General features: G+C 45.9%; 1 protein-coding gene across 1 annotated transcript; it reads left to right on the forward strand.

Moving 5' to 3' along the window:
- Window positions 1-33,595: 33,595 nt before the first annotated feature.
- LOC127692762 (putative sperm motility kinase W) lies at window positions 33,596-47,860 on the forward strand. The gene is made up of 2 exons (XM_052193360.1): window positions 33,596-33,605; window positions 46,359-47,860. Exons 1-2 carry the CDS (start codon window positions 33,596-33,598, stop codon window positions 47,858-47,860), a joined length of 1,512 nt encoding a protein of 503 aa, XP_052049320.1.
- Window positions 47,861-66,609: the final 18,749 nt, after the last annotated feature.

The following is a 66,609-nucleotide window of genomic DNA, read 5'->3' on the forward strand; positions in this document are numbered from 1 at the left end:
CTTCAATCCTGGACCTTCAATTGCCACTGAGGCTGTACCTACACCAATCGCCTCTCCTGGCCTCCTCACAGTGTGTGTCAAGCATCAGCTTCTACCTTCATGTTTCAAAACCAGTACTTCCTGGGTGACTCATACATTACCAAGTCTGGCTGGGAACATGAGGTACAACCATGGCTGTCTCTGGAACACAGCTTCTCTGTGCTCTCAGGAATCACTTCCCATCAGATTTCTCCTTACTCTCAATGGTCTCTTCTTAATCACTGTGAATTTCTTAGCTCCAGCTCACCATAATCATTCATCACATAATGCAAAGGTCTTTTTGCTTTAATAGTTCTGGTATCTTGTTAATCACAGCTGATTCTTAATCCCCAGCTGATCAAAACCACAGAATCTTCCCAATCCAAACAGCAGTGGGGCTTACAAGAGTCTTTACACTTCATTCTGAAACTTCACAAGCTGTTCCTCCATGACCAGCTCCGTTTTCAATATTATCTTCCAAGCTCCTACAAAGCATCCCACAAAGTTTTTAATATACAAATGGCTCTTCCAGATCAAAGTTCCAAAGTCCTTCCACAGCCCTCCCAAAAATATAGTCAGGCGATCACAGTAATATCCACTCCTGGTACCATTTCGTCTTAGTCAGGGTTTGTATTCCTGTATAAATATTGTGACCAAGAAGCAAGTTGTGGAGGAAAGGGTTTATTCAGCTTACATTTCCACAGTGCTGTTCGTCACCAAAGGAAGTCAAGACAGGAACTCACACAGGGCAGAAACTTGGGAGCAGGAGCTGAGGCAGAGGGCATGAAGGAGTGCTGCTGGCCAGATTGCTTCCCCTGTGATGGAAGAATGAAGAGCCACCGTGGTGGAAGAAAGAGCATCCTCCTCGGAGGCTATGGGCTGGTCTGTGGCTTTGTCCCTAGAGATCAGAGAGCAGAAGTTGGTGACCTGTGTGACTTTTTTACACCTGTCTAATTTAGATGTTGTTCAGTTAAGGAGTTCAGTTGTATACCTACTGTAGTAGTTGTTGTACCCCAGGAACAGTATGCACCAGAGCACAAAGAAGTAAATTTGGCACCAAGAGTCTTGCCTGCTAAAGAAAAACACAGGCCATGCTGGCCACAAAAACTCTAGAAATAATCGAGAAGCCCATCAGGAGGATCCTGTCAGAAATATCAACATTTGAGACCCTTCACCATCTTAACATCATTAGCTTCTTCCAGGTTCTAAAAACACCAAAGCAGGCCCACATAGTTACAGAGCTTGCTCCAGGAGGAAACAGGTTGGACCTGATAATGGAGGATGGCCCACTTCAGGAGGAAGAAGCACAGAACATACTCACGAAGATAGCATCAGCCATAAATCGCTGCCACAACCTTGACATTGTTCATGGAGACGTTAAACCTCAACACTATGCAAGATGCAGACAGAAAAATGAAGCTGATTGACTTTGGCCTATCCACCAAGCCTCGCCCTGCACCTTACTGACAAGGCAGTGTGCCTGTGACAAGGCCTTTTATGCCCCAGAGTTTGTACTACAGGGGCCCTGAGATGACAAGGAGTCCGATGTTTGGAGTCTGGATGGGCTGCTCGATTTTATCACTACTGGGTACCACCCCTTCAGAGGAAGGACAATGAAAGAGAAAAAAAATGATGAAGAAAAAGATTGCAATGAGGACCTATGACAATCCAACTCACATCTCTGGACAACTTGAATACCAAATTCAACAGATCCTCACACTTCTCCAAAAGATGACACCCACCACTGAAGACATTGAGAGACATACATGGGTCAGGAAATGTGAAGTAAAATCCCTACTGTGACATATCTAGATTACAACATTATTAACATGCTCTGAGCCATAGGGTTTTATGCCAAGGGGATCTTGGAAACCCTGCTAAAAATATGATGAGCCCAATGGTTACATATTTGATTTTCAAAGAAAAGGTACACAAAGAGCTTCAGAATGGATGTCCCACTTCAGGCAAGCCTGTGGATCCCTGGGTGTCACCAGCAAAACCCTCTATCTTTCATCTTCCCCTAAAGAGAAGGGACAGTGAGCCCAGCTCTGGTGTCCTCCCCAACTGGCCCTCAGGACAACATGGACATGTTGTCCTGATACTCTCAGGACACAAGATGGCAGGAAGCGCTTCCACGCCTGCCATTATTTGATAGTGTCCCCTGAAGAATAGATTTACTACCTGTGCCCTGCATCCTGGGGCTCTGGCTGCCCATGTGTCTATAGCAACGTATCCGAAGAGGAAATTCCCCTGCCACCTGAGGAAGACTCTGACATGGAAAAGTCATCACCCCTTCAGAATACTGGGTGCTTCCCCTAAAGAGAAGAGACAGTGATCCCAGCTCTGGTGTCCTCCCCACCTGGCCCTCAGAACAACATGGACATGTTGCCCTAACGCTATCAGGACACAAGATGGCAAGAAGTGCTTCCACGCCTGCCAGTATTTTATATTGTCCCCTGAAGCAGAGAAGATTTACTGCCTGTGCCCTTCATTCTGGGGCTGGGGCTGCCCCATGTGTCTGCAGCAGCATATCTGAAGAGGAAATGCCCCTGACACCTGAGGAAGACTCTGACAATGAAACCTTATCAGCCCTTCAGGATATTGGGTGCTTCAAGACACTGGGCGAGAGAATCAGGGCTTGCCTATCAACACTCTGTTGCTACCTGAGGGCTCCGAAGCTGAAACCGTCCACATATCTTCCAAGAAAGTGGCTCCCCTGAAAGAGGCAGGATGCTGAACCCAGTGAAAGGGTAAACAGGTAAGAAAGGGTTTGTCTCAGCTCTGAATTTTATATTTTCTGTCTTTATTCATGTCTTTTTGTTGGAAAATCAGAAAGGTGTGCATTTCTCAGATCACTTGGTATGGTCAGATGTATTTCTACTTCACCTGGATTAAACTGTGCTCCTTGGCCTACCACCTCAGGAAGAATCCTGTTGGATAATGCTCAGGTGGCATCTGAAGTCACTGAACTAGCAGCAATAAGCAAGAGACTGTGGGGACAGTCAGTATGAAAGGAGGCTTGTGGAGCTGATGTCCATGGGGAACATATTCAGATGGTGACTCTGCTAGGTGACCTAGTGCCTGCCAGAGTGACCATGGTCAAAGAACAACGGGGCCACCTCAATGGCTCCCTACAATTTCACTGAACAGGCAGGCAAGTGTGCTGAGCTGTGTGCAAATTCTGACATTGCTGCCTGGATGCCCACACGGAGAAACCAAGCCAGACTCCCACTTCCTGTGTGTCCTCCATGTCCTGTCTAGAGGAGATGGTTGTAGTGTCACCAGAATCAGAATCTCCACAGTGGCCTTCAGAGCCTGGGCATAGAGCACCAGGCTGGTTTTTCAAATCATCTCCTGTGCAGTACAGGCTAGCTGGCAGAGCATCTTCACTGACACCAGGCTCAAGGAAACAAAACCTCATCCTGTTTACCCAGGACACTGACCCCTGGCCTTCTCGGCTATCCCCTCCTCCCATCGTTGTGTTGGGACATATCCCATAACAAATCCGTTATTGTGCTTGCATCATGGAGACAAGTCAGCCTATGTAACCTGCTTTCTTTGGAAAATGTGGGAGCAGGCACACAGCACATCTCTCTGTGTGCCCAAGAAAGCTGCAAAACTTTCTTGTGAGTGAACCTCAAACTTGTGAGTGAACCTCAAAGGCTTCCATGCCTGAGAAACTAGAATGGTTCCTTCTGAAGCATTCACAAACTTTCTAACACTGTCTTGCACTTCTAAAGAGCCTAGAGGGGGGTCTCCCCTGATTGGTCAGAGGGCAGCCTCATGACCTATGTCACGGCATTTCTTTGACATTTTGTTCCCAGGGTGTGGGCTTTTCAGCAAGGTAGGGCTCAGTGTCCTAGCCATCTAGCTAGCTCATTGCTTTCTGGGATGGACCTGCCCATGGCTCCCTCTACAACCACCTGTCTTCCAGTTCAATGCTGGAGTTAAGTCCTCTCTCTTAGGCCTTGCTTCATTCTTACTTAAGTGGAAATGTCTTCCACTGTGACAGTGGGTGGACAATGGGATTCAATCCCATGTGTTCTAGGCTGACTATATGTCATGCAGTGATCAGTTAACCCAGTCAGGAGACATGCACTAAACATGTGCTGTGTGCCAAGCCCTCACTACTTGATGGATCCAGGGATCTTAAGGCCTGATGACCTAAAGTACCTGTCCCCAACAGCAGACATGCTGGCAGGGTCCAGGAAAATCAGGAGGACAAAAGTGGTGGTGTAGGTCTACATGGCAACTAACAGGGAAAGGGACCAGAGAAAATTCATGGTAGTCCAGGGAATCACAAGAGACACTTCTGTGAAGATTACAGCAGGTCAGAGATGGGAGGGAAGAATGTAAGGCACAGAGGGCCGTGGGGGAAGCTGTGTGACATGCTGCCAGCCTGGATCCCTGGGCACGATGGTGTCGTTCTGTAGTAGTGCAGTGTTTGTGGTCACCCAAGGGGAAGCTGTGTGAAAGTGGGCTTTAGGTGAAATGTCCTGAAACTCATAATAGCACTCAGGCACTGGCACAGATGGAAAAGACCTGAAGGGGGCACCCCCTGTGCAATGAGGATTGTTAAGTACAAGACAGTGAGCAGAACAGTGGGAAAGGCCAGGGCCAGCCAGAAGTGGAGATCATGGAGGCATCCCAGAATCTACAGGCCCTGTTCCAGCTGTGGGGGCTCTACCCTCTTTCACATGTACCTGTGTTTCAAAGCCAGTGGTGAGTCTAGGTAAAAAGCGTCACCTGGCAGCCCTCCTGGACCTGTGTTGTTCTTTAGCACCTGACATGTACTACCTGTCCAACTCAAAAGCTCAGTAACCTTGAGGACACACTATTAGTATCTTAGATATTTCTTTCTTCTCTAAACAAAAAACCTACAGGCAGGGCATAGACGTACTTATCAGGCTATTTCTCTCCTCTCACTCGGCAGCCCTGCTCTCTCTAGAATTATCTAGCTGGCATGTTTTTAGTACAGTAAGAAGCTACCATGAGGTGTCAGGAGGAGGCTGCCTTTGCACAATCCAACAGGTGTGCATCACAGCCCTTCCCACATCACGGCTGCCATGCACAGAGAGAGAGAGCAGGGCCTATTTGGCTGTGCAGAAACTGTTTCTTGATTTCATACTCATTGTATAACTATCCGTGAGGTAAGGCAAGAAACAACAGTAGAGGCCATGTTGGGTGCTCTTTACTGCTCTCTTCCCCAGAATTTCCTTGGCAGGTTTACTACTCCCAGCTGAGCTACCAGCCACACTGGCCTAAAGAGTCATAGTCAGACACTATTCATGAGAATGTACTACAGACTCACTTGACACTCTTCTGAAGGCATTTTCCCGACAAACATTTTCATCACGAATGACATAAGCTTGAACAAATAGTCAGAAAATTATCCTACCAGATGGGTAGCGGCCATCCATTAGTGGCAGGCCAGACACTACAGGATGTGAACTTCTCTTCACTCGAGGACAGCAGACAGACTGTGCTTCTGTCCTGTCTCATTTTCACTCATGTATCTATCAGGGGTCTCAGATGCTCACCACCCCCCATCAATTTTATCCACCATGTTTAATATCTGGATTCAGTGCTGCTGTCTTCATCTGCAGAGGATGATCACTTGAGTCAATCTGGAACTTCAGCTCACACAGTGCATAGAGGGTCTGGACTCTCCCTATCCCAGACTCAGCATGTGTCAAAGCACAATCGCATATGTGAGCTCTTTCCTCTCACCACCCTGAAGGCATGGTGCTCCATTACCTTCCTGACACACCACGTGCTGCCATCCACTAGTCAATGGCCTTGAAGATTCTTAATGGCCATGGCATGTGTCAAGTGCAGTCTTTGGTCATTCAGGAAAAGGGAAAGTGTCCATAACCAGCCTTTTCTGCACTCACTCCAGTGTCCTTCCCTCCTGGGTCCTAGTGTTCATTTCCTAGTTGCAGTATACCCAGGGAGAGGTCTCCTCAGTAGGAGGTTCTCAGAAGGGGTGGGCCTGCCATTGTCTGTGGTACCTGGGGTTCCCTTCCCTGGCATCTAGTGCCTTTCCCTCCTTCAGCTTCTCTGCAGATGACGGTGCTGTGCTCCAGAAGCTGGTGCATGTGTGCCCAGGAGGTCACGGATCCCTGACTATGAGGGCAGTGGTTCATTGTTGCTGAGGATCCCATCTCAGGATAACAGCACTGAGCTGGAAACACAAAGCAAAAATCTCCTACCTGAGCGAGGTATGCAGAAAAGCGGTGAGGCTGGTGTACACATGGACAAGGGTCCAGATGGGATCCAATGTGATGATCTGGTGCCTGGCAGAGGAACAATGGTCACGGCTCTATTGGTCACCTCAGAGTCTCCCTGTAGTTCAGATGGACATCCAGGGCCTGAGCTCCTTGATTACTGACTCGGTGTGCACCTTCGGCCAAGAATAGACACAAGCGTCTGTAGAGCTTGGAAAGACACTTTTGTTCATGATGCTCAGACAGAAAGGCAACAGCCAATTTATTAATGTGGTGTGTACACAATGACACAGAATTCTCCACAGGCACTCCATTCACATGGACAGGGCCCTTCGTAGCTGCCCAAAGCATCTGATACACTGGACCTGAGCAGACAGATGCCTTCAATCCCTGCATTCCAAGAACCAATAACATTTCAAAGCATCATGGGCTGGTCTTTTTTCTCTTCCTTCCCCCATTTGTCTATCACCTATCAAGGTGAAGACATTTTATTCCCATGCTCATAACTGAATCTTGTTCCATAATTCAAGGAACACAGTTGAAAAGAGGATCTGGACCTCTCTGTCCTCACATGTCTCTATGGACATTCAGGATGCACAGTCTCTTGAATATCCTGTGCCAGCTGCAGATGTCCTGAGCATCTGTGTTCTCCACATCTACTGAAGATGCATGTGAGCCAATAGACCATCCTCTGTCAGGGCCATTTTACCCTTGACACTGATGTGATGATTCCCCTGTCTCCACATGAACACACACAGCCTGTCCCAACAGTGTGCTACTGTTGCTAAGGGGGCACTAAGGACAGGAGGACTATGACAGTAGGTTGCTGGGTGCTATAATGATTGAGTCTCCTTGTAATGCTGACAATAGAAGCTCAGGCCTCAAAGGAGGTAGACTTCAAGTGTGAGAGTGGAGTGTTACTCCAGGATCTGAGTCAACACCAACACCCAGGAATCCAGGAGCTTCAGATAGTGGATGCTTCTGTCTACCATGGGTGAGCGATAAATCCAGGGGTGCACTCATTCTGTGTAAGTGCACAGGGAGCAAAATAGTCTTGTGTCCCTGGACTTCAGGGCTCAAATGAGAAAACACAGCATGCATGGTGTTCTGCCTTTGGGAAGAGGATGAGAGGAGGAGCAAGCGATGCACATATCCTGACCACTAGAAAGTCATTCAGTGTGCGAGGGAACCTTTGAAGCTTGAATCACTGAGAAACGTGCTGTCTGCCAGTGCTAGAATCCTTCCTGAGAGCAGAACACACTCCCAACCCACCAGTGGTGAGAATAAACTTAGAGCTCAGACCATGACCTACCCCAGTGTGGTTCCTGAGCCTGAGAGCTCCAAGTTTCAGACTTATTCAGTGTTGGGATCTTTGCAATCCTTTTCTTGCTTCTGCAAAAGCTAGAGTATAGAAAGTAAGGGGCGGGGCTTTCTTGCATGCTCTTGACCCATGCTGGGTCTTCTGTCTTCCATGTCTACCTCTGAAATTAAATATGCCACGTCTCTCCAAAGGTAATGCCTGTTCCAGTGTCCTGCACTCAGTGAGGAGGTTGGAGCAAGTGTCAAGGGAGTGAAGGTCCGGGGTGGCTCTTCTCAGTCTGAGCTAGACCACTGATGCTCTGGGAAACACTTACCTTCTCAGTGGGAACTTCATTCACTGTAAATAGCCAACAACCTGTTAAAGCAGCAGTGTTAATCCACCATGGTGAAGACCAGGTGACAGTGAGTCCACAGTAGGAAATGGGTCCAAGGTCTACCACCTTAACACTTCCAATTCTGTCTTCTAGGGATCACTAACAAATCTACACAGTCCTACCTTCCGGAAGATGAGTCACTGCATTACAGTTTTCATGACTCATGACATGAGGCACTTGGAGGTTCAACACAAATCCCAAAGCCAAAACAGAAGACCCTTCATGTGACCTTTCCTCAGTCTCCCATTAGAGACAAAACTGAAGTTTACTGTGGGCCTCATCTTTTAGATGCAGGTGAACGATCACCTTAGATAAGCAAGCTTCTGATGCTAAGACACTGGGTTGCCAAACAGCTCTGAGGGGAGAGGGCTCAACGCGAATCTCTGTCTGCAGCTCGTGCCTGGCATCTGTGAGGTTCTGTGGTTCTCTTCTCAGGGGGCAGCCTGAGGTAACGTCTCTATCAAGTAAAAGGAAACTCCCTCAGACAGTCTCCGGTCTCAGACATGACATGAGCTCCTATTGTTCTTGCATGCTTTTACAACTTTGTTTAGTATATGTGAACATTCATAAAGATCAACTTAAAACTCTATAGACAAGATGTATTCAGGAAAGTGTTTCTGCCATTGTCTCTTGCTCTTGTACCCCAGAGCCCCGCCCTGGCCCCAAAAGATTCTCTCTTCCCTTAGCTTTGCTCTGTCTTTCTGGTACGGGCTCAGGTGCAGCTGGCCCATGCTTCTGGGGATGTTTTTGTTGTTGTTGTTGTTTTTTTTTTTTTTTTTTTTATTCGATATAATTTATTTACATTTCAAATGATTTCCCCTTTTCTAGCCCCCCACTCCCCGAAAGTCCCGTAAGCCCCCTTCTCTTCCCGTCCTCCCACCCACCCCTTCCCACTTTCCCGTTCTGGTTTTGCCGAATACTGTTTCACTGAGTCTTTCCAGAACCAGGGGCCACTCCTCCTTTCTTCTTGTACCTCATTTGATGTGTGGATTATGTTTTGGGTATTCCAGTTTTCTAGGTTAATAACCCCTTGGTTTCTGACCCTGCTGCTTTTGGCTGGCAGCCTATCTCAATTTTCTCAGGTGGTTGTTGGGCAGACCATCTCCCTCGTCTTGTCTGATGTGAAGTTACCATTGGACAAGAACTTCCAAGAAGGTGTTGAAAAGACCACTTCAAAGGATGTATTTATGGGCTTAATTTTCAAGAAAACTCAGACAAGAGGCAGAAGTGGTTCAAGAGAAATGGTTAGCTGTGAAACCTTATCAAATTCCTAGTATGTGTTTAAATATGTGATGCTCAGGTGTGTGCTTCAATTTGTGGAACTCGTTTGGTACTGAAGAGCCTCAAAAATCCTTTTCAGAAGGCTCAGCTCCAGCCTAGCCATGGAGAATTCAAAGAATTCCATTTCCAGGTTTCAGGTGTGCCCAGGGCTGAGTGACAGCCTTATCAAGGTGCAGGTCTGGGAGGACATCCCTGGATCGTGGCATGTCTGGAGTATCTCACCATTTCTTCATGATTCTCCCATGAGATTGGGACAGTGAGAGGACTCAGTCACATACAAATGTCATCTCTGTTATATGAATTTCAGCATTGTACACATTGGAGCAGGCACACATCAGAAGTAACTTTTAGACACATTTCAGGTGCAGCTGCTACAGTGAAGGAACAATTTGCCTTCCTCCTCATCCCTGGATGTGTTCATGTGTGCACCTCAGCCCTTGAGCTTGAGTCTTCAGGAGGAAACATTTGGTAGGGAGCTGCAAGATCTCCGGGCGGGTTCTTTGCTTGCCTTCTGTAGCTGGACCACAACACTGGAGATGCTCTCTGTAACTGCACACGGTCTCTGATGGATCGCAGTGTCTCTTTCTCCCCTGGGAGTACCCAGGACCTTAACCTTCTCTGTGCACATTGGCCCCATCCTTGAAGTTCTTCCACCCCTACTCCCCAGTCAGAGACTGAGCACAAGTGCTTGGACTTTGACATGTCCATGAGAACAGCGCTGACTGGATGTTTTCATTCTTAACCCCATTTCAGGGATGAGGACAGCAACCTGTAGATATCATATTGTTCATTCAGTTCAGGAATGCAGGAGAAGAGCCAGCAAACAACACCAAAAGGTCTGAGTGCTGGGACCCTGTCTCAGTTAGGATTTAACTGCTGTGAACAGACACCATGACCAAGGCATCTGTATAAGGACATTTCTTTGAGGCTGGCTTACAGGTTCAGAGGTTCAGTCAATTATCATTAAGGCAGGAACATGGCAGCACCCAGGCACACTGGTGCGGGAGGAACTCAGAGTTCTACATCTTTATCTACAGGCAGAATAGTGGCTTCCAGGCAACCAGGAGGAGGGTCTTAAATCCCACACCCACAGTGACACACCTACTGTGATAAGGCCACACCTACAAATACACTCTCTGGGCCAAGCCTATTCAAACCATGACAGACCCTGTCACTTACCACAGGGTATCTAAGATGACTCTGGACAGGCAGTGTGGCGCAAGTTAACTCTTTCCAAGAGAGCCTGACTGACATAGTGCAGAGAGAGCCCACAAGTCCCCTGTCTCCATCTCCTCCTGCTCCTGTGTGTCTCCATGGCTAACACTTCAGAGAGCTCCTGGTTCTTCAGATAGGAAAACTCCACCTCAAGCTCAGATTTCAGGTTAGAAGGACAAGTCCAGCAATGAGGGTTTTCTTGTGCATTGGAGTGCTAGGATGTCGGCTTGGTGCAGAGATTGCTGGGAGAGATCTGGGAACATATCTTCTGCAATGAATCCATTCTTCTCTCAACTCACATAGCTCTCTTTCATTTTGTTCTCCACAGCATCTTGACACGAACAGATCGTTCTAGCTGCTGAGCCCAGGCTTAGAAGATGAACTGCAGCCAAGAAGCCTGGCCACTCTAAGGACGAGGCACAGCTTTAGAAACTTGAAAAGCACCTATGCACAGGAGAACAGTGCCAGGACCAAAGTCTCATCCAGCTTTCTAGGATACAGAGAGCCTGACAGACTCCAGTCAGAGAAGAGGAAGACCCCACCCCACAGATGGAGCCTGTGGCTGAAGTTGTTGCACCCAAGACTGTGATTGTGAAACGTATCTCTGTGGACACCGGGTTCAGGTGTCTTGTGCCCAGGAACCAAGTCTTTCTCTCATTCCTCGTTTGGTGGAACTTTCCAAGTCCTGGCATTGGAAGTTTCACGTGCTGATGGAATCCCATCTGGCACTCAGTCTAGGAAAGGTTTCTACCCCTTAAAGTGTCTGGGAATAGGATGAACCCACAGTCAACATTAAAACTTCAGGTCTCTGCTTTGTGGTTATTTTCCCTTTCAAACTGGTTTAACTGCGAATAAGGAACAAAGCCTGGTATTTCCAAGATCGACCCCTATGAAATTCAGAATCCCATAGCTCAACGTGTTACAGTTCCCACTCTGGAATGAATCCAAGGGAAAGGTGCCTGACATGGGGGAGTTTGCAGATTTATAGGTCCAGGCCTCAGCAACACTAAACCTACAGAGAATCATTTAGGGATTCCAACTTTAGAAACTGCGCGGGACAATAAAGAAAATGTCCCACAGGAGGCTCACAGAACCACATCATTGCCTCTGTGACCCTTAGTGCTGTGATTGCCATGCTCTCTGTCAACCTCAAAATGAGGTCACCGTTTACAGAATAACAGTGCAGGGCAGCAGAGCAGTGCACTGGCCTAGGGTGGTGTAGTGGGTGGTCCTAGGAGACGATGCCATCCCTCCATCCTCTCCATCTAGGAGGAAAGGGAGAGGAGAGAGGGAGGGATTTGTGAGGGTGAGACTCGTGGTCCAAGTGCAGCCTAGGAGTCAGCTTTCCAGCCTGGAAGAGCACACGTGTCTCTGGAGAATTCAGGTCAGGCATGTCACAGGGACAGAGGGCCTGTGCTCTCCATAAGAAGGCACTGTACCTGACATCCTGTACTAACACAGGACATAGGATAGCTTGTCAATACAGGAGCCAGCACACGGCTGGCACAGGGAGATTCTCGAGAAGGTTCAGGGTTGATGGAGTGTACACGCAGACTGATAGGTCAACAGATGTGCAGGACAGTCTGAGGTCACAGGGCAGGTAGTATGAGCTATGTGGCCACACACAGCTGGACTGATGAGACCCTGGCTCAACAGTGCTTACTGGATGAGGCTTTTTAAGTCCCCTACACTGTATTCCCCAGGCCTCAGTTGTAAAGTGCTGGCAGACATCCAGTAAGCAGTGTCTTCTTCCAATTTACTTTGTTCCAAAAAGGACCTCCATTGTCAGTGTCATGATGCACAGCACTGAAAATGCAGGTGTCATCTAGACAACAGAACTTTCCATTGGTGTTATAAAGATACTCTGATCACAAGTAACTTTGGGAAGAATTATTTATTTTGCTTACATTTCCAGGTCTCAGGGCATCACTATGGATATCCAGGGTTGCAGGTCCCGGCAAGGCCCTGAACTAGAAACCCCTGGGAACACTGCTTCCAAGTTGGCTCACTGGCCCATGTTTAGTTGCCTTCTTATGCAAACCAGGCCCACCTGACTAACGCTGAGGGCACTAGCCATCTCCCTCAGCCTCCACAGGAATCATCAATAAACCAATCATGGCCATGATTATAGGCCAGTGTAATAACACATTCCTTCAATGGAGGTCCCATGCTGCTGGGTGACTCTCTGCTGAGTCATGAAGTTTTATAAAAGCTAAAGGGACCAACGCCAAGAGGCTGAACACAAAGTCAACACACAGCATCCACCAACATTGTTTTGGTTTTTTTTTTGTTGTTGTTGTTTTTGCTTTTATTAATCATTCATTTTTATCTCAAATGATATCCCACTTTCAGGTTATCCCTCCACTACCCCATCCCAATCTGGCCTCCCCCTTATCTTTGACTATATGGGAGTGCTCCCCCACCCACCCACACTTCCCCACCCTACTGCTCAGGCATCCTTCTATTCTGTAGCATCAAACCTACCCAGGACCAAAGACCTCCCCTCCCGATGCTGTCCGACAAGGCCATCGTCTGCTACATATGTATCTGGAACCAAAGATCCCTTTAGTTACACTTCATGGTTGGTGTTCTAGTCTCTGGGAGCACTGGGTGTACTACACCGGCCCCAGTAGAATCTGTGTGGTAAGTTCCACAGACTGAGGCACTAGACTGAAGGAGGTCTCCTGGAACCGGTTGTGGAACTCTCAGCCGGAGCAAACATATTGGGAATGTTTTTGTTCTGTTCTCTTTCATCACTTTTCTTAGTTACAGGTTCCTGGTAGGCTACACCATGATCTTAAGAATAATGCCTTGAGATGGATCACTAACATGACTTATCTCCAGGGAAACCAACACTTTACTACTCAAATCATTTACAAAATTATTTTGATAGATGAAAATTTTCCAGCAATAAAACTTCATATGGCTACAGTGTGTGTCCTCAGAGGTAGGTTTTGGTATATGGTAAAGAAAGCCTTAATTAGAATGAATTAAAATAGTTTAAATTTATGCTTTGAAGATTTATAAAAAAATAATCAGGCATTAGATGTTAAGCAATAATTAAACATATTGGAGCTGGAAAGTTAGCTCAGCAGTTAAGAGCACTGACCATAAAGATTTATTAACCTGTTTTGGGAATATGCCGCTGGCCGTGGACAACCGCCCTATTGAACATATTGTTTTAGAATTGTTATATTTTGATGGTAATGTTACCTGTTCTGTTTGTGATTCACTGAACGTGCACTTTCGTGTTGGTATTCATGATTGTTTTGCTGCATATGGTTTCTAAGAGGTGTTATGTTTGATTTAAACATATTTATATAAAATCCCGTGCTTGAAAGCTGCAAAATACGCTCAGATACAAAGTGCCGCTGTGTTTCTGTTTGTCAGTGCTAAATCCTTACCCACCTGGACTTTGAGGACCCTCATCCCAGGGTCCCACACCTGGCAGGAGTGTTCCGTGGCATGGGTGGTCAGGCCGGCCTATGTTGTTCCTCCAATGGGGTTGCAAACCCCGTCTGCTCCTCCAATCCTTCTGCCGGCTCCCCCAGGAGGCTCCCGAGTTCAGCCTGATGCTTGGCTCCCAGCATCCTCCACCTCTGCATGGGTCAGTTGCTGGTGGACCTCCCCAGGGACTGCCACACTTGGTTCCTCTCCTGCAAGTGCCTCCCAACCACGGTCCAAAACAACTGTTTTCAATAAAAATAAAATCATTAAAAATATTCTTATATACTTGCAAATGTTTTGTACACTAATTATTTGCAAAATGCTCTTGCATAAACAAAAAACTGACCAATTTTATGAAACAAAACTCACATTGGCTGGTATAAATTTTGGTGAAAGGAGGTAAGACACTAAATCCTGCAGATGTAAAATTTATATAGAATACTAACATTCATTTTCTTTTTTGTATTCCATATTAGCATGTTTCAGGACACAGGAAATTCAAACTTGGAAGGGCATTAAGTGTTATGTTCGTTGGGCAACTGCCTGCTCAGTGCCACGCAGGGCAACAGAGACACGCAGTAGGGACGCAGGCCACAGCGGCAACAGAGAGACCACACCAGGCCAAACAGTGGGGAACAAAGGTGTTGTATGAAAGGAAAGAAGGAAAAATAGAGAGAGGGAGGCGCTACTCAAATATATACAGATGGTGACATAGTCACAGGTAAAGGTAGGCCCAGTGAACTCTGGGTATATGGTGGCTGTTGCCTTGGCAACAGACCTATAGGTTGCGCTGCACTGTTGCCTATGTGATGCGGGTGTCAGAGGTCCCAGTACTAACATTGAGGACTTGTCAATGCAAGCTGGGTTTCATGGCTTGAAGGGCATTTATTTTTTATTATTTTTACCATTATCTGAAAGAAATTGTTTTGTTTTATATTCCAAATGTTACTCACTTCCCTGTGCTCCCTCCAGAGTCCTTCACCCTCTCCCATCCCCTTAGCCTCTGAGAAGGTGCTCTTCCACAACCCCAACTGCCCTCATCACCTGCCTCCTTACTACTACCTCACACCCTCCTCTGCATCCCCCTTCCCTGGGGCATCAGTCTCCACAGGATTAGGAGCATCTTCTCCCACTGAAAACACACAGGCAGTCCTCTGCTACATATGTGCTGGGGTCCATGGACCAGCTCTTTAGTTGTGTCTTTATTCTCTGGTAGCTCTCAAGGGTCCGGGTTAGTTGATAACCATTTTCATTCTATAGGGTTGCCATGTGCTTCATCTCCTTCCCCTAACTCTCTTATGGCGGCCCCTGATTTCAATCTAATGGTTGGCTGTGAGTATCTGCATCTGTGTCAGTCAGCTGCTGGTAGAGCCTCTCAGAGGACAGCCATGCTAGGTTCATATCTGCACGCACAACATGACACCAGTAATAGGATCCCAAGTTGGGCTGGTCACTGGATGGCCTATCCTTCAATATCTGCTCCAGTTTTGCCATTGTATTTATTTTAGACAGGAACAATTCTGGGTCAAAGATTTTGAGGGCAGGTTGGGATGATCCCATTCCTCCACTGGGAGCCCTGTCTATCTAGGCGGTAGTCTCTCAGGTTCCATCTCCCCACAGTCTGGCATTACAGATTTGGTCATCCCCATGAATCCTGGAAGCCTCTATCATTCCAGGTCTCTGGGATTTTCTATGGTTGCCTCTGCCCTGCATTGCCAGTAGCTTCCCATTTCAAGTCTTTCTCCTTACACCTTGTGGCTTCTCACACATCTCCCTCATAACTGATCATGGGCCCCTTTACCTTCCCTCCCCTCTTCCAGATTCCTCACTCCCTCTGCCTCACCATGATCTTTTGTTCCACCTTCTGAGGGGTATTGAAGCATCCTCACATAGGCCTTTCTTCTTGTTAAACTTCTTATGGTCTATGGGTTGTATCATGGGTATTCTGTACTTTTTGGATAATATCCACTTATCAGTGAATACATAACATACACTTTTGGGTCTGGGTTACCTCAACTGGGATATTTTCTAGTTCCATACATTTGCCTTCAAAGTTCACAATGATTCATTTTGAATAGCTGAATACTATCCCAATGTGTAAGTGAACCACATTTTCTGTATCCATTCTTCAGTTGAGGGACATCTGGGTTATTTCCAGCTTCTGGCTATTACAAATGATGCTGCTATGAACATAGTGGAGCCTGTGTCTTTGTGGTATGGTGGAGCATATTTTGGGTATATGCCTAGGAGTGGTATAGCTGGGTCTTCAAGTAGAACTATTTCCAATTTTCTGAGTAACTGCCACATTGATTTCCAGAGTATTTCCACCAGTTTGCAGTCCTATCAGCAATGAAGGAGTGGTCCTCTTTCTCTACAAGTTCACCATCATGTGCTATCACTTGAGTTTTTATCTTGGCCATTCTGTTTAATGTAAGGTGGAATATCAGGATCGTTTTGATTTGCATTTCCCCATAAGTAAGGATGTCAGTTTTTTAGTTACTTCTCTAGCATTCAAAATTCCTCTGTTGAGATTTCTCTCTTAAGCTCTGTACCCCATTTTTATTGGATATTTAATATATTTACATTTTAAACGTGATCCCCTTTCCCAATTACCCCCTAGAAACCATCAATCCATCCCTACTCCTCCTACTTCTATAAATGTGTGGTCCCACCTCCCTGTCCTGGCATTCCCCTGCACTGGGGCATCAAGCCTTCAGAGTACCAAGGGCCTCCCCTCCAACTGATGCCTGAAAAGGCCATCCTCTGCTACATATGCAGCTGGAGCCATGGGTGTCTCCATGTGTACTCCTTGGTTGGTGGTTTAGACCCTGAGAGCTCAAGTTGGTTCATATTGTTGTTATTCCTATAGGTTGCAAACCCTTTTAGCTCCTTCAGTCCTTTCTCTAACTCCTTGATTGAAGACCCCATAATCAGTAATAGTTTCATAAACCAATCACAAATTTGCCGGGGACAACAATCCTATTCATAATCTTTTTGAAAGAAAAACTATAAATAAAACCAACCAAGGAGATGAAAAGGACATATATGAAGAAAATGTTCAGACAGTGTAGAAACTGAAGAAGATTCTGGAAGATGGAAAGACATCTTGAGCTTTTTATTAAGGTAGCCTACGCTGTAAAGTGGCTATATTGGTCAAAGTGATCTGCTGATAAACCTCAATCAACTTTGAGACTCCATTTACATTCATCACCGGCAAGAATCTTTTCTTATTGAAGAACTAAAGTCTTCCATCAATGAATGTCTTTCTTAGCAGAAAGCAGTTCTGTCAGGTATGCTGCACAAGTCATTAATTCAAGCAGTGGCAAGGCAGAGGAGGTGACAGACCTTGAGTTCGAGGCCAGCCTGGTGTGCATATCAAGTTTATGGTAGCCAGAGCTACACTGACTCAAGAAAACAAAACACGGAGTGGAGGAGAAAGAAGAGCTGAAGGTGGAGAAGGGAGAAAAGAAGGAAAAGGAGAAGGAAGTGAAAAGGATGAGAAGTGAGAGGGAAAAGATGGAACAGGAAGAACAGCAGCAAGAGGAGGAGAGGGAAGTTCTGGAAAGACTCAGTGAAGCAGTATAGGGCAAAACCAGTACAAGGAAGTGGGAAGGGTTGGGTGGGAAAACAGGGGGAGGGAAGGGGGCTGATGGGACTTTAGGGGGGGCATCTAGAAAAGGGGAAATCATTTGAAATGTAAATCAAAAATATATCGAATAAAAAAAATAAAGCAAAAAAAAAAAAAGAAGAAGAAGAAGAAGAGGAGGAGGAGGAGGAAGAGGCAGAGGAGGGAAGCCCCATGCTAGAGAAGTCCCAGTAGTTCACATCCATAGGATGGAAAACAGTGTGGTGTGGCACAGAAACACAGGAGCAGATCACTGGCCTCAAGTGGACCATGTAAAAGTGAACTCACACTGTAAGAGACATCTGATCCTACAGAGAGCTGGGGTGGGAGTCTGCAGGAAAAGGCTCACCATGGTCAACAAATGGTGCTCCCACATGTGGAAGACTGAGTCCCTCTGACCACACATTAAGATTATTCCAAAGGAACTGAAGCCACAAAGGTAAGGCCTGAAATGCTCCAGGAAATCACAGCACACTTTACACATAGTCAATTACGTCTAAGATTTTGAAAATTCTAAGGGTAAGGGGAAAGATGGACATAGGAATTAATATGTGGACTTCCCTGAAGTTTAAAAAGGTCTGTACAACAAAGAAAGTGATCAAAGATAAACACTGCAGAACAGCAAAATGGAAAAAAACAGTTGTCATGTCTAGATGCGGTTGTTATTTCAAAATCACTGAAATCTGTAAAACTGTTGGTGTCTGTACCAAAGTACATCCTGCAGGGATCCCTAGCTAGGTTGGCTGGAAGGAAAGTTTCCAACAGGTTGGGGTCTGGCCAGAGGAGACAAAATGATACAGTTCTTCAAGAGGTAGCCAAGGCAGGGAAGGCTATTGGACCTCTTCTGTTTCCCAGCAGCCCCAGAGTCAGTGGCCATGAGATGAGATGTAGCTGGCAGCCAGAAGCCAGGGCAAGAGCTGGAGGCCCGCAGTCCGAGGTCGCCAGCCACCATCCCGGTTCCCCTTGAGGACATGAGCACAGCGGGAAAGTTCCTGAATAGAACATCAATAGCTTATGCTCTAAGATCAAGAATCAACAAATGGGACCCCACAAAATTACAAAGTTTCTGTAAGGCAAAGGACATGGTCAAGCAGACAAAATGGTAACCAACAAATTGGGAAAGGATCTTCACCAACCCTACATCCCACAGAGGGCTAATATCCAATATATACAAAGAACTCAAGAAGTTAGACTCCAGAGAACCAAATGACCCTATTAAAAAAATGGGGTACAGAACTAAACAAAAAATTTTCACCTGAAGAACTTCAGATGGCTGAGAAGCACCATAAAAAATGTTCAACATCAGTAGTCATTAGGGAAATGCAAATCAAAACAACCCTGAGATTTCACCTCATACCAGTCAGAATGGCTAAGATTAAAAACTCAGGAGACAGTAGGTGTTGGCAAGGATGTGGAGAAAGAGGAACACTCCTCCACTGCTGGTGGGAATACAAGTTGGTACAACCACTCTGGAAATCAGTCTGGCTATTTCTCAGAAAACTGGGCATAACACTTCCAGAGGACCCTGCAATACCACTTCTGGGCATATACCTAGAGGATTCCCCAGCATCCAATAAGGATACATGCTCCACTATGTTCATAGCAGCCCTCTTTATAATAGCCAGAAGATGGAAAGAACCCAGATATCCCTCAATGGAGGAATGGATACAGAAAATGTGGTATATTTACACAATGGAATGCTACTCAGCAATTAAAAACAATGAATTCATGAAATTCTTAGGCAAATGGTTGGATCTGGAAAATATCATCCTAAGTGAGGTAACCCAATCACAAAAGAACACATTTGGAATACAGTCACTGATAAGTGGATATTAGCTCAGAAACTCTGAATATTGAAGACACAATTCACATATCAAATGACTCCGAAGAAGGAGGAAAGAGAGGTCCCTGGTCCTGAAAATGCTTGTTCCAGCATTGTAGGGGAGCACCAGGACAGAGAAGTAGGAGGGGAATGATAGGAGAATGGACGGAGGGAAGAGGGCTTAGGGAACTTATGGGGAGGGGGGAACTGGGAAAGGGGAAATCATTTTAAATATAAAAAAAGAATATTGAAAATAAAAAGTTAAAAAAATATAAAGAACATTTCCATCTTCCATACAAAAAAAAAGGGGAAGTGGCAGGATGCAGCTGAGATTAATCACAAGTGGTTTCCACAGAGACTACCCAAGCAGCTGTAGGGAAACCACCAACTGGGACTGCTGGTCAGGGCCCAGATCCAGCAAGGAAGCTTCCTGAGAGAAAACTCTTCCCAGGAGGAGTAAAGTTTAATAAGACAGATGCTCTCAGATGATTCTAGATTAAATAACTCATGCTCTTTTTCCTTGTGGATAGGGACCTTATAAAAATTTTTCGGGTGAGGCTGGTGAGGTGGCTCAGTAGTTCAGAACACTAACTACTCTTCAAATCCCAGCAACCACATGGTGGCTCACAACCATCTGTAATGAGAAATAAAAACTGGAGCAAGAGGAAGAAGAAACTCAGGAACAATTGGGGGGTGGCGTGGGATCCAGGGGTAGATGCTACTGGTTAGCACAATCTGGGATGTTAGGATGTTATTTGCATGGGGGAGGGCCTCAGGTATTCTTCCAAAGTGCCCTGGCCCTCCTAGTAGAATGTCATGGTCATGTGTTCTGAGACAGGTAGAACTTTATTTCACTTGGTATTAATTATGAGATTTATGAGAATTCCTGGGGGGGGGGTTGAACCTTCAAACTTTGCAAGGTCTACCAGCTCAGGGCACGCTCTACTCCAGGCTCTACTGCCCCATATAAAACCACACAACAAAAACCAACTTATCTAATCAATACATGGGGTAATGAATTGAAAAACTGACCTAGAACTGTCATTAGCAGGCAGATCGTACCATGAGCTTCTCTAATATCTGTGCAGACAGATCCATTCCACCTAGAAAACACTGAGTTCCAGCCTGCAATCCCGCAGGCCTTCATTCTGCTTCACACAGGTCCTGGCAGCTACCAGGAAGAGCCAGCTGCTTCTGACACTCAGATTTTCTACCTGAGTCCCTGCCTCTGGTGACACTTCACCTGGTCCTAGCACTGCTCTTTCCATTTCTCTGGTGCCCATGTGTCCTAGTCAACTTGTCAACAACACAAGCAGAAGAAATCTCAAAGAGGGAACTGTGATTGAGAGAACACCTGCATCACACAGCCTACAGGAAAGATGTGGGGAGGTTCTTCATCAGTGACTGCTATGGGAGTGTGGAATCCCACTGGGGGTTGTGACACGGCTGTGCAGCATGTCCTGAGCAGGAGAGTCAGGTCAGCAGCCAGTCAGCAGTCCTCCTCTGCAGGCTCTCTTTCACTTCCTGCCTCCAGGTTCCTGCCCTGTTTGAGTTCCTGCCTTGACTTTTCAAATGGTTAATAATCAGGATTCATGAGCCACATAGACCTTCTGTGCCCCAAGCTGCTTTTGGGCACAGTGCCTGTCACATCGATACAAAGTAACCTACAACAGACATGTACTTTATACACTGGTCCTCATCAGGCAGTGAATGTTCCATGGCAGAGAATGAAGAGGGAAGGGAGTCTGATAGACCCGCCCCCTTGGAGAAAGGGGATTGGTGGGCAGAACACCGGGGGATGGGCAAGCACTAACTGTCAGAAGCTGAAATTCAACTTACATTAACTACCCCACTGCCTGAGATGAGGGACTCAGATATGCTGCCTTATCTCCACATGACATTTCTCACTGTAGGGTAGGGTGGTCTCAAGACAGGGTTTCTCTGTATAGCCCTGGTATCTCAGAATTCCCTCAATAACACGAGACTGGCAAGGAACTCAGAGATCCTCCTGCCTCTGCTGCCCAAGTGCTGGAATGAAAGGTGTGCAGCTCCTCCTCAGGACTTCCTCAGGGAGCTTCTAACCATTCAGCTACCAAATATGGAGAGACCAGAGACCATCCCCAGCCACCAGGCACAGGGATGACAGCAAAAAGGAAGTAGGCCTCTTGTTCCTCTGAGGGAACAAAGTTTCTGATGGGCAGGAGGAATACATTTCAGACATTCTACTCAGCAGAGTGATTGTCCTCAAGCAATCTCTCCTGGGATGTTCAGAGCAACTGCCAGCTTCCTTTGCCCCTGACATCTTAAGTAGACAGCATGGAGAGCTGGAACCCATTGATTTGAGGGAGGTGGGGAGGGAGGGATCAGTCATGTTTGGATTATTTCCATGATCAAGTTGTAATGTCTCTATATTCTGTGTCCAGGCCCCAGCCTAATGGCCTCCCTAGTTGAACAGTCCAGAGGCAGGAAGTATTGACGCTGCAGCTGACCTGGTCCATGGTACAGCTCCTGAACTGGATAAAAATCACCCAGAATGCCCTTGGGAAAAACTATGAAGTAGCCTGTAGAAACAAATCTAGGAGTTTTCTTTCCAGAAGGCTGTCTACAAAGCTGAAACAGGAGTCTGGAGACATTCCTATATCCTTTTTTTTTTTTAATAATGGAAACTAAGTATACCACATACTGAAACTTCGCTACCAGCCTAGACCAAGGCACCTTCTATGCAAGATGTCACCACAGCAGTCAAGGCATGCAAGGGACACACCAGGCCTTTGGCCTGGGCCTCTAAAAGAACTGCTATAATGTCTAGTGAAATAATGCTGGCTTGAGTGTACCATTCTGCCAGTCTGAATGACAGCGGTGAGACCTTTCCAGAGTCCAAAGCGCTTTCTCAATATGTAGCTCCATGCCTCTAAGAATGAGATACAACTGTGTGAGGGAGGACAGGCATGACTGAATGGGACAGGTCCCAGGTGCTGTTCTGTGGGAGGCCATATCCAATCACAAAGATAAAGTCACAGACCTCTGAGGAGTGTGGAAAAAAAAAAAAGACCGCAGGACTGCAGGGTCAAGATATCACCAAGAGCAAGGAAGATCTCACAGACATGTCTTGTGATTATGAAACTGATCCTGGCAGCTTGGTAGTCCTTAATTCTTAAACTAAAATTCTGGCTAGCTTGGCCCTCACCAAGTATCCATAACTGCTCTTCTTCCCATCCCATGCATGGGTCATGAAAGCCCAGCCTTCCTTGTGACAGAAGCTGACATCAGGCGCTGAGGAAGTGTGCGCCTCAGGAGAATGCATGGGGAGGTGATGCTGGTGGTGTCCTAGGTCTGCTGTGTCTACAGAAGGAGGGAGGAGTGTCTCAAGGAATGATAGGGATGTGGGGTGTGTCTAACTGGCTTCTGCCTCCAAACAACAACCTGGTGAGGATCTGTCACCTCTGATGAGACAGGTGTCCCATCATGAGTTCCACTGTAGGCTACTCCCTCAGAAGGACAGTTAACAATCAAGACAGGATATTCCTGACCTTGGAGGAAGGAGATGGAAAGGCTTTCAACATCCTCTGAGGCTTCTCCTGCAACTTCTAAAAGTGCTTCCCATAAAGGGAGAGGGCAGTGCCCCTGAAGGAAGAGAAAGCACTGACTTAGCATGAGACCTCAGGGTCATCACATGTTCCACAACAAAAATTCATTCTTTCATTCATTCATTCATTCTCTCACCCTGCACCCCTGCTCTCAAGCCTCCATTCCTCCCACTCTCGGTGAAGAACAAAATTGGCTTCGAATATGCCCATGTTTGCCTGCCCATGAACCTGGTCTCCAAAGTGACGCAGTGTCGGCGCCTAACTCAACCAGCGAAGAAAGACGTGACACGACCAGGTTCTTCTCTGCAGCGCTTTATTCAGGACCTTGCTTTTCTTCTCCAACACGACCCCCCCTCCAGGCTGTTTTTTGCCGCCCTTATATAGCCCAGCAGCCCTCGCTTAGGGGCGTGTCGCATTGTGATAGGAGAACTAATGTGCACCTCATTAGCATACCAGTACTGAGTCACTGTGTGGTCATACCATGCATGTGCCAGAGTTGTTTACCAGGACTAAAATTTTCCTGCCAGCGCCATCTCACAATGGCGCTGGATAAAGGGACTTCCCACAACGCAGTTTGTGATTCTGCCTCCCATAGAAGGATGTTTTTGGATTCAGGTCTCTGAGCTCAATGCCCTATTTCATGGCAGTCACAGAAACTTTGCCAGACTGCTGCCTCCCAGAGCACCCAGCCTGCACTGCACTGTGCTGAGCTCTTCTGCACTTTGGGGCTCATGGGTTCTGTCCTTTGCTGGGATCCCCATTCTGCAGCTGTGCATTGTTTCTCCTTATCAACCCCAACATCCACATGATCCTGTTTGAGTGAGCCATAGACTTCATTGAATCCACTGGGGTCCTCCTGCTCTCTGGAAACACCCTGGAGGATTTCCTAAGTGAGTCTTCACATATCACTGGGAACCTGAGAGGTTGGAAAAGCTGGCAGGCCTCAGCTGAGCAGCCCAGGCTTGTCCTGCACATTACCCTCTCTAGACAGGAGGAGGAGTCTCCAGGTTTCCAGCGAGGGCAGAATGGTAGGGCCTCCTTGTGTACACAAAGAAAGATAACATGGTCAAGGTTTCCACTGTGCTTGTAGCATGGACACAAAACTGTGAGATCAGTTCCTGGGAATCCTCTTAACATGGGTTCAGGTTGATCTCCATAGAGGGTTACATAGAGGAACTTCAGGAAGAAGGGCTGGGTTACAGACTGCAGATAAGGGGAGGGGCCCTGCCCTGAAATGCTGACCCCCAGCACTTGGGTGAGCAGTGGGAGGGGCAGGGATGACATGGTGTCGATGGGCACTTTGATCTCTATGTTTTAATATGGACACAGATACTCTGATATATACCCTGACTGTCATGTTAAAAGAAGAGTTCTCCACAAAGATCTCATGGACATGTGTCCTGCAGCTTCCAAGGGAGGCCAGGCAGGCAGTTTTGAGGAGCAATGTACATATGAAGATGTGCAGGTTCCAAACAGTGGCTTCATGGAGGTCACACAGCAAATGAGGTCTCTGGATCCTTCATTCTGCAACCTGCTGCCCCTTTGATCCCTGAATCAATTATTCCTCCCATTGCACCCCCCCCCCAGTGCTCCTATATATTCTTGACACTGCACGCTGTCAATGCCTATTACCATGAAATTGTCAACTACATTTAGGAAGATTCTCATACTATATAATAATTCTCAAGTGCCCATAGATGTGTGAGTTCATTTCTGGGTCTTCAATTCTATTCCATTGATCTACCTGCCTGTCACTGTACCAATATCATGCAGTTTTTTTTAACACTACTGCTCTGTAGTACTGCTTGAGGTCAGGGATACTGATTCCCCCAGAAGATCTTTTACTGTTGAGAATAGTTTTAGCTATCCTGGGTTTTTTGTTATTCCAGATGAATTTGAGAATTGTTCTTTCTAACTCTATGAAGAACTGAATTGGGATTTTGGTGGGGATTGCATTGAATCTTTATATTGCTTTTGGCAAGATGGCCATTTTTACTATATTAATCCTGCCAATTCAAGAGAATGGAATTTTTTTTCATTTTCTGAGGTCTTCTTTGATTTCTTTCTTCAAAGACTTGAAGTTCTTGTCATACAGATCTTTCACTTGTTTGGTTAGAGTCACCCCAAGATACTTTATATTGTTTTGTGGCTATTGTAAAGGGTGTCAATTCCCTAATTTCTTTCTCAGACTGCTTATCCTTTGAGTATAGGAAGGCTACTGATTTGCTTGAGTTGATTTTATATCCAGCCACTTATCAGCTGTAGGAGTTCTCTGGTGGAGTTTTTTGGGTCGCTTAAGTATACTATCATATCATCTGCAAATAGTGATAATTTGACTTCTTCCTTTCCAATTTGTATCCGTTTGACCTCTTTTTGTTGTCTAATTGCTCTAGCTAGAACTTCAAGTACAATATTGAATAAATATGGAGAGAGGGCAGCCTTGTCTGGTCCCTGATTTTAGAGGGATTGCTTCAAGTTTCTCTTCATTTAGTTTGATGTTGGCTACTGGTTTGCTGTAGGAAATAAGTCTGGAGGTTCCTCAGAAAACTGGGCATAATACTACCGGAGGACCCCACTATACCACTCCTGAGGTATACCCAGATGTTCCCCAGCATGTATTAAGGATACATGCTCCACTATCTTCATATCAGCCCTATTTATAATAGCCAGAAGCTGGAAAGAACCCAGATGTCCCTCGACGAAGGAGTGGATACAGAAACTGCGGTATATTTACACAATTGAATACTATTCAGCTATAAGAACAATTCATGAAATTCTTAGGCAAGTGGAGAATGTCATCCAAAGTGAGGTAACCCAATCACAAAAGAACACACATGGTATGCACTCACTGATAAGTGGATATTAGCCCAGAAGCTTGGAATACCCAAGAAACAATTCACATATCAAAGGAAAGCAGTGTAGGGGAACACCAGGACAGGGAAGTGGGAAGGGGTGGATTGGGGAACAGGGGGAGGGAAGAAGGCTTATGGGACTTTTGGGGAGGGGGGATCCTGGAAAGGGGAAATCATTTGAAATGTAAATAAAGAATATATCAAATTAACATAATTATAAAAAAGAAGTCTCATACTTCATAATAAAGTTAAAATGACTTTAAATGTTACTTCAATTCATTATGACAAGTGTATGATATTCCAAGATGTAAGGCTGGGAATGTTGCCATTTCAAAGAGAAAGTATAATTTTCTGTCTCTGGGGTCTGACTTTGGAGCACAGTAGAATTTAGTTTGTCTATGGTAGGCTAGTTTTGTGGATTCAGACATGGACTAACCCCTGTCAGGGAGCTTCTGGGTGTGGATGGCTTTGTGCAGGCCTCCTTTTCCCTTCATGTGTCCTGGGCTTAAGCCCTCAGCTTTCCCTCAGAGACCAGAGGAAAATGATTTACAGTTAGTAATCATCGGGCAACACATGGGGGATTCCCAGTAAAACCCTTCCTGGCTTATACAAGGTGCCATTCTCTGGGTCCAAGTGAGACAGGAAATTTTTTCTATCTGCACTTCAGTGTATGCTAAATTCATATCCTGTGGACAAAATCTGTCCATGACTCCCTACAGGAGCCCTGTGTCTAAACACGCTTTCCCAGGTGTGAGGGCCTTACCATTTCAATCTGGGAAAGAGTCAAGGATGGGACTCTTTTGAGCTGCAGGCTGTGAAAGAACCCTGAAAGACAAGCCTTCATTCTCCCCTCTGCCTTTTCTTGGCTCCTCTCAGTTTGCAAGCAGTTGTCAACCAGGTTATTGTCCAAATGGCAAGGGCACTGGGCCTGAGAGTTGACTGAAGCTCACACAAGGGACAGTCACAGAAGAACACTGGGTGGGGTGGGGTGGGCTCTAGCAGGGGCTCTAATTCAGGACATAACAGAAGGAAATGAAGCCCTTGGTCCCAAACTGCCATTTCAGTAAGCTGCCAGGAAGGCACTTGATGGCTAGGCCAAAGTCTATTAGTTTCATATTACACTCTGCATTCTCAGAATATTTTCGAGATTATGTCTCAATGGACAATGTCAAGGTTGTGGCAGTAATTTATGACTGACACCATCTGCTTGAATATTGTCCTTGCCTCTTTCTCCTGTAGTGGGCCATCTGCCATTATCAGTTCAGAGAAGTTTCATTCTGGAGCACACTAACAACATGGACCTGCTGTGATGTTATTAGAACTGGATGTGGCTAATGTTAAGATGATGAAGTGTCTCCAATATTGCTATTTCTGACAGGATCCTCCCGAGGAGCTTCTTAATGGTCTCTACTGTTTTTATGGTTACCACGGCCTGAGTTTTTCTGTAGCAGGCAAGATTCACAGTGCCAAATGCTCCTTCGCCAATCTGAAAAAGCACAATATACTGACTGCCCAGTTGGTTCTTTCTGCAGTTGCTGGCCATGAGACTAGGCTTCCTAGCGGGCTCCTGACAGTTCTTTAGACAGTTTGTTCCTTGATGGCAGGCCCTTCTTCATGCTTTATTGCTTTTTTATTGTTGAACTTTCCTGATTTGTCAGGTAGCGGGCCTAGGAATTGGACAGAACATAAGATTCCACTCTGAGTCTGTACGTATGAGTCTAAAGTACACATTGACTTTTAGAAGTTTGCTGCCTTGGTCATGGTGTCTTATTGCAGCAAAAGTAAGAAAGATGCAAGCATTAGTAGCTACTGCTTCAGTGGATCAAACAGACTGATATTTACTCATGTGGAAGTCAAAGCCAGTAGAAACTTCAGTGGCTTTTGCTGTTGAGTGTATCATATCATTTGGGAATGCTAAAATGCAGCTTATTTAAGGGATAACTACCCCATCGTCTAACCAATGTGGGGTACTTATGACCCTCAACAATTACAAGCAAGGGCTGGTATCCAGTTATCATAAAATACAGGAATGCAACTTTTCTACACTGAAGCCAGCGCTGAGTCAGGCATTTTGAGATGAGCAGCCCTTGAGTCACCCCTTCTTATGATTGACTCCACATGCATACGTGAGCACGGAGCTCCTGTAAACCCACTGGTTGAATAAGTCAGACTTAAGAAGAATAATTCTGTGGTCTGTTGTTGATACCACCTCTAGGTCACAGGAATATTTGTTCATGTCTCCCCAGGGAATGCCACCTGGTGATAACTCTTTTATGTTGGAAGACACAGGTTTATTGATGAGAACTTTGGTCTTAAAGTTGGAAATCATCTATTAGCTTCATATTTTGTCTGCATCTGGCATGATGTTCTGGGGTCTAATGTCTTGATGGACAGTATCAAGGCTGTTGAAGTATTTTAAGGCTGACACTCTCTGCCTGGGTATTTTCTTTGCCTCTTCCTCCTACCGCAGGCCATCCTCCTCCATTAATTCAAATTATTTTCCTCATGGAGAATACTTGGTTGTGAAGTTGACATGTTCTGACGTTACTAGAACCTGGAATAGGCTGATGAAGCTAGGATGGTGCAGTGGCCACTGTTGAGGTTGGGATGCCCCCTCCCATGCTTGTTTACCCTTTCACTGGCTTCTGCATCCTGTCTCTTTCAGGGGAGCCAATTTTGGGGAGATATGTTGAGGTTGTCTTCAGAGCTCTGAAGAAAGCAGCAGAGTCTTGATAGGCAAGCCCTAATTCTCTTGAAGCACCCAAATCCTGAGCGGGAGAGGAAGTTTCCTAGTCAGAGTTTTCCTCAGGTGGCAGTGGCATTTCCTCCTGGGAGTTGCTGAGACAGACATGTGGGGCAGCCACAGCTCCAGAATGGAGGGCACAGGAGGTATCTCAACTCTTTTCTCAGGACAATGTAAAGCAAAGGCAGCTGTGAACGTACTCCTTTCCTGGGTCTTGGTACTGTCAGGGCAACAGGCCAGTGCTTTCCTGAGAGCAAGATATGGAGGAGACCAGAGTTGGGCTCACTGGCCTTTAGGGAAGACCAGAGACTGAGGGATGTGCTGGTGACGGATTGTGTAGGGCTCTCTCCTCAGGCCTGGATGAAGTAGGAGATTCATGCTCAAGCCCCATGTGTACCTGTTGTTTCAGAATTAAATATGCACCCATTGTTTCAACTTTTTTTTTTACACTTATTCCAAGATCTCCTTGGCATTAAACCCGATGCCTCAGAGCATGTCTATGATGTTGGAATCTATATGTTCCCTTTTGGGATATTTCACATATGCTCATTCATCATATTCTCGATGTCTTTAAGAGAGGGCCTTATCTCTTAGGAAACTGTGAGAATCTGGTGAATTAGGTTTTCAAAAGTTGCCCAGAGACATGAGTTGTCATGTCACAGATTCCTGGTGCAAATTTTTTCTCAATCTCCCTCATGGTGCTTCCTCTAAAGGCTGATAAAATAGAGGAGTCTGTCAAGACTCCACACATCTGCTTCCATGGATTCCCTGGGAAGAGCTCTGGGTCATAAAAGCCCTTGGTGTCCACACCATCGTTTCAGAAAACTGCTGAATCTGCACTTGATGGCAAGGCCAAAATCTATTATCTTCACACCACTACCTGGACCTCTGAGGATATTCTGGGGTGTTATGTCTCAATGGACAATGGCAAGGTTGTGGCAGTACTTTGTGTCTGACACTCTCTGCTTGAATATTTTCTTTGCTTCTTCCTCCTTCACAGGGCCATCCTCACTTACCATGGTGAGTAAGGTTCCTCCCGGAGAGTAGTCTGTTGTAAAACTGATGGGCTTTGGTGTTCCTAGATCCTGGTGGAGGCTAATGATGTTAGGATGGTGAAATGTCTCCAATGTAGACATGGCTGACAAGGGTCCTCCTGATGAGCCTCTCGGTGATCTCTACACTTTTTTCATTAAGTATTTTTAATATCAAAGGCTAGAGCAAGCATAGAACCTCAGTTGTAATGTCTGTTGAGTCTGCAGCTGGCTCACCCAGGACTCATGGTTTTCTAGTAAAATATGCTTAAGACAAAACAAATATCCATAGGTTCTAAAGCGAATGCACACACTAGGAAATGAAAGGTAGCAACGGAAGCCTGTTTCTGAATTACATTTGTCTATTTATTAAAAGCACTATGATTTGATTTAAGATGTTTATAGTGAAATAATAGCTGAGTGGAGGTCTTTGCATCTGGAAACTTGGGATTGGATTACTTGTAAATAAGAATTGTCCTTGTTAGGGCACTATGTAGGGTACTGAGTATGTCTCTGATCTCTACAGTTTTTATGGTCACCATGGCCTGTGGTTTTGTGGCAGGTGATATTCACAGTCCCAAACAGACCCTGGCCATTTGCAAAAAGACCATATGCTGACTACTGAGTTGGTTATTTTGGGGGTTGCTGACCACGATGCTAGATTTCCTAGATAGCTCCTAAAAAACTTTATACAATTTATTCCTTGCTTCTAACCGCTTTTCATGTCTTATTGCTTTTTAAATTAAACATCTTCTCATAATTGAACTTTCTTGATTTGTCAGACATGATGCCTAAGAGTTGGAGAGAACTTACTGATTCCATGGGCTACTCCTACCTCTACACAAATCCCTCCAAGATCCAAGCTGGCATGCTCTTATCTAGCATTCTAAGGAACTGGAGAAAATTCTACCCCAAAGTACTTAGAAAGAAGCTTCTGTGTTCTACTGCCCCTGTTCTTAATCTGGATGGTCTTTGAGAGACGTCAATTCTGAGATGTTGGTTCTTGACCCCCCAGAAATGTTTTGTTCTAGTTAAGGTTTTGTACTGGCAGGAAGGAAGGCGGTTGGCAGGAAATGCCCTATGTATATTGAGGACAGCAGCTGGAGAAAGATGCTCTATGTACAAGGAAGAAGTCAGTTGTAGAGACACGCCCTATGGACAGGAGGACGGCAGCCAGGGCAATGCTCAGTGCTCCACCGCTCTTCTCATGATCATCTGGGCTCACCCACAGGTTCAGGTTAGACCTTGGGTTCTAGCCATGTTTGAATCCTTCTTGGAGGCTTCTACCAAGCAAAGGGTAACATACCTATGGAAAGAACTGCATGATATTAAACGAGTGCTTCCCAAATGTGATTAAATGCCCTCTCTCTCTCTCTCTCTTTTTTTTTGTTTTTTGTTATTTGTTTTTTTTTTTTTGTTTTGGGGGGTTGGGATTTTTTTGTTTTTTGTTTTTTTGTTTTGTTTTTTGTTTTTTGGGGTTTTTTGTTTTGTTTTTTGTTGTTGTTGTTGTTTTTTGAGACAGGGTTTCTCTGTGTAGCCCTAGCTGTCCTGGAACTCACTCTGTAAACCAGGCTGGCCTCAAACTCAGAAATCTGCCTGCCTCTTCCTCCTGAGTGCTGGGATTAAAGGTGTGTGACACCACTAAATGACTCCCCCAAAGACACATAACCTTCTTTAGAAACCTGGCATATTCTAGTAGAATGTTTTTCCTTAAATTGACTCTGGGACACTTGAGGACCCCAATGGAGATACAGGACTGGGTTTCCTCATCTGAATTCAAGGGAATCAAAATGAATTAAGTATCTTTCACTGACAATTCTGACCAGTCATGATAGAACATTTAAATATATGAATCAACTATTTATCAGGCTACTATAATATGATGTAAATTTTGGACCATGACCTTCTAGCGAGGCTGGGGCCTTCCTCATCATGTCAAGGAAGAGGCTTGAGAGGCTCCTGGGCAAGCCAACCTCTAATGCTCCTGTTGTTCACAGGGCAGAACAGCTGGACAGTTGTCCTCCATGGAACATCCGCTGTGTCCACCAAGTGACTGCCTTACTTGTGCCACACCTAGTATACCATACATAGTTTTGTTAGGACTGAGAAAGGACTTTGTTAGGACTTAGACACACAGCAATGGCGAACAACACCTGCAGACCGCAGCCCCTGTGAACACTGCCAATGAGGACAAGAAGGGTAACCCCATGGGAAAGATACAGATGGCTCAGAGGAACACATGCTTTCTTCACGGCCTTGTGGTCATAGCCATGGTAAAGGGTGTCTGAGGGAGGGACAGTTTTGTGCTAGCTCAAACAAGAGGTGAGGTGTAACTACTCCAGATCATGGATATATCTCCACAACAACAACAATAACAACTACAACTGCCTTGCTGATAAGCAGAGAACTCTGAAAACAGTCATTTTCAGAGTCTAATGACCATGCATGTCTGCCCGGCTATGGTACATGTAGTGACTTTGGTGCCTTCTCAGCTGACTGAAGAAATAGGACATGCTGGCTTGAGGAGAGAACAGGAGCCAAGCAAGAGAGATCCAGCGCCTCCTGGAGTGAGCCAACAATAAAGCTCGAAATGCAGACATCTGTGCCTGTGATGGGACCCCAAAGCCAAGAAGAGCTAACTGTCCCAGAGAGGACAGAGGCAGTGCACAGGTCCAGGAGCCCGGAGTGCAGCAGTCTGCTGAGGGGGAGTGAGGATTATAGGAAAGATGGGACAGCAGACTAAAAGACAAAAAGTCAGAAATGGAGAGGGCTGTCCAGTGAGGACTGCAGCAGCCTTGAGCTACTCTTAGGCTTTACAGACTTTACAGTATCGTGGGAAACAAAGTCCCAGAGCAGCAGAGGCAATGGCTGACATACATTCCATCTGAAGCCATCCAGAGGCCTCCATATTCCTCCATCTTTCTTCCAACAAGATTATCAGAACATTGATCCCCTCAACATGAGCTTCAATGTATCCACTTATCCTTCCATGGGTCAGCAGACCAGACAATCTGCCAGTAGGCCCTGGCCGGACTTGACTCTGCCTGACAGGCAGGTTTTCACAGAAGCAGGCAAAATGGCTCCTGACAAGGCAGGAGGGCCTTCCCTCAGGAAAGGCACAAAGCTGCTGCTGGTACAGCCTCCTGAAGGCAGAGAGAAAGCTGACAGGAGCCAGGCAGCATGCTGAGCACCAGGCTCTGTGAATGAGGTGTCCTCTTGGTTCCTGGGAATACATTCTCACCCACTAACCCACGTCCCATCCCTCCTACGACTTTTATGGCGCTCTCAGTCTCTCTATGGAGGTTCCACTTGGAGGGGTTGTTTCAGGTCAGAGATCCAATCCAGGCTGAAGACCAGGATTCCTACTTCACTGTCTACACAGCCAGATGGAGAGGGATTTCAAATAATCCACCCACAAGCTACAGACCCCAAGCAGGCCATATGATTACCTACTCTATGGCAAGCCTTAGCAGGTAGATTGCCCCCAGTCCCAGCAGAGAAGAGGGTTGAACACCTACAGACCCAGGTTGTCAGAGTTACCCCTTCAGTCATGTTGGTCTCAACACAGATTAGAACAAAGCCCCTGCCAGGTGACCTTCTGAGTGAGTACAGCACTCTTGGGGGAGAAACACCCCAGGGGACCCGAGCCAAGTCTGTGAGTCACACAACTGTTGCTGTCAGCCACCGGGGATCTCTGGATCCAGCCTCACATCTTCCTCCACTAGGAATATGCCATCAGGACTTGCTCTACCTGCCACGCTGTCTTGGGATTTAGAATATCTGGGGGGGAAAGACTAGGTCTCCCAGCAAAAGGTTTCAAAAGACTGGGTCTTAAGCCTCATTCTTTATTGCAAATCCTTGGGACTAAACATTATGTAAGAACCTATAGGGAATCCCATGGTCCAATGGCTTACACCTAAACTTGGTGGATTGAGGAGCTGGGAGTATTTGAACCACGCTAAGTCAACAAGTTAGAGGGACCCTAGGAAAAGCTACTGTGGTAGCACTGTCTGCTTAAACAGACAGAAGCCACACACCTTTTCCTTGACAAACATGGCAGCAGGTGAGTCTTGTACACTGAGCATATACCTGGGAGAGGAAGCATCCCACCCCGAAGGTCCCATGTTGCCTGAGGTACAAATAATGAGGCCTGTCTCCTCCACCTGCAGTCAAAGAGCTATTCACTAAGTGGTCCCATGGCCACACCTAGAATCTGAAGCCAAAATGCCAGCGCCATCGGGATGTGCTGAGCTACAAGGTCTACAAGTTGGAACATAAGCAATGTGGCCTGGGAAAGAACCAAGAATGTCCCTTCTCCACATAATGTTTCATGGCTGTGCAGCCTGTCTGCATCCACTGCAGCATCACAACGTCACCTCCTGTTGTTTCCCCCATCAAAGTTGAGCGACTTTGATGACAACAACCCCTTGCTCTCTGGAAGAGGCTCTGCTGGGTTAGTATCTGGCAGCAGGCTGGCTGGGATGAAGTTAACAGAATTGGATATGGGGCTGGTCCAGGAGAAGTCCCTGATTATTTTAGCTTTGTATACCCACTTCTCTTGCTCCGGGGGCAGGGTGGGGGAATAAATGAGGCAATGTGGACCCTCTTTCTAATCACTGACATAGGACCAGGCAGCCTTCTTCCCTCTTCCTGTCCTGGTGTTCTGGTGTCTTTGGCTTCCCCTCAGAGGTTTCTTATCTGTTGTGTTCTGTTCTCTTACACTGTCATTGTTATTCTAAACCTTTTGAACAATCTCCAGTAATCAGGTCCTATTCATATACTCAAACATTTTAAAATATTGATGTTTCTTTTCCAAGATCCGAGTCCAACCCCACAACAAAAGTAAAATTTCCTAGCAGCTCCCATGAATATTAAAATGAGCTTGGCAAATATGGTCCAGGACCACACACGATCCTGCTGAGTAGTGGGCACTCATTCAGGTTAGTGACAGGTTGAGGGAAAGGTGGAGATATTCTTTGGGGGCTGTACCATTTGAGTTAATAGAAGACAGCAGCCAAGCAGCCATAACTGGGAGCCAGGGGAGGGAAGAAGGTCAGTTTTATCCACTGGGCTGAAAAAACTGATACCGGTTTAGTTTTCCCTGAGTGATATGAACAGTCCAAAATTACTAAAGTCCCTGATTAGAGGAGCAAGTCTTTATCAGCTGTGTGTCTGGGCATGTGAGAGTTGAGAAATCCACTCTTCAATGCAGAAAAACTGGTCAGTATAGCTAGGGTATCCTAGTCGCCAGGTTCCAAACCACTGAACTACCCATGGACCACCTGCCTCCAAGACATGGACAATCTATTTCAGCAGGGTCTGGATATTTTCATGCTAAAGAGACATCATGTGCATGGTCTCCAGCAAAACTCCCATTGGTGCATATCAGGCACTGACCAACATTGCCATTTGGCTTTCTCCATCATAATAATCAGGAGCCCCACTGCCTAAATCACAGTTACGGCCTGAGGAGGGTGTGTGTTGCCCTCAGTAAGAGCAAGTGTGAGAGAGCTGGCACTGCCACCTCTTCCCCATTCAGTGGTGACAAGAAAGGGACACCCTCCTCTGCCCTTGTAAATCACTACCTAGAGCAAAAATGACACTTGACTCTGGTGTGGCTAGAGCAGGAGAGCTGCCCCTGCCACTCCCTTACTACAGCACTCTGGAGTTCAGGCCCTGGACCTTGCCTGGGCAACACAGTAGAGCTGTCCATGGAGGTACAGGTTGTTCATGAGCAGGCCCCATGATCCTGTGTCTTATCTGCTAGGCACAGTGAGGATGATGTAGAGACCCCTCTCCCCTCATTCATCCCTTGATATCTACATCAGGCGGAAGAGCTGGCCCTGTGGTCATCTGTAACAGAACTGGCCATGTCCCTCATTAACTGCAATACTCAGGAGACTGGGACTGACACCTTACCTGGGCAGCAGGCTAAAGCTGTCTCTGTTTGCAGGGAATACTCGTTGGGAGCAGGCTACAGCTGTCCCTGTTTGCAGGGAATGCTGGTTGGGCGGTCCCCTTGGTGGGTGCTAAAGCTGACAGGCTGACCAGCTCAGATACTTCTCAGCCTCAGATCCCGGGCTTTCAATTGTCCCACACCAATATCCAACCCATTGGTGAACTTCTCAAGTGCATAAAGGAGCCAGTCCTACAGATGCAAAATCCAGGATCTCCATGACACAGATGTCTTAGTCAGGGTTTCTATTCCTGCACAAACATCATGACCAAGAAGCAAGTTGGGGAGGAAAGGGTTTATTCAGCTTACAGTTCTACATTGCTGTTCATCACAAAAGGAAGTCAGGCCTGGAACTCAAGTAGGTCAGGAGGCAGGAGCTGATGCAGAAGCCATGGAGAGCTGTTCCTTACTGGCTTGCTCAGCCCGCTCTCTTATAGAACCCAAGAATACCAGCCCAGAGATGGTACCACCCACAAGGGCCCTCCCCCTTGATCACTAATTGAGAAAATGCCCCACAGTTGGATCACATGGGGGCACTTCCCCAATTGAAATTCTTTTCTCTGTGATAACTCCAACCTGTATCAAGTTGACACACAAGACCAGCCAGTAAAACAGATAACCCAATATCTGAGAGGCATCCCTCTGAAATTCCAGTATTGATAGATTATCACAAACCCATACTACAACAAAAAATTGTAATGAACATTTGCAGTGTGGAACCCATGGTGACATACTATAGTATACACAAGATTTTATCTCCTATGATTGATGAAAGATTGTAAGGCTGAAAATGGACAGAGGAGGGGGAAATAGGAGGAATGGAGTGTGTGAGGTGAAAGTTACACACACACATACACACACCACACACACACATATGCACACACACAAGCACACGCATACACACACACATGAGCACAAGCACACACATGCACATGCACATGCACACACACAAGCGCGTACACACACGCACGAGCACACGAACACATGCACACACAAGCACACACATGCACACACACACATACATGCACATACACGCTCATGCAAACATGCACACACACAAGCACACACATACACATATGCACACACAAACACACACACCAAACCAGTATAAACTTAACCAAAAACAAGCAGAGCTCCCAATCCCAAGGCTCAGGGATCTTTAGGATGAGAGCTGGAAAGTTTCTAAAAGCCAAAGTGCTAGATAACAGCAGGGACACAACAGAGTTGTTGCAAACAAACTCACAGTGGCTGTCGCTGCATGCATGAGAGCTGAGCAAACTCACACCAGGAAGAATGTCATGTGCAGGGGGTTGGGGTCATGGACAAGAAATCCCACCACAAGGTGAGAGAGTGTTGGCACCTGACGGTCAGTATTCAGATGGCAAGCCTTAAGAAGGTGATGATACCACAAGGCAGACAACAGAATGAACCTGACCTGACCGAGAGGTGAGAGGGAGAACAATCAGCAGGAGGAGGAGGATCACAAAAGGGAAGATGGGGAGAGGAGGAAGAGGGAGAAAGAGGAGGAAGAGAAAGGAGGAGGGGGAGAAAGAGGAGGAAGAGAAAGAGGAGGAGGGGTGAAAGAAGAGGAAGAGAAAGAGGAGGAGGGGAAGAAGGAGGAGGAGGAAGAGAAAGAGCAGGAGGATGAGAAAGAGGAGGAGGGGGAGAAAGAGGAGGAGGGGGAGAAAGAGGAGGATGGGGAGAAAGAAGAGGAGGAAGAGAAAGAGGAGGAGGGGAGAAAGAGGAGGAGGAAGAGAAAGAGGAGGAGGGGGAGAAAGAGGAAGAAAAAGAGGAGGAGGGGGAGAAAGAGGAAGAGGGGGAGAAAGAGGAGGGGGAGAAAGGAGGAAGAAGAGAAAGAGGAGGAGGGGAGAAAGAGGAGGAGAAGAGAAAGAGGAGGATGGTGAGAAAGAGGAGGAGGAAGAGAAAGAGGAGGGGGGATAAAGAGGAGAAGAGAAAGAGGAGGGGGAGAACGAGGAGGAGGGGGAAAGAGGAGGAGGGGGAGAAAGAGGAGGAAGAGAAAGAGGAGGAGGGGGAGAAAGAGGAGGAGGGGGAGAAAGGAGGAGGGGGAGAAAGAGGAGGAGGGGGAGAAGGAGGAGGAGGAGGAGAAAGAGGAGGAGGAGGATGGGGGTTGAAAAGGAATATGAGACAGTTTCTCAGAGATGACTGGTGTTCAGTATCCTTTGCCTGAGAGAAAAACATTCAAATCTGCAGGGACTTAAGCAGGGAGGTAAACAATGTCTAAGAGCTTCAGGAAGTCCCTGAAACTGACCAGATTCCCTAGGAGTCTCTTTTACAAGATGTCATTAACACAAGCTGCTAAGAGTCTCTCTCTGACAAGACAGGTCACAAAGCCAGCTGAGGTGAGACAAGCTCGCTGCCTGGCAGAAGCAGGAGACAGCCATGCTGCCTGGAAGAGGGTTTCACCAACTGAGACCTCAGACAGACACCCTTCCACCTGTCAGCTGTTGTCAGGCTGTGCAGTGTGCTCCAGGTGGCAAACTACGGCGAGCTTGTCACCCATGCTGGGATGGGCTGTGGTGGTGCTTCTGTCTCTGAGTCAGTTCTGTTCCTGTGAGTCCCCTCCCACCCCCTATTCCTGTAAGGAACGGCAATAAAGACCATTGCATCCCCAAGCTGGACTGGGCAAAGCCATACGATTGTGTTTGTATCCTATTTTCAGTGAGTTGACTTATGAGTTGCATATGCCTAGGGAAGGTTCTGAAGGGACCCACACAGGTGAGGAGCAGCGAGTGTTCCCTACAGGGCTGAGGGTTGTACTGTAACCACAAAACCACACCCAAGCATCCATTGTTCACACATGCTTTAAAGCAGCAGATTTCTGACTCAGGAACAGCAGCAAGTGAACTAATAGCTCTGATTTTCAACAGGAATAGGGGTTACAATAGGCTACAATGCAATGGTTTGTGGCTATTGGGCATGGTAAGCGGGTGAGTCAGAAGCGGTGTTTGATTGCTGAAGCTCGATACTTTGATAACTGGAACTTAATAGTGCACTGAGAAGGAAGACTTGATACTTTGATAACTGGAACTTAATAGTGCACTGAGAAGGAAGACTTGATACTTTGATAACTGGAACTTAATAGTGCACTGAGAAGGAAGACTTGATACTTTGATAACTGGAACTTAATAGTGCACTGAGAAGGAAGACTTGATACTTTGATAACTGGAACTTAATAGTGCACTGAGAAGGAAGACTTGATACTTTGATAACTGGAACTTAATAGTGCACTGAGAAGGAAGACTTGATACTTTGATAACTGGAACTTAATAGTGCACTGAGAAGGAAGACTTGATACTTTGATAACTGGAACTTAATAGTGCACTGAGAAGGAAGACTTGATACTTTGATAACTGGAACTTAATAGTGCACTGAGAAGGAAGACTGAGCCAAATAAGGGACTGGACTTTGTGGCTAGCTGTAAAATGTAATATATTAAGGATTTTAATTAGAAAGGAGAAACAGGGTAAGGGGAGAACCTGCCAGAGCCGTGTTTGTCATGCTGGGGCTGGCATTCTAGAGCCCCTCAGGTTTTGTCACACCGCAGGAGGGTGATTGGGGAGGGATGACAGGGCATTAGTGGTAGTAGTTGTTGAGGGGTAAGGAATACCTGTGAAACATGCCATATGAACTTTTTAAATAATCAAATTACTGTTTAAAAAACAGCAGAGCAATGAATGCTGTCGAGGAGGTGGACAACAGGGCCTTAGACAATGGGAATGTAAGCTGGTCTAGTCAAGGAGGTGGACAACAGGGCCTTAGACAATGGGAATGTAAGCTGGTCTAGTCAAGGAGGTGGACAACAGGGCCTTAGACAATGGGAATGTAAGCGGGTCTAGTCAAGGAGGTGGACAACAGGGCCTTAGACAATGCGAATGTAAGCTGGTCTAGTCAAGGAGGTGGACAACAGGGCCTTAGACAATGGGAATGTAAGCTGGTCTAGTCAAGGAGGTGGACAACAGGGCCTTAGACAATGCGAATGTAAGCTGGTCTAGTCAAGGAGGTGGACAACAGGGCCTTAGACAATGGGAATGTAAGCTGGTCTAGTCAAGGAGGTGGACAACAGGGCCTTAGACAATGGGAATGTAAGCTGGTCTAGTCAAGGAGGTGGACAACAGGGCCTTAGACAATGGGAATGTAAGCTGGTCTAGTCAAGGAGGTGGACAACAGGGCCTTAGACAATGGGAATGTAAGCTGGTCTAGTCAAGGAGGTGGACAACAGGGCCTTAGACAATGCGAATGTAAGCTGGTCTAGTCAAGGAGGTGGACAACAGGGCCTTAGACAATGGGAATGTAAGCTGGTCTAGTCAAGGAGGTGGACAACAGGGCCTTAGACAATGGGAATGTAAGCTGGTCTAGTCATTGTACAAGTCAGGATGCAATGACAGGAAACACAGAGAACAGACCTTCCATATGACCCAGCACTGCTACTCCAGTGTGTTCAAAAGACCCGAACATTCCACAGAGGTGGGTATTCCACAGCACTGCTCACTGCACCACCAAGTATAAAACCCAACTATTAAAACTAGATACCCATCCACTGAAGTGTAGACAAAAATGTGATAAACATACAAGATGGGATGAGGAGCACGTCGCTGTCTGGAAAATGGACACAACTGTGGAAAATCACAGGAAATCAAGCCAGCTACATTCACAGGTATTTATGACTACATTAAATCATTATACATGCACAGATTTGAAGTAATACTGTGTATGGGAACAGTGGGGACCAATGGGATGGAAAGCAGGTGACAAGGAGAGTGAGATTCAAAAGAAATAAACTACCCTTGTATACATGTACAAAATGCTTTCCACAAAATTTGGCGGCTGTAGAGATGGCTGCGTGGTTAAGAGCCTTCATTGTTCTTTCAGAGGACCTGGGACTGGCTCCTAGCAACCATATCTTGACTAGGAATCAGAGTCTCACTAATGAAGGCTACATTGTAAGGATTGGAGAGACCGCTCAAGAGTTAAATGTACTGGGTGCCCAAGCAAATGACCTGGGTTACAGCCCCAGCACTCACATAGTGGCTCTCAACCATCAGTGACTCCAGTTCAAAGGGACCCAAAAATCCTCTTCTGGCCTCCATACGTACTACACTACATAAACCATGCCCAAACATTGAGTCAGAATGTCTCTCTGTCCAACATCGCTGTAAACCTTAACAGAACATATACACAGTGAGATCCCTATCTCAAAAACAGATTTTTAAAATCTGGAATAACAATGACAAAGATATGTCAACTTTAGAGGCAGTGTGCATGGTGGGAAAATGGACTTGACAATGTCATGCAGAGTTCATGCAATCAAGACCCATCCATAGCTAACTGTACTCAGAGCATCACACAATTCAGACTCTGAGAAACGACTTGTGTAAAGGTTCTCATGAAGTGAATGTGTACGAAATCACAATCACAAACTATGTTTTCCATAGAAGCATGAATGAATAACGGCAAGAAACAGAGTATTCTGCATTAGAGTGACTAGGTTACCTGCAGGAGGTTCACAAAACACATTGCAAGCTACAGCAGGGCACGACTGCTTGATTTCAGCTGCTTTTTAAAAATTGTCTACTATCTTAATCCTAAAGCTTTTCTGCTGACCCCTTCTTGTACTAAACCCTGAAGCCTTGTACAACAGACTCAAACTTCCCACTCCACACTGAGTCAGGAGCTTCCTGGATCTTGGAGGCAGCCTGGTCCTTCCCGTTTCATGTGGTTCCTGCTTCATTTTCCTCGTTGGAACTTTAAAGTTGTCTGAACGCATGTTAAGGGATCATATCTCCAGGGAAAGGCAGCCTCTGGCCTGTTAGTTCAGGTTCCTCTCCTTATGCTGCTGGGAAGGTGTGCAAAGTGTCCAAGATGTGCAGCTTCGAAGAGAAAGCAGTATCCACAGCAGGCTCTTCCAGCACTGCATGTGCCTCCTCTACATTTGTCTGCAGGTGACACTGGATGGGGATAAGGAGTAGAGCTCAGAAGGGCAGGAGTCCTCAGAGAATGCCACAGGTCTACCATGTCCCCTCCCAAGCTGTGCCCTTCCTAGGAGTCAGTGTGTCCTTACAGCTGCCTGGGAGGCATGCATGTGATGTCCATCCATCATGTATGTTTGGCTGCTTGGACAACTGTATACCACTGCAGTGCTGGTGTGTGAGGAGCTAGAAGAATGTGTTGGTCCATTGGAACTGGAGTTTCAAGTGATTATTAGCCACAGTGTAGGTGCTGGGACTCCAACTGGGTGCTCTGCATGATTGGGCAGTGCACATGACCACTGCATTGTCTTGTCAGCACACCATATGGTCTTATTAAGGGTAAACTCAGATAAGAGATTAATGTGTGGGTTACTTTCTGCCATTATGATTATATGTTCCTTCAGCATGGACAAATGTTTGTTCAGTGGATAAAGAGTAGGACATAGTTTTCTCCATTGAATCTTATGGGATAGCCTAAGTTCTCACAATACCACACAGACTGATACACACAAAATTTGAATTGGATAAAGTGTTTATTTGTACATATTTATATAGAATATTTATTCCATTTTTTCAAAACATTATTTTTGGATCTCTCTCTCTCTCTCTCTCTCCCTCACTCTTTTTCTGTGTCTCTGTTTCTGTCTTTTTAAGCTGTGCATGTAAGTGGAGGCACCTATGACAACCAGTAGAGGGCACGAGATCGACCTGGAGCTGAAATTAGAAGGGATCATGAATTCTGGAATGTAAATTCTGGGAACAAATACAGGATCATCTCCAAGATTGGTAAAGCTCTTACCACTCAGGCACACACACATCCAAACCTGTCACCTTGATCTCCATTCTGTAAGACAAACCAACCTCTGTCCACTAGTCCTTTTCCTGGTGCTTCTCCAGGACACTTTCAGAGACCCAGTGCCATTACAAGCATGGACTCAGCAGGAGCACTGACTCAGCCTTTCACATCCCCTGACCTCCACATCCTCTCACAGGGCTGTGACAGACAGGGCACAAGAGATTAATAGGGGACTAATGAGCATTTGAGGAACCCCATGATTGAAGGAGGGATCAGTGCTTCTATGCTATGCATTCATGGCTGCAATTCAACAGCTTATTGATGATGGGTTCAGGGTTTTCAGGTTTGTTGTCTGCCTATCATTCTGCCTTCCTGTCTGTTATGATCATGATCCACACTTAATGTCTGACTAGTAGACATTTGAGTGCAGAATGAGGAAACCACGATCTAGTGTGTAGTCTCTAGTAGGCAAACTTCCTCCATTTTTAGGAATTAGAGCTTGTAAGACACAGGTGCAGAGACCATCACACACAGCACAGCTGCTGGCAGGAGAATCAACCTAGAGATGTGTATTCACAGCTCCTCTCCTCAAATGAAGCTTGAATCCAGACTCTGAGCTGATTTGCCATAGATTCAGTTGAAGTAGATGGGGAAGGGGAGAAAATTAGTGGAAGAGTCTGTGGTCTCAACGCCTTGGGTTCTCTACAAAGTTTGTGACACACTGGTAATACCTTTGTGACTTGGAAAGGAGAAAAGACATATGGCTAGTGGGATGACTCTAGCATTGATAGGGAACTTATCAATTTCCATGACTTACTTTTCTCCTGCTGGGAGAAAATAAACAAAAGGATGCTTTGTCCTGGCTCAGATCTGAGGATGATACAGTAGCTCCTATTCAGGTGGGAACAGCAGGCAGTTAGGAGAAAGAGCACCTGATTTCATTGTGTCCATGGTCAGGAATCCCAGACAGCTGAAGGATGGGAATCTAGTTGTTTCTCAGTTTGATACAGCTGGAGATGCAGCCCAAGGAAATGGTCCAGAAAACATCCAGGATGGGTATTAACTACCTTACACAGAAACTCAGTGAAGCACCCACAGATACACGCCCAGATGTTTCCACCTAAGTACTTCTCAAAGTACACAAAGAAGGCTAAATTTGTGGAAGCCAAGGGCCCATCAAGAGGAGTGCTTAAAGTGCAGAAAGATCATTTCAGAGGAAGACAGATGCTGGCTACAGCAGGACGGGGGAGGACACAGAAGGGAGATCTAGAAACTGATGTGGTGGCTACACATGCTTGGCACAGGGAGCGGCACTATTGGAGGTGTGTCCATGGTGGAGTGGGTGTATCACTGTAGGGGTGGGCTTGTAGACCCTCCTGCTAGCTGCCTGGAAGCCAGTCTGCTGTTTGCCTTTGGAACCTGATGTAAAACAGTCAGCACCTCAGGTGCCATGCCTGTCTAGACACTGCTTTGCTTACCACCAAAAGGATTTGAACTGAAACTCACAGCCATTGAGCAGTCCCAATAAAATATTGTACATGACAAGGTGTTAAAATATTGCCTTGGTCATAATGTCACTTCACAGCAAAGGAAACCCTAACTAAGACATTCAAGGAGGTGCTAAGAGCCACCTTATGCCAGGGGAAGAAATTGTTGAGAGATGGAGTGTGGATCACAAGGAGAAGGCAATCATGGGGCCATCCACCCTCTTAGAGAACATGGCCTCTTCTCAGTCTGCTGAGTAAGAAGGAAATATTCACACTGAGAGAAGCCAAGAGGACTGGATCATTTTGGTTGACTTGACAAAAGAGACACAAGAGGAGAAAAAACCCATCTAAGAAATTACCTCCACATATGGGAAGCAACCACTTTGGAAATCAGTCTGGCGGTTCCTCAGAAAACTGGGCATGACACTTCCTAAGGACCCTGTTATACCACTCCTGGGCATATATTCAGAGGATTCTTCAGCATGCAATAAGGACACATGCTCCACTATGTTCATAGCAGTCCTATTTGTAGTAGCCAGAAGCTGGAAAGATCCCAGGTGTCCTTCAACGGAGGAATGGATACAAAAAAATGTGGTATATTTACACAATGGAGTACTATTCAGCCATTAGAAACAATGAATTCATGAAATTCTTAGACAAATGGATGGAGCTGGAGAACATCATACTAAGTGAGGTAACCCAGTCTCAAAAGATCAATCAGGGTATGCACTCACTAATAAGTGGATATTAGCCTAGAAACTTTGAATACCCAAGACATAATCCACAAATTAAATGATGTCCAAAAAGATTGGAGGAGTGGCCCCTGGTTCTAGAAAGACTCAGTGCAAGAGTATAGGGAAATTCCAGAACAGGAAAGCGGGAAGGGGTAAATGGAGGAACAGGGGGAGGGAAGAGGGCTTATGGGAGTTGCGGGGAGTGGGGACCTGAAAAGGGGAAATCATTTGAAATATAAATAAAAAATATATCAATAAATAAAAAAAAGAAATTACCTCCACTTTTTGTCCTCTGGTCATGTCCATGGGCTGTTTTCTTGATCCCTAGTGAAGGATATATATATATATGCATGCCTGTGTGTATGCATATGAATAAAACAATAGATTATTAAATCTACTTTTAGACCAAAGAACATAACAAGCCAAATATTTTGACATATGCTATGGACTTTGTATCTTGATACAGAATGGGGAATCTATTTTACAAGAATATACACTGTATGTATGTTTCAACTCTTCTTTAAGGTATTGTACCTATGTGATGTGAAGTTCTAGGCCTGGAAGGCTGCTGTTGGAAACTGTCTAGAACAATTAAGAAATGAATGTTGAAAATTAGTTCATCAAACATATGGGCTTGCTAGATACAATTATTGCTAATTACAAAGAATGTTTAACCTACATTGAGCAGATAGTAGTTACCTACTTACAAGCAGCTCAGATATACTGTAGATAGATAGTCTTCATAAACCTCAAACATCTACAGAATGTGGCATTTAAAGATGTTTTGTTAATACAAGGGTCATAAATGAGATAAGTCTGTTCATGGCACCACCTGACACTATTCAAAGAAGATGGTGAGCGTTAAAGAACTTCTACATGGAGTTGCTTCAAATGTGACAAACTAAACACTAGGTGACAAATTGTGCTTGCTGAAACTTCAGATAGAATGCTGTCCAAGCTAGGAATAAATAAGACACAAGGAAGTCTGTGGCCAAGCTCTGCCAGAACAAGAAAGGAGTCCTTCACAATTCCTGCTTCACAGAAAAGCCTCTCAGATATTCTGTGCCAAAAGGCTCCAGATGGATGCTACAAAGACAAACCAAAGTTTTGGTGACTGTCTAGCCAGCCATCTGTCTCTCTCATTTCTACAGAGACTCCTCAGGCTATTTGACTGCTCAGGTCTCAGATGGAATTGAAGACTAGGGAGAAATAGCCTCATATTTCACCTTAAATTGTTTAGGATTTGAGAAAATTTTATATGGTCTAAGAAGATAGCCTTAGGTTTATAAATGCATGTTTTGCTGGAAAATGATTTATGGATAGAAACTCAAACTCAATCACCAAGATAGTTCTGATTGTACAGTATTTTTTCCAATGTGGCCCAAGACAGATAGAATGGACACTGTGAATGTAATTCGGACCTGCTGGTTTTCATAGTTGTGCCTCTGGATTGTAGTTTACTAATGGTTTGACATACTCAGGATCCAACTACAAAGGCCACTGAGGAATTGCGGTCTGTGATTGCTAAACAAGTAAATATCTGTCTCTTTGATCAGTTAAAGCAGAAGCTCGTGGAGGGTAGTCTCATTTTTATGAGAATGGAAAGGCCCCAGTGGCCCAAACTGGAAACAGCCACTGTGCATTATAATCTTCTCTGCTTGGTGCATTTCATGCTCTGACCTCACAAAGAGCCACTGTGATGAAACAAAGAGTCCTCTGCATAAGACTGTGGACCGGCCTGTTTTATTTGTCCATACAGAGCAGGGAGCTAGTTTGGGTGACCTGTGGGACTTCTTCATAGCTGTCGAGATTGTCAGTTGTCGGGCTGTTGTACCGCACAACCTGTGTGCTCCAAGTACAGGGAACACTTATCATCATAGCCAACAACTCTAAAAAGAAGAATATGGCAAGTCAGTACAAGGTGCTCTTCACTCTTGGCCAGGGTTCATTCGGCACCGTGAAACTGGCCTGGCACCTGAAAACCGAGGCACTGGTTGCTATAAAAACAGTGGAGCTCAGCAAGAAGACCATCAGAGGGATCCGTGCAGAAATAGCGGCATTAGAGAAATTACACCACCCCAACATCATCTGCCTCTTCCAAGTCCTAACAACATCAAGGCACGTCAACCTCATTACCGAATACATTCCGGGAGGCAACTTGTTTGAAATCATACAGGAGGATGGCCCACTGCCTGAGGAAGAGGCAAGGAAAATTTTTGGGCAGGTAGTGTCAGCGGTAAAGTACCTCCACAGCATGGATCTTGTCCACCAAGACATCAAACCACAAAATATACTTAGGGATGAGGACGGTAATGCGAAGCTTATAGACTTTGGTCTGACCACCAAGTGCAGATCTGGCACCTTACTCAAACGGCAATGTGGGACCAAGAGCTGTTTTGCCCCAGAGCTTGTAATACAGGAGCCCTATGATGGCAAGAAGTCAGATGTCTGGAGTTTGGGTGTGGTACTTTATTTTATCAACACTGGGCATTACCCCTTCACAGGAAGCACCACAAAGGAGATGGAGGAAAAGATCGCAACGGGGACTTATGAAATCCCATCTCATGTCTCAGGGCAACTTGAGAACCTGATCCACCAAATGCTCACGGTGTCCCCAGAGATGAGGCCCTCCATTGAAGAAATAGAAAATCATCCCTGGGTGAAGAAAAGTGAGGTCAAAATCCCAACTATGACAGAACCAGATTACCATGTCATAGACAAGCTGGGTGGCATGGGATTCAATGAAAATGAGATCCTGGAGTCCCTGCGCAGCAAAAAATATAATGAATCAATGGGGGCATACTTAATCCTGAAAGCCAAGGTAGACAAGGGCCTTGGGCAAGACTCCACCCTTTCGGCCAAGACTGCAGATCAGTGCCCTACACCACCTCCTTCACCAGCACATCCCTCTCTCTCCGGGCTTCCCCTAAAGAGAAGGGCCAGTGAGCCCAACTTTAGCCTCCTCCACATCCGGCCCTCAGGAGAACAGGGGCCTGATGCCTTGGTACTATCAGGACACAAGGTGGCCAGAAGTGTCTCCATGCCTCCCATTGCTCTACTCGGTACCGAGGGAAAGAGCAAGAGTTCCAGCTGTGCCCTCTCTCCTGGAGCTGTGGCTGCCCCATGTGTCTGTAGCAGCATATTGGAGGACATAATGCCCTTGCCGCCTGATGAAGAGCGTGACATGGAAACATCATCTCCACCTCAGAAGGTCGGCTGCTTCAAGCGAATGAGCAAGAGAATCAGAGCCTGCTTGGCACGACTCTGCTGCTTCCCACGGGCTCGAAAGTCCAAAAGGAAGCATGAGTCCTCCAAGAAAGGGACTCCCCTGAAAGAGGCCGGAGATAGAAGCCAATGAAAGGGTAAGCAGGTATGGGAGGGGGCATTTCAGCTTTCTATTTTATTTTCTACCTCTTTATTCATCTGTTTTCATCAGAAAATTCAGAAAGGTGTACATTTCTGGGGTCTCTTGGGATAGTCCGATGTATTTCTACTACAGCTGGAGTAAACCCTGATCCTTGGCATACTGCCTCAGGAGGAAGCCTGTTGGAGAATGCCGAGATGGTATCTGATGCAAATGTACAAGCAGTAATCCACTAGAGACTGTGGGGACAGTCAGAGGGAAAGGGGGACTGTGGAGCTGATGTCCATGGGGAACATATTCAGATGGTGACTCTGCTAGGGGACCTAGTGCCTGCCAGAGTGACCATGGTAAAAGAACAACGGGGCCACCTCAATGGCTCCCTACAATTTCACTGAACAGGCAGGCAAGTGTGCTGAGCTGTGTGAACTCTGACATTGCTACCTGGATGCCCACACTGTTTACCAGGACACTGACCCCTGGCCTTCTCAGCTATCCCCTCCTCCCATCATTTGATCTGCTACCAGCAAGGAGAAATGTGCTCTCTGTGAGGACTGCAGAGGCCTGCTGCAGAGCAAGCAAGGAGCAGAGCTGGGAAGCGCCTTCCACAGCTCTGTTCTTCCAGGTTTCCCTATGCATTCCGTGCATGTGCTGTCTTGGCAGCTCCTGTGCAGGCACAGGACATCCTGAGTGACACCTCTGCAGCATCCCACACTAGTGCACACCTAGGATGTGCCTTCATGGCCTCTCGCACTAACCAAGCTCCCTGAGGTCTCACTCTAAAGCTCCAGCAGCCTGTGACCTTGCCATCCTCCTGACAGACTGCCACAGGAGGCTGGCACATGGTATGCAGCTGACAGCAAGAGGCTCGGGGACTTAGAAAATGGGCTTCAGGTGTGAGGGATACAGGTGCCTCCAGGATTTGGCCCAACACCACATTCTACAAGTGCTCCAGCTTTGGGAAGTCCAGGCTTCTGTCTACCATGACAGTGTGGTGAGTCTCTGTGCTGTGCTGAAGGACGGACACACTTAGGTATATAAAACACAGTCATCAGGGAGATCACTCAGCCTGTGTGTCTTGCTTACCTGTGAGAAGTGTGAGATCAAGCACACAGCACATCTTTCTCACTGTGACCAAAAAAGCTGGAACACTTGTGAGTGAACCTCAAAGGCTTCCATGCCCAAGAAACTAGAATGGTTTCTTCCTAAACATTCACAAACTATGAAATCAGTCTTCCACATCTAAGGAACCTGGAGGAGGTTCTCCCCTAATTTCTTAGAGGGCAGCCTCATGACCTATGTCACTGCATTTCTTTGACATTTTGTTCCCAGGGTGTGGGCTTTTCAGCAAGGTAGGGCTCAGTGTCCTAGCCATCTAGCTAGCTCATTGCTTTCTGGGATGGACCTGCCCATGGCTCCCTCTACAACCACCTGTCTTCCAGTTCAATGCTGGAGTTAAGTCCTCTCTCTTAGGCCTTGCTTCATTCTTACTTAAGTGGAAATGTCTTCCACTGTGACAGTGGGTGGACAATGGGATTCAATCCCATGTGTTCTAGGCTGACTATATGTCATGCAGTGATCAGTTAACCCAGTCAGGAGACATGCACTAAACATGTGCTGTGTGCCAAGCCCTCACTACTTGATGGATCCAGGGATCTTAAGGCCTAATCTCAGACATGCTGGCAGAGTCCAGGAAAAATCAAGAAGACAAAAATAATGGTGTAGGTCTACATGACAACTAACATGGTAAGGGACCAGAGAAAATTCAAGGTAGTCCAGGGAATCACAAGAGACACTACTGGGAAGATTACAGCAGGTCAGAGATTGGAGGGAAGAATGGAAGTCACAGAGGGCCGTGGGGGAAGCTGTGTGACATGCTGCCAGCCTGGATCCCTGGGCATGATGATGTCATTCTGTGATAATGCAGTGTTTGTGGTCACCCAAGGGGAAGCTATGTGTAAGTGGACTTTAGGTGAAATGTCTTGAAACTCATAATAGCATTTAGGCTTGGGCAGTCTTGATGCCTGAAGGCCATACTCCCCCGTGCACTAAGGATTGGAAAACACAAGATTATGAGAACAGTGGGAAAGGACAGGGGCCAGCCTGAAATACAGATCATGGTGACTTCTGAGAACAAAGAGGCCCCATTCCAGCTGTGTGGTTCCACCCTCTTTCACATGTAACTGTATGTGTTTCAAAGTCAGTGTTGATACCAGGTAGAAAGTGTTACTGGGTAACCTCTTCTAAACCTGTGTTGTTCTTTAGCGCCCAATGTGTTCTTCCTGTCCAAGTCAAAAGCTCAGGAACATGGAGGAAACACTTTTAGTGTCTTAGGTATTTCTTTCTATTCTAAAGAAAAACCTACATGTGGGGCATAGGTGTACTGATCAGGCTATTTCTCTCCTCTCTCACTTGGTAGCCCTGGTCTCTAGAATCCTCCAGCTGACATGTTTTAGTACAGCAGGAAGCTACAATGAGGTGTCATAGATGAGACTGCCTTTGGCTGAAGCCACAATCCAACAGGTGTGCATCACAGCCCTTCCCACATCATGGCTGCCATGCACAGAGAGCAATAGGTCCTGTTTGGCTATACAGGAAAGTATTCTTTGACTTCTCACACATGTGTATAACTATCCCTGAGGTAAGTAAAGAGACAACAGTAGAGGCCATGTTGGGTGCTCTTTGCTGGCCTCTTACCCAGGATTTCCTTAGCAGGTTTACTACTCCCAGCTGAGCTATCAACCACACTGGCCTAAACACTCACAGTCACACACTATTCATGAGAATGTACTACAGACTCACTTGACACTCTTCTGAGAGCATTCTCAACAAACATTTTCATCACGAATGACATAAACTTGAACAAGTGGTGAGAAAAATCCAAACCAGATGGGTAGCGGCCATCCATTGCTGGCAGGCCAGACACTTCAGGGTGTGAGCTTGTCCTCACTCCAGAAACAGCAGAGAGACTGAGCTTCTGTCCTGTCACATTTTCACTCATGTATCTTTCAGATGTCTCAGATGCTCACCACCCCCCATCAATTTTATCCACCATGTTTAATATCTGGATTCAGTGCTGCTGTTTTCATCTGCAGAGGATGATCACTTGAGTCAATCTGGAACTTCAGCTCACACAGTGCATAGAGGGTCTGGACTCTCCCTATCCCAGACTCAGCATGTGTCAAAGCACAATCGCATATGTGAGCTCTTTCCTCTCACTACCCTGAAGGCATGGTGCTCCATTACCTTCCTGACACACCACGTGCTGCCATCCACTAGTCAATGGCCTTGAAGATTCTTAATGGCCATGGCATGTGTCAAGTGCAGTCTTTGGTCATTCAGGAAAAGGGAAAGGGTCCATAACCAGCCTTTTCTGCACTAACTCCAGTGTCCTTCCCTCCTGGGCCCTAGTGTTTATTTCCTAGTTACAGTATACCCAGGGAGAGGTCTCCTCAGTAGAAGGTTCTCAGAAGGGGTGGGCCTGCCATTGTCCGTGGTACCTGGGGTTCCCTTCCCTGGCATCTAATGCCTTTCCTTCCTTCAGCTTCTCCTCTGCAGATGACGGTGCTGTGCTCCAGAAGCTGGTGCATGTGTGCCCAGGAGGTCACAGATCCCTGACTACGAGGGCAGTGGTTCATTGTTGCTGAGGATCCCATCTCAAGATAACAGCACTGAGCTGGAAACACAAAGCAAAAATCTCCTACCTGAGCGAGGTGTGCAGAAAAGCAGTGAGGCTGGTGTACACAGGGACAAGGGTCCAGATGGGATCCAATGTGATGATCTGGTGCCTGTGATGGACAATGATCAAGGCTGTCATGAGCTAACTCAAAGTCTCTCAGCAGTTCAGAAGGACACCCAGAGCCTGAGCTCTGTGGGCCGCTGTATCAGGGTAGAGCATCAACCAAGACTGGACACCAGCATCTACAGGTGAGGGGAGACTGGATTGCTATACATTTGTCCTGTATGCCCAACCAGTAAAACAGCAGCAATCCACTAATGAGGTGTGTACACAAGGATACAAGATTCTCCACAGAGACTCCATTCGCAAGAAGAGGACCTCTATGGTATCCACTGAAACCATCTGATAAACAGGAAAGAAGACCTGAGGAGATACCTTCAATCCCTGTACCCCAAGAATAAATAGCACTCATTCTCATAGGACTCATGAGCTGGTCCTTGTTTCCCTTTCCCCCACTGGTTTCCCTTCCCATGGCCAGAACTGAATCTTGTTCCACAATTCAAGGAAAACAGTTGAAAAGAGGATCTGGACCACTCTATCCTAATATGTCTCTATGGACATTCAAGATGCACAGTCTCTGGAATATCCTGTACCAACTGCAAATCTTCTGAGGAGCTGTGCTGTCCACATCTAGAGCTGAAGCACTTGAATCAATAATCTGTCCTCTAACAAGATCATTCTGCCATTGAATCTGATGTGATGATTCCTCTGTATACATATGAATACACCCAGCCTGCCTCAACAGGGTTTTACTGTCACTATAGGGACACTAAGGACAGGAGGACTATGACAGTAGCATGCGGGATGCCAAAAGAAATTGGGTCACCTTGTAATGATGACAAAAGAAGCTCAGGCCTCAAAGGAGGTGGACTTCAAGTGTGAGAGTGGAGTGTTACTCCTGGATCTGAGTCAACACCAACACCCAGGAATCCAGGAGTTTTGGATGGTGGATGCTTCTGTCTATCTTGAGAGAGTGATAAGTCCTGGGGTGCACAGGGAATGAAATTGTTTTGTCTGCCTGGACATCGGGGACCAAATGAGGAAAACAGCATTCATGGGCTTCTCCATTTGGGAAGTGGGTGGGAGTGGCAGCAGGGCATGCATGTCGTAACCACTTGAAAGTCATGCACTTTGAGAGGGAACCTCTGAAGCCTCAGTCACTGTGAAACATGCTGTCTGTCAGTGCCAAAATCCTCTCTGAGAGGAGAAGTATAGAAGGGAGCCAGAGGCTCAGAACATGCATATATCCTGAGCACTTGAAGGTCACCCAATTTGACAGGGAAGCTCTAAGGCCTTAAAAATGTGAAACGTGCTGTGGGTCAGTGCCAGAATCCTTCCAGAAATCAGGATGCACTTTGAAACCACCTGAGCCCAAAAGTAATGGTGAATAAGGTGGCAGGTGTTCTGGTGACCTGTAACACCATCAGGAGCCCTGAGGCCCACCTCAGAGAAGCAAATGTAAGCTCTATCAGTGCAGGTCACTCCAGGGCAACTGCCACTGCTCCAGATTCCTGCAGAGGAAAGCTAAGGAGGCCTCCTCTTCCCTGCTGCCTTTGTCTTCTCAGGAATCTTGAGCATTTAAATCCCTACAGATTTCCTAACCTGCCCTGAACTCTCGGCTAATCCAGTGGTCCAGCACTCTCCAATGGGAGGCAAGAGAAGACCACAGACCTTTGCAACTCTGATCTTATCTACCCGAGCTTCCAGGGCTCAAAGAGTGGAAGGAGATTTCGGAGGCCTCTCCATGATAGCTCTCCAGAAGCAAGCTCTGGGGCAGTTCAGAGTGGGACAATGTGCAGTACCTCGGATGGAGTCTGGGGAATAAAGTAGGTCCTCATTAAGGCGAAAGACACATGAGGGGTGCCAGAGCAGACACACAAGACATGGTGTCATGGGGTGGAGCCCAAGGCCAAGGGAGGCGACTGAGCAATGTAACGCCTGTACGAGTGAAGCTGGACATGAAGCGTGTGGCTGGACATGGTCCCCTTCACCTCAGGCTGCAGTGTTGTCACCGTCTGCTGCAGAAGCGCATGTCCCAGTACAATCCTCTAACAAGGCTACTATGCATTTCAAGATCATGGGATGATTGCCCATCTCCATATAAGAGACTTGATCTTACAAGGTGCTACTGTCACTGAGGACAGCATAAGACTGCATACAAAAAATGATGGGAGGCCCAGCTGTACCTGGAAGCTACAGGCGTCAACCCCCGATCCACTCTTCAAACCTTCAGTCCATGCTGGTGTATTCCTGGTGACAGCTCTGTAACCAAATGATAACAACGTCTCCCTGCCTCTCCCTCAGCATTGCTTCTCAGGCTGGAGATTGAAGAGCCTAGAGGAGCGCCTCTACAGGTCAGTCAGTGGGTGGCCCAGACCACTGCCACTGCGTTTCCGTGGAATTGTGTTCTAACTGTGGCATGTCTGAGAGACCAGGACTCCCAGTTCTTGCCATGCAGTCTATTCCTCACTTCCTGGACTGTGCCTGAGCGAGTCCACCAGTAACAGCATAGAAGCCATTGTTACATAGACCTGACTTTCTTCTTACCCAAAAGGAGTTAGAATGAAGACTGGCTCTGAGATGTGATCCCAGGTCCTAGATTGTCTCTGTGAAGAGCTGTGAGCTATCCTTTGGTCAGTTGCCATCCTATGGGCAAAGTGATGTGAAAGGCCTTCACTAGGTGCTGGACCCCAGGATCATTGGTGTGACAGACAAGCTCTGCATAAGGTGCTGACACCCTGACAGAGTGTAGGACATCCAGCAGGACAAAGGTGGTGAGGTAAGTCCACATCAACAGAGGTAAATGCAGTAATGAGCTGGGAGCTTCCATCCTAGTGCCGGTTGTGGGGAAACCCACACCCTGAGAAGACAGCTCTGCTGGGCCGAGCCTGGACAGAAAGGAGACATGAGACAGAGGGCCATGAGAGCAGCCATGGGACAGGCAGCCATCATGAGTGACCGGACCTGACGAGTGCCTGTGAGACTGTGATTTTTATGGACACCATAAATGAAATTGATTGTAATTTATTTCTTGGCAAAATGGTGATCCCAACTCAGATCTCAGGCCCAGGGAGTATAGCAACATAACAAAGGCCTAAATGATACAGTCCTCTTGTAATGGTGATGAATGTCAGTAGATGAGGAGGCCATCCTGGTAGGGGGACAATGTTGGAATCCCAGAAATGAGAGGCCATGTTCCTGCATGGGGCTCCACAGTTCTTCACATATGCATGTTGAGATTCTAAGCAGGTAATGAGTACAGATAAAAATGTCACATTGAGGACTCTAGACCTGGGTTACCCCTCCTCAATTTAGCCTGCTTTCTCTCCCATGCACCCAACTACTTTCCTTGAGCACACATTGTGACTGTCCAGGATTTTTCTGGCACAGGTCGAGGAGCTACCTGAATCCTCTGTGCTCTGGCATTATGTCGCTATTGTCCCTTCAGATGCCGCCAACTGTGATTCTGACCTTCAGTAAGCAGTCAAGGGTCATGATGCTTTCCTGATGGGAACAACAAAGGCTGGAGTCAAATCCAGAAGCTGTGCACCAACTCCTTCCCTGTGTGTGGCTGCAGGGGACAGTCTGAACTGAAAGTCTGGACCTGCTCTGTCACTGAAGGCACAGCCTCTTGAACTCTCTGATGATGAACTGTAGTTGGATCTACTATTGCTAATGATCCAAAAATCTAATTCAATATATGAAAATATAAGCTTTCCAACCTCCAACCTAGGACATTCTCCCTCAGACAGGACAGTGTGTGCACTTGAAAGACCAGGTGAGGAAGCTGGACAAGTCCCATGTGGCTTTCTCACCATGTGCATGAAGTCAACCCACTGTGCAATTCCTTCAGTCCCAGCACAAGATTAATAGTTCTAGGATGAATAGAGCACATTTGTGCCGATGGGAACTGAGGGATTCCTGGCTGGCCTGTCCCATACAGAGACTCTTCAGGATCTTCTGTGAGGGCCTATCCCTCTGCATCCTGTGAACATAGTGTGGTATCAATGCTTACCATTACACTCACTGCTCAGCTTACAGATGTGCCCGCCACTTCAGGAAAGTTCTCCCCTCTGTTTGACTTCTGGATTCCACATTTTTTTATATAAGGGTGTTAAGGGTGGTCAAAGAGGAACATAAGTAACGCGGTGCATTGAGTAGCTAGACTTCTGTCATGCCCAGAGAAAGCACACTATGGGGCCCCTGGAAACAGCTCTGTTTCTCTCACAACCTAGACTTTGTGATCAGTCATGAGATTAGAAAGACACTTTTGTGTGCTTCTGCCTTCAGCTGCTGAGTCTTTTCTGGATGGCATTTCCCTAGTATAGGCAAGCTTCTCCTCGACAAAACCTGTAAATTTCTATCACCTGGGCACTCTCTGTGTTGTCCCTCCTTCTGGGCACTTAACCCCTAGGACTGTCCTTGCGAGAAGGCCATCCTCTGGCTGGTTCACACACCTTCTCTCCAGAGTCTGAATACAGGGTCAGGCTGTCAGGAAGCTATGGGCTGGATCATGTCCAAGGTACTGGGGACTCTGTCCTTCTCATCTCCTGGGATTCCATCCTCTCACTTTGCCCTTGCAGACTGTGGTGTTTGCCCACAAGATGCTGCTGAATATGGCCTCCTGGCAGGACATGGGCCTCTGTCTGCCAGTGACAATGACACCATCAATAAGTCAAGCAAGCTCATGGGCATCATCACGAGCACCTGTAGTATGCAGGTCTGGTAAGCACAGTATGGGCATCAACAGTGCCTGGTTCCCATCACCACGTGGGGTATGATCATTCAATGCCTAGACCTAGAATTCCTCTGCAGGTTGGGGCTTGAAAAAGGGCCACGTGCACAGGTGCTGGTGGTTCATGTCACCGATTGTTCCTGTGAGAAATCTGGGTCTCCAGCTGTTACAGAGCATCTTCTTCCCTTGCACTTCAGCCTTGACTCAGCAAGGATGCTGCTCATTAGTTTTCTCTCAGTGGAATGATGGCACCAGGGAAGCAAGAAGAGCACCACAGGCCTTTCTCTCAACATGATTGGTCCTTCCTGGAGGTCATTAGTGGAGGCACGTTCAGGGTCTCTGAAAACTCCTCTTTGCTGTCATGTGACACATGGCATGCACTGACAGAGGTCCCTCTGACCCTCAACAGACCTCCCTGAAGGCAATTCTTACATTACCGGAGATCAGACATCCAGAGGGACTGAGGCACTGTGAGCTGTTCCCACTGAGCATGAGTTGGGAGTCACAGTTTGATAACTTTGACTGACTGAGGGAACCACCAGACATCTTCCACCATTGACCCTGAGTTGTGATAGTCAGTGTGGTTTTCTGAAACAAAACCCATTTTAGTTTCATTTCCATCACAGTGACTTGACACTTCCAGGTTATACTGCATTCCCACAGTAAAGCCAAGGAACACGTGCAAGGGGCCCCTGTGTCACATCCACAGTCAAGAGCAGAGGGAAAGAGATGCATGCATGTAAGCTTGCTGGCTTGGGTTCATGTAGAGCTCTCTGTTCTCTTGCAGTCCATGATTCAAGCCTAGGGAATGACACTGCCCACACTGTGTGACTCCCCAGGTCAATTTAGCCAATCAACTCTGTTCCTTACAAACATGTTCCTGGGGAGCTTCATCTAGATGATTCCTCTCTGAAAACTCTCCCTCCCTCCAGAACTCCATCTGGTTGGTTATTACCACTTGCTGGGTAGGATGCCACATAACAAGCCATGAGATTTTACTATTTTCCTTGCAAATTTTACTATTCTCTTTGGTATATGTGAACATTTATGAAGATCAATTTAAAACTCTGAAAACATGATGTATTCAGGAAAATTTCAATACTCTTGTTCTGAGCTATTGTGTCCCCAAGGCACTGCTCCACCCTGACAATTTATCCAATCCAAAGACTTGCTCTTTCTTTTTTATTTTATTTTTTTATTCATTGAAAAGGGAAGTAAAAACACTTTACGATAAAATTAAAGATTTACATAGAACATATTTCAGATAAACACGATAAAATTGACAATTTTCATGGAAAATTAAAGAGTAAAGTGGTAGACATATAAAACATTGCTAAATTAATTGAAATATGGAACATAAACATTTTATGATAGAATTGAAGATTTACGTGGAACATATTTCTAATAAAATTGTAGAAAAATGTAGAAAAACATATTAGAATTGAAGATTATCATGGAAAATTTTATATAGATACAATAATGGTAGGCATAAAAGTATTCCTAAGTTGACTGAAAGTGGAATTATAAACATTTTCTGATAAACTTGAAGATTTATATGGAAAATATTTCTGATAAAATTAAAAATGTATAGAAAAACATGTTAAAATTAAATATGGAAATTATACAGATAAAATTATGGGCATAAAGATGATTCTAAGTTGATTGAAGGTAGAATTATAAACATTTTCAGATAAAATTGAAGATTTACATGGAAAATATTTCTGGTAAAATTCAAGAAATACATAGACAAACACATTAACTATTTCATGGAAAATTTTACATATTAGATGGTAGATATAAAAACTCTTTCTAAATTAATTGAAGGTAGAACTAGAAACATTTGTGATAAAATAAAAGATTTACATTGAAAACAGTTCTGGTAAAATAGAGGAAGTATATAGAAGGACATATTAAAATTGAAAATTATGGTGAAAAATAATGCAGATAAAATGGTAGACATAAAAAATTACTAAATTAATTAAAAGGGGAATTACAAACATTTTCTGATAAAATTGAAGATTCATATGAGAAATATTCGCTAGTCTATGTCTTTTTATTGGGGAGTTGAGTCCATTGTTGTTAAGAGATATCAAGGAATAGTGATTGTTGCTGTTATTTTTGATGTTATTTTTATGTTTGTGTGGATATCTTCTGGTTTGTTGGAAGAAGATTACTTTCTTGCTTTTTCTAGGGTATACGTCCCTTTTTATCCATTGTAGGGCTGGATTTGTGGACAGATATTGTGTAAATTTGGTTTTATCATGGAATATCTTGATGTTTGAGATGATTGACGTCTATGATGATTGAGAGTTTTGCTGGGTATAGAAGCCTGGGCTGGCATTTGTGTTCTCTTATGGTCTGTATGAGGTCTGCCCAGGATCTTCTAGCTTTCATTGTCTCTGGTGAGAAGTCTGGTGTGATTCTGATAGGTCTGCCTTTATAAGTTACTTGCCCTTTTCCCTTACTGCTTTTAATATTCTTTCTTTGTTTAGTTAATTTGGTGTTTTAATTATGTGCCAAGAGGACTGGAGTTCTGAAGGCTTCTTGTATGTTCATGGGCATCTCTTTATCTAGATTAGGGAAGTTTTCTTCTACAATTTTGTTGACGATATTTACTGGGCCTTTAAGATGTAAATCCTCACTCTCTATTCCTATAGAGCTTAGGTTTGGTCTTCTCTTTATGTCCTGGATTTCCTGGATGTTTTGGGTTACCACCTTTATGCATTTTGCATTTTCTTTGACTGTTGAGTCAATGTTTTCTATGGTATCTTCAGGACCTGAGGCTCTTTCTTCTATCTCTTGTATTCTGTTGTCGATGCTTGCATCTATGACTCCTGAATTCTTTCCAAGGTTTTCTATCTCCAGAGATGTCTCACTTTGTGATTTCTTTATTGTTTCTACTTCCACTTTTAGATCCTGGATGGTTTTGTTCAGTTCCTTCACTTGATTGTTTTTTCCTATAATTCTTAAAGGGATTTTTGTGTTTCTTCTTTAAGGGCATCTGCCTATTGACCCATGATCTCCTGTATTTCTTTAAGGGGTTTTTGTTTCCTCTTTAAGGGCTTTTACCTGTTGACCAACGTTATTTCTTTAATGGAGTTAAGTCTTTCTTGAAGCCCTCTATCAACATCATGAGATACGATTTTAAATCCAACTCTTGCTTTTCCAGTGTATTGGGGTATCTGGAAATTGGTGTGGTGGGAGAACTGGGTTTTGATGTTGCCATGTGGCCTTGGTTTCTGTTGATACGGTTCTTTTGCTTGCCTTTCGCCATCTGGTTATCTCTGGTGCTAGTTGGTATTGTTGTCTCTGGCTGTAGTTTGATCCTCCTGTGGGCCTGTAAGCCTGTGTCCTTACTTCTCTGAGCTCAAAAGTGAAAGCACTTCTGGGAGTTCTCTCTCTCCTGGAGGGCTATACACAGAAGGCTGTGGAGTTTCCCTTCTCCCTGGCGCAAATGCTTGCTCTGTCTTTCTAGCATGTGCTCAGTTGTATAGGTTCCTATTCTTATACATGTTTCCTTCTGGTTTCTAGCAAACACCCTGCTGCTTTGAGATGCCAGACTATCTGTTTTCTCAGGTAGTTGTTGGGTAGAACTGGTCTTGTCTGATATGCAGTTTCTATTATAAAACAGCTTGAGAGAAGGATTTGAAAAGACCACTTGCAAAGTTGTATTTAAGGGCTTAATTTTCAAGGAAACTCATAAACATGAGGCAGAGGAGGGTCAAGAGAAACACAGTAAGCTCTGAAATCCTATCAAATTCCAGGGATGTGTTCATACATGAGGTGCTCAAGAGATCTCATTTGATACTCAAGAGCTTAATGGGACTTTTCAAAAGGCAAGACTTTCGGCCTAGCCATGGAGAGTTCAAAGAATTCCATTTCCAGGTTTCAGATTTACCCAGGGCTGGGAGACAAATCTACTAATACCCTTTGGCATTCCCACAAACACGTAACACCAGCTGTCACCATGAGATGTGTGAAAGATCCTCTGCTTGTAGCTAACTTGTCATCCTTTTAGCTTTGGCTTCCCTTTCTGTCATGTGTGCTTGTTGCCTCCTGGCCTATACCATGCTCTCTTCTTTGCAGTACCAGCCTTTCCCAACAATCTGGGACAATACATAGCCTGGATGATGTTGAAGTGACGGGTCTGCTGGCATAAGCCATAAATTGAAGGTGAGTGAGCTGTGGGGTTTTCCTGAGCTCAGGGAACCTGAGCAGTGAGGCAGGACAGGTACCCTAGTCTGGAATCAGGGGACATGCTTAGGCATACTCTGCTCTCCTGTGGAAGACAGCGCAGGACAGGAACTACATCCTTAGCTGCCTTGCGCCTCACTACCCTCTCACAGCTTTTCAATGTGGACCACACTTGCTCTGGTCAAAGGTGCAGTACACTGTGTTATGAGTTCTTATGTACAGGTTGGAGGATGAGGTAGGATGCTCAGTGGATACTGTTTTGCAGACCATTCTCTGCCTCCATTTTGAGCCCTGCCTTTGATAACACCATGTCTTGTGATCCCTCCCGAGTTCATCCCAACAGTTATTATCATGAATAAACCTTCCAACCATCTCTGAGAATTCATTTTCCAGAATGTAGATTGTCTGTGGATGGCAATGACATCTCTGGATCCTCATAAGCCAATTCTGGTGGAGGGTAGAGCTCTGTCAGTCATCAGAGCAATGAGTCTCTGCTGGTCAAGATGAGCTGCTTCCAGACAACAGTCATCAAAATGTAATGAGATGATTTCTACCCTTTGACTATTAAGTAAGTGTTCAAAATGGTTCTTGGACACCCCATTTACACAACGCAGGTAAGCAGTCTACTTCAGTCTTTGGGGGCTTTTGGATCCTGCTTGTGTGTTTAGCAAGGTATTGGTCTGAGAGGACGTCTCTGTCCGTGGCATATCTGCAGTGTCTCACCATTTCTTCATGATGCTCCCATGAGACTGGGAAATGGAAAGGACACAGTCACATCAAAATTTAACCTCTGGTGCATGAATTTGGAGCTGTGCACAATAGAGTGGGCACTCATCAAAGTAACATTTGGACATTTTTCAACTATGGAGGAAGAACCATTTGGCCTTCACCCACACCCCTGGATGTGTTTATACATGTGTCCTGCCCTTGAGCTTTTGAGTCTCCAGGGGAAAACTTTTCGTGAGATCAAGGCAGGATCTATGTGTGGGTCTCTTTGCTTGCCTTCTGTGCATGGATAACACAGGTGATGCTTTCTGTAACAGGGTATATGATACATAAAGATTTCGTTGCATATCTCTTTCTCTTCTCTCTCTCTCTCTCTCTCTCTCTCTCTCTCTCTCTCTCTCTCTCTCTCTCTGTCTCCCCTTCCCTCCCTCCCTCTCTGCCTCCCTCCCTCTCCCTCTCTCCTTCGGGGTCTTCACCTTCTTTGTGCTCACTTAAACCAATCTTGAAGTTCTTGCACACCTGATCCCTAGTCATGTTGTGACCACTAGTGACTAGACCTTTGCATTGTCCCTGAGAACACCCCTGACTGGATGTTTCCATTCTTAGCCCCATTGTAGGAAGGAGAACAAAGCCTGGAGATGACATGTTGTTCACCAGTTTGGGCAGTGCAGGAGAATGTGCAACCATCATCAGAACTTCCGAGTGCGAGGACCCTGTCACTTTCCACAGGGTATCTAGGATGCCTCTGGACAGGCAGTGTGGCACAAGCTAACTCTTTCCAAAAAAGCCTAACTGACAATAGTGAACAGAGGGCCACAAGTCCGTCTCTGTCTCCTTCCACTCTTGCATGTCTCCTTGGCTAACACTTCAGAGAGCTTTTGATGCTTCTGACAGAAGAGCTCTACCAAAAACTCAGACTTCAGGTTAGAGGGACAAGTCCAGCAATGAGGCTTTTCTTGTGCATGGGTGGAGTGCTAGGACATCTGCCAGGGCAAACACTGCTGGGAGAGAGCTGGGAACTTATATTCTGTTAAAAAAAAAAAAAAGGCATTCTTGTCTCAACTTAAACAAGTTCCTTCATTTTGTTTTTCATATTCAACGTCTTGATACTGAACAGATTGTTCTAATTGATGAGCCCTGGCTTAGAAGATGGACTACACCCAAGAAGCCTGGTCACTATAAGGATGAGTCATATCTTTTAGGACATACCTGAAAAGCACCTATGCACAGGAGAAATTTTCAAAGACCAAAGTCTCATCAGGTGTTCCAGGATCCAGAGAGCCTGACAGACTGGGGTCAGCGGTGCCTCTGAATCCTAGAAGAGGAAGAAGGCCCCATTACACAGAAGAAGCCTGGTGTTGATGCTGTTGCAACCTATCCTGACTGTGACTCTTGAGTCTATGGATGCTTGGTTCATGAGTTTTGGGCCCAGGTATCCACTGTCCTCGCATACCTCATTGGGTAGGACTTTGCAAGTCCTGACATTGGGAATGTCATGGTGTCCCATGGGATACATAGGCTAAGCAAGCTTTTTACCCCTTTAAGGGGCTAGAAATAGGCTGGACTCACAGTCGACATTAAAACTGAAGTTCTATACTTTGTGATTATTGACCTTTTCAAACTTGTTTGACTGACAAGGCTCAGAGCTTGACATTTCCAAGGCTGACACCTATAAAATTCAGAATCCCACAGCTCAACACAGTACACATCCCAATCTGTAACGAATACAAGGACAAGGTTCTGACACTGGATTTATTTATAGGTCCAGGCCTCAGCAACACTAAACCTACAGAGAATCACTCAGGAATTCCAACTTTAGAAATTGGGTGGGGACATTAAAGAAAATGACCCACAGAAGGCTCAGAGTCACATCATTGCCTCTGTGACCCTTAGTGCTGTGATTGCCATGCTCTCTGTCAACCTCAAAATGAGGTCACTGTTTACAGAATAACAGTGCAGGGCAGCAGAGCAGTGCACTGGCCTGGGTGGTGTAGTGGGTGGTCCAAGAAGATGCTGCCATCACTCCATCCTCTCCATCTAGGAGGAAAGCAAGAGAAGAGAGGGAGGGATTTGTGAGAGTGAGACTCGTGGTCCAAGTGCAGCCTAGGAGTCAGCTTTCCCGCCTGGAAAAGCACACGTGTCTCTGTATGGAGAATTCAAGTCAGGAATGTCACAGGGACAGAGGATCTGTGCTCTCCCTAAGAAGGTACTGTACCTGACATCCTGTACTAACACAGGACATAGGATAGCTTGTCAATACAGGAACCAGCACATGGCTGGCATAGGGGATTCTCAGGATTGAATGTATAAGGGCTAACCAGCCAGCAGAAGCGTAGGACCCATGCTGAGATCATGTGACAGGCAGCATGTGCTATGTGACCACACACAACTGGACAGATGTTATTCCTTATTCTCAGGTCTTCCTGCTGGCCATTTCCTGTTCACTCAGTTTCTCTGTGGTGTTGAAGAGAAGCAGAGAAATTAGCAAAAACCTCAGTCACCTAAGACTCCACCGTGATGCTCACACACTGAGAGGCACTTAATATCCACCTGAGACCTGCTCAAGAGCACACACTTGGGCCCCACCACAAAGAAAAGTAGATCAAATCTGACATGGGTCCAAGAGATTAGACTCTCTTTCAACGGTGCATGCACAGTGAATATTTCCCCGACTATACAGCATCCAGGGGACCAGAGCCAGAGCCACTCAGTGAGTGGCAGCATGTGCTGTGCAATTAATAGCCAGTGGCTGCCTCAGTAGCAAGACAAGCAGCTGTAGGGAACCTCGAACCCAGACTGCTGGGTGGGGCCAAGATCCAGCCCAGAAAGCTTCCTGAGAGAAAACTTTTCCCAAGGTTATTACAGTTCAATACATAGATATTCTCAAATGAATTTTGGTGAAATACCTCAGGCACTGCTTTCCTTGAGGGCTGGGACCTTATGAATGTTATGGGGTAGGCTGGGATCCAGGGGAAGATGCCTTTTTTGGCTCAGTCTGAAATATTAGAGATGCCTTTTTGAGTGGGGAAGGTGTTGTCCCTATGTGTCATGGTCCTTCTACAGGTTTGTTGTGGTCACGTGTTCTGAAAATGATAGACCTTGGCCTGCATTGGTACTAATGCCTTCTGTTCTCGATTACGAGAGTACCAGGGTATTTTTTTTAACAACCTTACCAGGTCTTCAGTCTGGTGGCAGGCTCCCCTTTCCCACAGGAACAACATAACAAAAACCAAGGCATCTACTCAGTAGATGGGGTAGTGAAGTGAAGAGAGGGCCCTCAATGGAAAACACACAAAGGTAGGCACTTCACAAGTGTACAGCATCCTTATCATCCCAGAAATGGAATTAAAAGTCTGAGGTGACCGGGACCCCTCCACCATGACTGGGAACAAGGAGGCCAAGGCCACCAAGTGATGGGCAGCCCAGGGAGAATCATGGATGCTCACACACCGAGCATGGGACTGGAAGCTGGGGCCGCCACCCTGGCTGCCAGCGTGAAAGCTCCCCAGAACAAGGAAAACGGGAGGCTGTCTGACCCGTCAGTGTGAGGCCGGGATGCTCACACATCCAGGCTCATTGGTGCACTGTTCACTGTAGCTCAGAAAAGGAACCAGCCAGGGTGAGCACCAACACATGGTGGGGATGAGAAATCAGGAGCACTGACACATCATCACAGGTGAAGGAGAGTGAGATACACAGGACACGTGTAGACCTGGAGAGCAAGACGCTAAGGGAAATAAGCCAGTCTCAGGAAGACAAATGTCAGGTTTTCTACAGTACGCAGAAGCTACATGTGTGTTGTTCATCCTATATGCCTGTGTGTGTGTGTGTGTGTGTGTGTGTGAGAGAGAGAGAGAGAGAGAGAGAGAGCCTGAGAGTGCCGTTCAACTGTTTGTGTGCCTTTGTGTGTAAATCTTGGGACAGGAAAAACAAGAGTGACCAGTTCTGAGAGGGGAAGTCAAGATATTGTGGGCAAGAAGAGGGAGACATAGGATGTAATGTAATGCATAGGACACATCAGAGTGAGGAAATAGCTGGGCTGGGCATGAAACTCACATATGAGGGTCAGGAATTCGAACAGGCCACTGGGAGGAGGATGGAAACACGACATAATCCCTGCACAAGCACACACACACACACACAATTGGTTTGCAAAAGGAACCCTAAAATACAACACAATGTTTTGTTTTTTTGCTTCAGCTGCTGTTACTGACACTCAGGTGTTCACTAGAGCAGCAGGCCTGGAGACTGCAGACCACAAGGGGGAGAGTGAAGTGTCTGCAGTGACAGCAGTGGGTGCACAAGGAAGGGTGGGGAGTAATGGTGTATGCCTTTAATCCTAGCACTTGGGAGGCAGAGGCAGGTGGATTTCTGAGTCCAAGGCCAACCTGGTCTACAGAGTGAGTTCCAGGACAGCCAGGGCTATACAGAGAAACCCTGTCTCAAAAAAAATTAATAAACAAAAATAAAAATAAAAAATAAAAAAATAAACTAAGATCTTTATCAGAAGAGACTAGAGAATTCCAAAGAAAAACACTCACTGAACATCTATTCCCCATATGCAAGGGGACCCATATTCATAAAAGAAACTTTACTAAAGCTCAAAACACATATTGAACCCCACAAAATAATTGACAGAGACACTCCACTCTCACTAACAGACAGGACTTCTTTATTTCTTCCCTGACCAAGTTATCATTGAGTAGAGAGATGCTCAGTTTCCATGTGTGTAGGGGTTTTCAATTGTTTTTGTTGTTATTGAAATCTAGCCTTAGCCCATGGTGATATGATGGGATGCACTGGATTATTTCAATGTTCTTGTATCAGTTGAGGCTTCTTTTGTGACCAAGTATATGATTGATTTTGGAGAAGGTATCATGAGGTGCTGAGAAGAACGTATATTCTTTTTAGGATGAAATATTCTGTAGATATCTGTTAAATCCATTTGGTTCACTGAAATGATGGTACAGGCATTCACAGCCATTGAAGCTGGACAGTCCTCCCAGGCCTGGCTGGCAGCCATGCAGGCCTAATAAGATGCTTTCCACACTCAGGATGCGAGGCTAAGCACTGCACTCAGGGGCCCATGATTGGAGAGCCCTTGAGGGGAGCATGTTTGACTGCACACGGGTTGGTACCCCAGAACCCGTCTCTGAGCAAAAGGTACCGGATGGGTTTGACCAAATCCACTGGGCTGATGGCTCAGAAGGGCGTCCAAATAAGGTCCATGAGTCCACCGATGGGCAAACGATATATCAGAGGTCAAACCTCTACTCTCACCTGAATGCGTGTTTAAAAAGAAAAAGGAGGAACTGTAGGGAGCTGCTTGCTCTGGGCCCTTAAAATGGCACG

The sequence above is a fragment of the Apodemus sylvaticus genome, chromosome 9 (assembly GCF_947179515.1).
Source record: "Apodemus sylvaticus chromosome 9, mApoSyl1.1, whole genome shotgun sequence".
In the NCBI taxonomy this organism is placed as follows: Eukaryota; Metazoa; Chordata; class Mammalia; order Rodentia; family Muridae; genus Apodemus; species Apodemus sylvaticus.